This window comes from Phalacrocorax carbo, unplaced genomic scaffold (assembly GCF_963921805.1).
Source record: "Phalacrocorax carbo unplaced genomic scaffold, bPhaCar2.1 SCAFFOLD_84, whole genome shotgun sequence".
NCBI classification, from domain to species: Eukaryota; Metazoa; Chordata; class Aves; order Suliformes; family Phalacrocoracidae; genus Phalacrocorax; species Phalacrocorax carbo.
In genome coordinates this window covers 5,406-75,963 of record NW_026990531.1, presented here as the reverse complement: position 1 = coordinate 75,963, position 70,558 = coordinate 5,406, and the positions used below count along the sequence as shown (strand labels likewise).

Genomic DNA, 70,558 nt, shown 5'->3' with positions numbered 1-70,558 from the left:
CTTGGGCCCAGCTGTTGTTGACTGGTAAAGGAGTGTGAGAAACAAGTAACTGCTAATTGCAAGGCTGAACACAAGAGATAAGCATGGGAGGAGTTGGCATCTACCTCCCAGCCAATGATGAGCTGTGCTTTTGCAATATGTATGAGCTAATTAACGAACGGTATAAAAGATATTTGCTAATTGCCAATAAATGAGACTTGATGATCATCATCGGATGGTGCCTGTCTCCCGCTGGTTTTCCGTCAGAGCCCAACTGTAAACCTGATACTGCCAAGTCCACCACTAAACCCTGTCCCACAGCGCCACGTCTGCACATCTTTTAACTCCCTCCAGGGATGGTGACGCCACCACTTCCCTGGGCAGCCTGTTCCACTGCTTCGCAACCCATTCTGTGAAGAAATTTTTCCTAAGATCCCAACTAAACCTTGTGCTCTAGACCCTTCACCAGCTTCGCTGCCCTTCTTTGGACACACTCAGCACCTCAGTGTCTTTCTCGTAGTGAGGGGCCCAAAACTGAACACAGGATTCGAGGTGCAGCCTCCCCACCGCCCAGTAGGGGGGGACGATCACTGCCCTACTCCTGCTGGCCACACTATCTCTCATACAAGCCAGGATGCTGGTGGCCTTCCTGGCCACGCGGGCACACTGCCGGCTCATCCAGGTGGTTGGGGAAGGTATCAAACAGATCTGGCCCCAGGACCGAACCCCGGGGAACACCACTCCTGACCGGCCGCCAGATGGATGCAGGTGCAGGCATAGGTTGGAAGAGGGGAAAAAAGAAAGTTGAGGGAACATTCCTAAGCAATGGAGGGGATGATCTTACTGTTCAAAGATGAGAGCTGGAGGAATAAAATGACTGACAGGCGTTATAGAGGTGACCCCACCATACATCGCTACAGCATGTCAGCAAGCATTGAAGGGAAAAATAGGGTTTATTTTAACAAGTCCCACAGAACCTAAGCACCCAGTTTTTCCTTTGAAATAAGCCCAAGAAGTTAGTCTATACAGATATTGAAGACTTTCAGGCTGTGGGTATGGAACAGCATTCATTGCTTGGATGCCAAAAGCATTTAGTTTAGAATCACCAAACACGGGCATCAGGAACAAACCTTCATCAACGCTGTCTTCTCTGTCAATGCAGTTGGGAAAGATTTCTACAGCCTGACAGCTGAGTAACTTGGCCTTGCTGCCCTGCCCTCTCAAGGGAAAGGCTCCACCCGTCAGATCCAAACTGTACTTTTCAACACAGGATGCCAAACGCTGCGGAAAAAATCACAGGTGAGAGAAAGGTCATTCTGAGAGAAAAGCAGACATTATACCTCAGTAGGAAAGAACGTCTATGTCTAATAGAACCTGCATATTGTACTGTATCTCTCCCAGGCACTTAATCTGATGGCAAAGAGAAACTACAGCTGACAAGCAAGAGAACTGAGTGTCAAACCGTAACGGGTAAGTTTGGTCGTAAAAGCTTTGCACATTTTCAGAACTGAGCATTTCCCTCGCATTACTGGTTCTAAATGTGTTTTGCAGAATTCCTTGCACCATCCCGATTTCTTCACAAACCTACTTATTTATCTAGAAAGAGAGATCTGAAATAATGCCATACATAGGCATGCAAAGCGCTTTGTTCCATGACTTGATCACAGAACTGATGAAGTTAGAGGAGTCGTGGCCTTCCAGCAGCCAAAGCTCTCTTGCGAGGCATTATCTATAGGCACACACCACTAGAGTGAATGCCCATCCCTCGGGAGTAGCCATGAGAACTTCTTACTGAGTCACAGCCTTCTCTCAAACCACGTCAGCTCCTGCCAGCTCCTCCTCTCACCTCCTCAGGGACTGATGGGTGAAATATGCCTCCCTTCCTTCACCAAGTGCAGCCAACAGCAAAACAACACGGCAGACATGGCATGCACGTGGGCAAGGCGTTTAGGGGCACGAATTACTACAGAGTCAGCAAACTAATCTGAGACCTACAGAAACTCCAGCAGGATTGTGTGGAACCTCTGAGACCACCATTTGCTAAGCAAGCATTGACTGAAATACTGTCTTTCCAAATACAGCACTTGGTCAAATGATCTACCCTACAACACATGGGTGTGTGGATTGTGGACAAAGAGCAGCTCTACAATTAAAAACCAACCAAACAAAACCAAAAGCTAAGCAGCTAAAAATCTCCAAAAACCTACCAGAAAATAAAAAAATTGATTGTACCTCATTCTACCCAAGTTTCCTAAAGTTTCAGAGCTCTAGAAGGAACTGGCATGAGACAATCCATTCTCGTATGACCTGATATGTTACATTTAACTCACCTACTCTGAGAACAGGCAAGCTTTCTCTTAACCATTCTAGGAAATACTACTAATAAATATCAAGGCTGTAGAGCACAGATCCTCTCCTACCGCACCTCAACAGGAAAGACATGCTCTGAATTAAGATTACTTTCCCATCAAAAAGATTTTGCAAGGGTTTCAGGCGTAACACTGCATAAAATTATACATTCTAAAAACGCGTCTTCTATCTGTTAGATAACAGAGAGATAAGGCTAGTTCATCTCTATTTTAAACACAACCTCTTTGGAGCCACTTCTAAAAATTTACATTATACTTTTTTGACCAAATCAGACCACTCTTTACTGTATTTGCGTATTTTGCTGGCTTCAAGAGCAGAGTTCATAGGTAACGCAGCCAAAAAGTAGAAAGAGTTCTCTTTAGAGCTACTAAGTTTCAGGACCAGCACCGAAGAGACCCTGCAGGTGAGCGTCATGTGAAGTCCTGCTGACAGAGCTCAAAGGCAAAACAAGAATTTAAACCTGAAGACCGGAACAGAATAAAGCTGTACGCCCGTGTTTTAAGGAAGGGAGACAGACAGAACCTTATTCAACTCTGCAGTTTGGTTAAACAGAGCTACTCAAAGCCCTGTCTTCTCTTCCTACATGCCATTCACTTGGTGTTTAAATGAAGAATCATTTTATTTGTAAAAGCTGCTGCCTCTTCAGGAACTGAATTTATACGGGCTCTTTGCAGACGGCCCTGGCTGGAACACACGACACGGCGGTATGAAATTGTACGACTTCTTTTCAAAAAGTATGGACAAAGGCCGTGCCCAGGAAGACTCAGCAAAAGATTCTTTCTTTTTAAGTCATCTCTGAATTGTCATGGTCAATATTCCCCCTGCCAACTTCACTGATACTCCCTTAGGGAAAAGGACTCTTTCCATCCTTTCACAGACGTGCACGTCTTACCTCGTACATGACTTGTCCTGAAGCCAAGCGCCTCCTGTCTGCGAACGCTAACTGCAACAGATGTAAACTCATGGCATCGCCTTCACTGGAAAAGGTACAAATGATGACATTTGGTTACAAAGCTGCTTTATAGTCCTCGTTACCCTTTCCTTAGATCTAGGCTGAGGTTTCCTGAATAGCACTGTCTTGCTGAAAAGAAAAACAGCCCTTCCCAAAACCTAAGAATTGGTCACATTTAGCCGCTAAACCACAAAGGAGGAAATTTGGACACTAACAGCTTCTGGGGCAAAGGCTACCCATACAATCTGGAAGCTTCAAGATGTTCTATGGAATAAAAATGGTTGGGAACAGTTCTTGGCATTGAAGAGCTCGCAATCAAAACTGCTTTACAGTCAAACTGAAAAAGATTGCCACTCCATGAGCAGCCGAGCTGAGTAAATAGCTTGCTGATGCTGAAAGGGGCAGATCTTTCTCCCCTTCCCTTCCCACCAAAGCTCCAGTCCCTCCCCTGCACACACGGCACCTTCCACACCCTCCTTTCAGTCATTAGCCCAGCAGGAAACCACCGACTTGGCTGCTGAACACCTTCCCTGCCAGGCGAGCTGAGCTGGCTCACCAAGGCTCAGGCTGGCACCAGGGAACCGGCCATGCTGTCACCTCCTCCTTTAGGGGCAGCAGGCTGGTGGATCCGCACCTTTAGTGCTCTGGAGCTGCAGCCTCCACTGCGCTCCATGGTATTTTAATACCACGGTGTGAATATCAAGCAAATCGTGAAGCAGTCATCAGGAAACAAAGGAAGCCATTTAAGAATGCCAGCACAGAAATAGAGCCACTGTCACTTTGCTGCCTTTCAGCAGGGAGGAACTAGTAGGTCCCTCTCCATCCCTGTTACATCCTGTACAAATCGCACCGTCAGCCCCTTCCATACCGGAGAGAATCTCCTGCACGGCTAATTCAACAAAACAAATACACGTGGGTCAACTCTAGGTGAACAAATACTCAAAAAAAAAAAAAAAATCAGTGGCCGATAGTAAGCTTTTATTCACCTTTCTTGCGTCGACTGAACAGCCCACAAGTAGCAGCAGTTGCGAGGATCATGCTCAGGCTCTTGAAAAGTAACGGCGCAGACAGGAATCCTTCCTCCTTCAAGCTGACAGTGGTGCCTGCAGGGTTAACAAAAACAGAAAGCAGGTGAGCCTGGTGGCCCTGCCTGTTTGTAGAAGGGGAGAAGCATCTTCTGAGCAAAGAGCCCCTGACGTGCTACTCCTCAAGGCACAGAAGGTCCCACTCCCATCTCAAACAAGGGAGTCACGGGAGCGACTGCTTTTGATGCAACAGCCACGAGGTGCGGAAATTACTGTCCATCACGGGCAATAACCTGGCTTTATCTCCTCCTCTGCCTGCGGAGCAGGAACATGAAAGATTCCTTCAGCTGCCAGGCAAAAGATTCTTCCTACTCTTGTCGCCTGCTTCAATATTGAACTGAAAATGCAGCCTCTCTTCTGCACAAGCTGAAAACAGCGCCAAACACCAGTAGTGTCTTGTTTCTTTACTTGGACTATCTAAAGCGTTTCTCCTCCAGACTTCTGAACCTTCTTTGCACCTTCACAATCTATTCTTGCCACCTCACTGTCCCTCCACTCTCTATTTATGCCACCAATAGTTCCCGGTGAGTCACTGCAGATTTGCTTACGTGAATCCCTATCTGAATTGGGTCAGATATTCCAGGGGGGATTGCTCTTTGGCAGAGCTGAAATCATCTCCCTAATTTCTCTGTTGCTTATCCCTTGACATGACCCTTATTCCACCTCCAAGTGTTCCAAGCAGACTTTCATTCCCATGCATCGCTGCCTTGGAATGGGTCAATCCCCTCTTTTGGTCGAGGCTGAAATGTGGGAGAGAATGTCTTTTCAGCCACAGATCAGCTCTTGATCCTTCACGTCTCACTCCTTTCAACCTGGACGCTTTAAAGAATATGATCACCACAATCCCATCATTAACATACTTCAGCCTTTCAATGGGTGCCCTCATTGCAGGAGCTGGTTCTGAGAAATAATGTCTACAATCTCTTTCATTGAAACACACACAACTCCTGCTGTCACTGAATACTGCTGGTGGAACAAACTGCCTTATGGAAAGCAGCTCTCTCACACCCTAACTGCTTGACAGAACCCAGAGAAGGGAGCTTTCCGCAGTTCCTCAGCCCACGGGCACAATAAGGAGAACAAACCCAGCCCGCTGGGGAGAAGGCGGCCCACTGAATCCAGGTATGGCTCAATGGTTACTTCAGAAGGGGATTCCTAAACAGGCCAAGATTACACTCCACATTTCCCTCCCTGAAAAAGGGCTCTTTAAATTAACAGACTTCCTCCTCAAGCAGAGCCTTGAGAGCCCTGCACCTCCAGGCGTGACCAAGTGCAAAGGCCGACTTACTCCCGCTGCAGAGTTTTCATATTCCACAGTGACAGGGAGCCATCGGAAAAACCCACGGCGAGCTGGTTGCTTCTGCTGATGTAGCACAGGGTCGATATTGCTGTTCCTGAAGGACACTGTAACTGAAGGCAGAGATGTCTCCCTGCTCTGGTCACGGTTGCTCTTCCTTGTGAAACGCCAGCAGCAGCTCTAGTGACAACTGTTAGACCTGCACGCACAAAACCACACAATAAAGGAATGCGTTATGCCATTCAGGTTGCATTTGAAACACTGACGTGACAACATGTATGATTTAATTCTACCGTCCCCGGCAAAATACCCATTGATGCAATACTTTGTCTGCTCTTCCCATTTTGTACGCATTCAGAGCACATAGGAACTCTCTGACTGGACAGGTATCCTCGCTCCTATTTCAAAACCAGGTGAAAGCGTAACCTCCATAGACAAATTCTTCCTGGGCTCTGCACATCAGGAGTTTGGGCCTCATGGTGAAGCTACTTGAAGTGAGACCAGCTCCCGAGGCCACTCTTGTAAGAGCAAAAACAGCATATGCAATCCGGGTACACCAAGTACAGGTTCCGTTTGGTCAAATGCAGGGATTTTGGTAAGGCATATTTACTTTAAAAAACAAGCCTAAACTTTGCCCCAAGTCAATGAACAGAAGCAGAAGAACATTCCCAAGAAATAGGGCACGTCCGACTGTCATGGTTTTAGCTGGGATAGAGTTAATTTTCTTCACTCTAGCTGGTATAGTGCTGTGCTTTGAAATTAGCATGGAAAAAAAACCTGTTGAGATAACACACAGATGTTTGGGCTGCTGCTGGGTAGCGCTTATACTAGTCAAGGACATGTCCAGCCTCCCATGCTCTGCTGGGAGCACAAGAAGCTGGGAGGGGAGGGGGCACAGCTAAGGGAGCGGATTCAAACTGACCAAAGGGATATTCCATATCATGTAACGTCATGCCCAGTATGCTAGCTGGGAGGGGCTGGCTGGGGGAGGGAGGGGGCAATCGCGGCTCGGGGACGGGCAGCGTCGGTCGGCGGGTGGTGAGCAGCTGTATTGTTTGTGTTTCCGTGGTTTTTTTTCCCTGTTTTTCCCTTTCCCTTCCTTTTCCCTTTTATTATATTAACATTACTGTCATTATTATCATAATCATTTATCATTATCATTTTATTGTAATCATTAAACTGTGCTTATCTCAACCCACAAGTTCTTTTGCTCGTCCGATTCTCTTCCCCATCCCACAGGGGTGGGGGGGGGGTGAGCGAGCGGCTGTGGGGTGTTCAGTTGCCAGCTGAGGCTGAACCACGACACCGACACACCTTCCTGTCAGGCAGCTGCACCGACTCAGATGGTCAGATTCCTACCCCTCACTGGCGAGAATCACCGTGACAGAGGGACCCTGGTGGGAGGGGGTATTTGTAACCTTAGGAGGAGTATGAAGCCACTCCCATTTTTAATCCTTTCAGGGCCAGACGATGTCAAACCGCCACCTGTAATCAGCAGTCATAAACGTCTGCACAGCAGTAGCTTCAAAGCGGGATGCGTGTTGTCGATTTAAAAGACACAAGTTTTCTTACTTTTCTGTTCAAGTTTAGAAACCGCAAGCTCACCCGATGGTTCATTCTCCCTCTGACTGCAAGAGAGATCATCCAAACCAAGGTCCACCACAAGCAGATGACCAACATCTGTCGCCACCGCTGCCACGCCACAAAACCCTTGCAGAGCCCGGTGCAGGTGCCAAGGCCTCACGCTGGCTCCTCCGGGGTTAGTTATGGGCTCTACAGCAGTTACCTACAGGAAAACTACAAGTTAGTATTTAAGCTCTTTGACAAGCTAAATAGAAATCACTCAAAAGTGAAGCCAGAATCAGCCCATCAGAAGCAAGAAAGTAAATACAGGTTTCTCAGACTTAAAAACACAGCATTGATCCCAATTATATCCAGACAAAACAAACAAAGAAACCAACCCCCAAAAATGTCCTGTACAAAAATCCGTTACTGCCTTCCGTTTACTGGGTTTCCTGCAGGGATTTCGCTGAGCTCACTCCAACTGCAATGGTGCAGTCTATTATTACAGCTTACCAAGTTCCATTTTCTACTTAGAAACCATTAACTCGAAGACAACACAGAAAATACGTTAAATGCAAGAAACTTGACCGTATTTAAGGGACTGGAGTAAGAAAGGCCAAACTCACTCTCGCTCTCCCACAGCTCCCAGCCCGTCAGCACTGGGATACAGCCCACGCCTTCTTTGCCAAACAGGTACTAGGGCAAATCACGGCTCTCAGTCAGACGCGGCAGCGGCCAAGTTGCAGGGGAGACACACCGCTGCCACGGCAAGGGAGTATTGTTACAGAGAGCGGAAGGGAGATACCAGCTTAGGGAAAGTTACACCAGTCCTCATTTAGAATCAACAGAGCAACCAGGGAAAGCAGAAAAGTTTTCAGTGCCGAAACAGCGGCAAAAAGCCCAGCAGCTGGTTCGCCAAAAGCCAACTCCGGCTGAGGAGAAGCGCACGCTGCTCTGTAACACGCGGAGCCGCCTGCCAGCAGCTTTAGTACAAGGCCCTGATGAAGACAGACCTTTCAGCACCTGCAGCCCCTCCCGGGACAGCCCTGACTGCTCCAGCAGAGACACCAGCACGTGAGGGCTCCTGCACTAAGGCTCCACAACAAAAGAACACGGGCTGCCCTTCAGCCTCCTTGCATAATGTCACACAGTGACACCAGGGAGCTTTACATCAACAGCAACCTGTTACACGACAATGGAACAGAGCAGTGAGCACCACAAGGAGTCCTTTTTTTATATATATTGGTTTTTCTCCCCAGAGGTGGGGAAAAATTGACCAAACCTCGAAGCCCCAAAGTTCTCTCCTCTCCCGTATCAAGCACTTGCTGTGACTGCGCTGCCTGGCAATCTGCTACAGAATTTACCTTTCCCCTGGGCCACAAGAACTCTACTCCTAGAAGTGCCCGCAGTATTTGAGACAACTTTATATTGTTTCACACTTCCTGGAAATCAGATGAAATCTCCAATCTTCTCAGCTACTCAAAGCACCACCAAAAGTGCATTGATTATTCGAATTCTTGCTGCTCCAAGCCTTGATGACTCTCAGGAGGAAAGCAGAAACACTGCACCTATCGTGCTGCGGAATCAGCCAAAGTTCCCGTGTTGCTGTTAACTTTTTTTCTTTTAAGGTCTCGTTTTGTTGTTGTACAACTGGCCCCAAATCCACCTTTTCCACTTTTGCATACAGGTTCCCAGTTTTAACGCTTCAGTTTTCCCTGTAGAAGCTCCTGGAACTGCCTATTTTCCCACGGCACCAGGCACTGGCTTTGCACACTCTCCTACACTGCTGCCAGCTCCTTCTGGGAACGAACGCAGAAATCCTGTCTCAGCTCCCTGACTCTGCATGCTGCCCTTCTGCCTCACACAAACCAGCAAGAGTGGGGAAAATACCATTCCAGAGCTCTGAAACATGCAACCGTTATAAACCAATTTAATACCGTTAATGTTGTCAATTCAGATTTGCTTTTACAAGTCTGAATGACTGCACGTCTATGTCAGCACACAGCTTGCCTTTCCATCTCAAACGCTGAGATTTATCAGGACGATCGGCAAACCCACACAGCGGAGCACCAACCCAGCTCAGCTCGTTAGAAATCACCACCCCACAAACGCTCACTGCCAGCAATCACACTGTAGCGCTACAGACAAACAAACCCCGCCTGGCTTCTAGCAAGTCAAACCAAACCACGCTCTGGAAAGCTGAGTAATACGGAAGTATTTATCTGTCGCAGATTCTAAGGTGGTAAAGATAGAGGGAACCTTGATGTTCCATTACCTTAAGGTGACTCTTGTCTACACTCAGATAAGGAGCCGAGGGGAAAGGACGTCATTTGAGTTTATGGGTTAGAGAAGGCAGGGAAAATTAGCAACATTACACCAGAGTATCCCACCGGCACAAGCACCATATGCAATAAGCAGAGGTTCAAGGGCTTCAGGCTGAAAGTCAGTCTGTAACCACCTGCCAGGTAACGCAGTGAAGCCTGTTTTTTCCCATCCTAAGTCAACAGAAAAATGTGCTTTGCTCTGAAGTCACCTGCTTGCTAGTCCGAGACTCCTGGGAATGTGCCGAAGTCAGCTACAGCACAGCCATGGAAGTCTGAGATATTTTAAAGACAGTATTTCTGACATAATGAACCATTCAGGACATGTATGTTACCAACACTTGAAAGGCAGGGTGAGGACGAGTTCTTTGTCACTCTGGCTAAAAAAAAAGGTAGTTTTCAAGGCCTTTTTGTCAAAGTGGAGAATTAGGTAACTACGTGCTCTACTGTAAAACCAGAAAACTTGTTTGACTCTCAGCAAACTCAAAGGATAACAGTACCGTTAACCCCACGATTTCACATCAAGGTGCTCTCGACTGGACACTCTGCAGTGACAGTATGATGACACAATAGAGAAAATGGACGTCCTAGCAAAGAGACGCTCCAAAGCTGCTCCTGAAACAGCGTTATGCAGCACCTGACAACGTTTCCCCCATTAAAAAGGACCTACCCTTCCTGGCAGAAGTACTGCTGTAACCACGCTTGATGTTCCAAGATCGTACAGGCAGAGAACACTTCCCTCTGCTTCTCTCAAGCCAACCAGCAGCCCCGTTCCCGTCTGCCAGGAAACCTCCTTCACCACGCGGATGGTGGGAGGCTGCTCACGGGCTCCACTGAAACGGTGTGCAGAGAGCCGCTCTCCCGTCACAGCGCTCACGACCTCCAGCTGAGGGCCACACGCCAGTCAGGCCAGGCCACCTCTCCCTGGAAGAAGAGAAAAGGCTGGCTAAAGCAAACTCCCAAGAGAGGGTTGAAAACAACAGGAAAATCACAATCACTGCCCCTTTGCTTCAACAGAAGTACCTCACAGAGCAAGAGAGCCTTACCGAATTCCAGTCGATTATTGAAAATCACCCACTGAATCCTCAACCAATGCATCGTAAAATGAACCACCTTATTATTTTGCATTTGGACTTGGCATTCCTGCACTGAAGAATTCTGGTTGTTTGGGATAAAGATTACAATAGATTGGTCTCTAGTCTTTATACCATATTCAGCTTGGTTTTGCTAGAAATCATCTAAATACATATGAGAATACATCTCCTAAAGCATAATTCAAATATGGCAAAATCTCAGCCAATTCTTTTCTACTTTACTAACTTTGCTCGACACACGCCTACTTTGGGCAGGGATTTGGACTTCAACAAGGAATTACCTTAAAATGGGCACTGCGGGAGCCAATTTCAACTTTTACACACGCTGATCACAGAGAGAAGTTAGCACATTTAGTTTCACTGAACTACTTCCAACACAAAGGGAGTATTAACTCAACTACTGCACTTACAGTCACACAGAGAGATTCTACATGGTCTTCACAGGTGCCCGGACACCCAGGCAGGCCCCCAGCACTACCTTCAGATCACCGACAAAGTCAGCTACCTCATCTGCTCAGCCGCTCTCAGCAGCTCTCCCGGGACACTCCTCTGCGTCCTACTAAATACTCTGCAAACCTGGCTGCAGCGCCTAACAGGGCTTTCCTCTTCCTTCTGTTTTTAGTCAGGCTAGGAAAGAAAAAGCAGGGGGGGTTGCCTCTCTAACACTGTGGGAGAACTAGTTCTGCACGGGATGTTATGATGGTACAAATAAATACAGCCCAAAACCACACCAGGACTTTTTTGTAAACTGCCTTTCATTCAATTAGGAGTTGAGGAGGGCTCACTGACTTGCCCGTGTTATTTTAATAGCTCAAGACTGGCGCAGGCTGTTGTCCTTTCAAAGTTTAACTCTACTAATGTTTTAATGTTAACATTTTTCATCATTTTGTCATAGTTCATCCTTTCTGTTCTCTCAAAACCTGACGCACCTGAGCAGCACCAACCTGACACAGCTGATACTGTGACCCCGTGCCTCAGGTCACCTCCAGGCAGTAACAACTTCACAGCAAGACCCAATTTCAAGGAAAAGGCTCACCTCTGGAAAACCGCCCACGCAGCACAGAACCTCGGGTGAGCTCATCTTCCCCAAGAGCCTGAATGGTCACCTCGGGAAACGGCAGCAGGCTGCTCGTTACCTGAGCCGCGAGGTCTCGCATTCTTCGCTGTGAATAGAGAAGAAAATGCAAAAAGAGGCTCCTGACAGCCATCGACATTTTTCAGATTGACAGAACTTTCATCCCTTTGCCGTGAATAATCTCCCGTCCACCTCCTGCGGCTCTTTTCCTTAACAAAAGGGCACTCAGGACAGGTTTGGATCTCACAGCAGAGCAAAAGCAGAATCCTTTGCTTTTCTGATGCCTACGAGATCACCAACAAAAAGGGACGCAGGGGTACTGACAGGATAAACAACACGGGAAAAAAGCCCAAGACACTGGAGTCAAGTCAAGCGAGGCGGCACGAGTCAGAGAGTGAGTTTTGCATTAAAAAGCTCCAGAAAATAAATAAAAAAGAACAAGTTGAGAAATTACATGTTTGAGCAGAATCACATCCAGCCAAGTCAGTGTTCTGGGATGTCACTGTTGACTGACATGTAGTACATGAAAGTCAGATTCAAAGGCCAACAATGTTACGGGCTTACTGAAGGAAAAGCTAAAGATACGGTCAGTCGCAGCTGCAGACGTGATGTCACAAACCAGGTTCACTTCAGTGCCACCAAAAGAGAGGCCTTGCTGCTGCCCCCATCTCTCCATCTGCTCCTTCCTTCTGCTCCTGTATCCCTGTGCCTTCCCTTGCCCTGACCTGCACACGTTTTAGAGCTCCTTAGGAGCCACATTAACTCCCCAAGCAGACAGGGAACGCACCCACAAGAGCAGAGAGTTTTCCACCAGCTTAGAGAGTGAAACGGGGTTGCAGAGAGAGCCAGCAAGCATAAAAGCCGGCACAAGGAAGGAGGCAGGACACTGCACCGGGGAGAAGGAGAGGGGATTTGCCCATCTCCATTCTGTGGCCGTAAGCCGTCCTGCTAGCTCATGCACGTGTGAAACCACACACTCACTTTGCAAGGAGAGCTGCAAGAAACCCCTTCGCTTTTAGAAAGGGCAGCACCCAAGGCACTCTCAGTCAGCTCTGGACTCCCTCGTGCACGTAGAGGCTCACTCTCGCACGGAGGGAGGCTGAGGCTGACGGGCGTCATTCTTTCGCTCAGCCAGATGTGGAAGCTAAAGTGATCTCAGGGAAGCGTTACTTGGTGGTCAGAGAAGGGACAGCATTGCCTGACACTGCTCGGGTCACATTGTCTAAGGAAAGAGGACAAAGAGTGGGAAGAAGCCAAAGAAGAAGAAATGGAAGAAAAACTATGCTCTGTTGAGAAAAACAGCATCCGCTTTGTTGAACAGCAGGGAAAGATCACAATTATAGAGCTTTTTGAATTACTATTAATGACTGGCTCAGTGACATTTTCCCCAGAAATACAGCCTCCAACAGCCCCGATCCCGTATCTGATGCAGACCACAGATTTCATTTCCCTTTAAATGAAAAAACCCAAACCCGAGACACATCAGCATTTGACACTAGAGCCACTTTACCCAGCTGCCTCCTGTGGTTATTCTCCAACACGACTATTCCTGCAGGCAGGAGCTGCAGTCCCTCTCCAACGCGGCAAAGCTAGCAAAAGTTCCTCAGGTCACTCCTGAAAGTGTGCTCTGTTGCACACTGCTTGGCGTACCTGGACAGGCGGGCGCAGGCGCCGAGTGTCTCAGGGCAGAGCGCACACGCAGCCGTCCCGACAGAGGCAGAGCCCAGGGAAGACAACGTTCCCAGTGCTCCCACAGCGCTGGCCCCTCGCAGCACCAGTTCCAGAGTCACGGAGTCACAAGGGAGAGAAAGGCCTTCCGGAATCCCTGGGGGCAGCTGGTCCAGCCCCTGCGCAGGCAGGGTCCCCCAGAGCAGGCTGCCCAGGGCCAGGGCCCGGCGGCTGCTGAACCCCCAGTGCTCAAACACACCCCTTGCAAACAGCCGCCCGACGAGGGGAGCTGCGGAAACGTTGGCAGCCCACGCGACAGGCCCAGGGGTTTGGGGACTCGCTCCGACCAACTGAAGTATCCTCTCCTCCACACCAGTAAAACACCACCACACCAGCAGGGGCTTGTCACCATTCTTCCTCCAAAGCTCTGTCCGACGGATCACTAGGTAGAAGACACAAAGTTAAGGGAAGCCTGATTAAGTTCATTTCACTGCCTTAAACCAGCAAACCCCAGGCATTTGGAAGCAGGAAAACGAGCTGAAGCAGGCAGGGAATGAGGAGCCGCCCTCAGCAGAGCAGGACACGGCACCGTGTGCCCAAATGCAGGTGACAGCTGCCAGCCAAGGCTGACACAGCCACCCTGACTGACGGGCCTAAGGCGGCACTTGAACTACCACGCTCAGCCCCACACCCCAGACGGGGGGTCAGCGGTGCCGACAGGATTAAGTCCTGACTGACTCCCGACAACAGACGCTGACACTGACTGACGCCAGCCAGCTGAGTCCGGGCAGGCGATGCTGGCCGACTGACGCTGGCCGACTCACTCTGGCCGACTGACGCACGGCTCGGGGCCTCCTTCTGCCCTCGCACCTGGGCATCACCCCTGATGGAGCTGGGCGGGCAGAGGGGTCCCTGGCGCGGCCACTCATACCTGTCAGGCAGAGCTCGGGAAGCTGGAGAGGCCCCTGACTAGTAGAGGCGCTACTTAGCGACACGGAGCCGCTACTTAACAACAGCTGAAACAACAGTGTGCCCTCAGCACTATGCCAGCGACGCTGAAGGACATTAACTCTATCCCAGCTACAACCAGCACAGCTCTGAAGTTTTTAACCGCCTCTCCCATGGAGAGGAGTGTGGATTAAATGTCCAGCTCCCCGTTGGCTGCAGACCACAGGAAGGCACCAGAGATGGCTCTATAATTTTGTGTGAGGGAAAGGGCTGGGGACAAACCAAACGCGTTTGATATCTAATACTGTAATCACCTGCGCAGTTAGGCTCTCTTCTCAAACTCCTCCTTCCACCTGTCAAGAGGATTTAACTACATAAGTAAAAAGGGAAAAAAGCTTCCTGCCTTTTTTCCCTTTAAGTGAGAAAAGTCCTTTCCTGTTCAGGCTCTGCTTAAGTCTTAAATAGAACTGGTGACAAAGTAATTCCCTGATCTCCTCTTTCTGCTTTCAGAAGATCAGATGTGATGTTTTGAAGTAACAACCATGGGAGCTGCACTTACATCCGTCACAGGAACTGTTTCCACAGCAGGCACTAACAGCGGCATCGGACATTGTATCTTCACAAATGAGACACAACAACTCATCTGGACTAGGATCACCAGAGCAGGATGAGGAGGAAGAAGAGGGCGATGGCTCCTCTGGCAAAAAGGGAGGCTTTTCCTTCTTTCCTCTCACATAAGCTTCCCTGGAGGGGGAGAGGGCCTGGTGGGAGAGAAAAGTTTAAAGATGGCTCAAAGAAAACTCTTCCAAGCTTTGGATTTTATCGAAGGAAGAGAACAGGTGGAATTCTTCTCACTCCACATTCGCCTTCTAAAACATAGGCCTTCAGATTAAACTACTCTTCTAGAGCCACAACACCAGAAGAGGGAGGGGGGAACAATATTCCTGCTGCAGAACTCTCCCTTTCCTTTGACCAAGCAAGAAATTAGCTCAGACCAGAAAAATAACTTTTTGACAGCTAGAAATCAGGTGAAATGAATCCCACCTCTCCTTTGCCAGGCGGCAAATGTACATTGCAGGCGCAGCACCAAGTTAGTCTCCGATCAAGTTCGTCTCTGAGTGATTACATTTTAGAAAGGGAAGGAGCCTGTGTTACAGCTTCTCCAGAAGGAGATCTATGGCAGCAAAACAGAAGTGCTACCAAGCGCAGTTTAAAACAGCTGCTCCTCTCAGCACACAGGAGTGTTTTCTTAATTTAAAGCAACAGGAAAAGTTCCGTCTCTTCCACACACGGGAGTTCATAGAAGTCAGAGGGGGAGGACATCTCAGTCCAGTGGCAATTTCTTACGTTTTGCAAGGAGCCTTTGCCACATCAAACAGAACCAAAACGACCTCTCAAAGAGAACGACTCTGCTACAAACACCACCCAAATGCTCTGCAGAAATACACGTTCTTAGCACAGCACAGGTTTAACCAGCTTCCAGGGGCATGAACACGGGGACCACCCTACTGCAACATGAGACAGTATCACAGATTTTAAGATTAAGACGCAATGACAGTGCTTCCTCCCCCGTCACTGCAGGCGCTGGCCAGTTCGGTTGCATTGCCACTCACACTTCTGCGCATGGTTTCTCTTGTTCACTGCTCGGTCAGTCCAATTCATTCCATACCTACGCAGGAAGAGCTGGCATCGCGTATTTCCCACTGCTTGTCAGCACAGCACCCTTTGGGTTGGGATCTTTCACCTCCACCATGGAACTCCACGGAATTCCTCTGCTCTTTCTATCTCTGGGAACAGGCTCAGAAGTTTTGTCCTGCTAAGAAAAGAGGTGCAGACTTATCTCGTCTGAAGAACCACGTTTAAAATGACATTTCCATGAGTATTTGAAGCAGCAAAAGCCTCTCATCCTCTCATTTTACCCAGCATAAGTGTTGCTCAACTAAAATACTCCTTTGCCTCAGTGAATAGAGCCGGGATGTTCCAAAGGCTTGGGCAGTGTTTTGGACTCGCTCGACATTCTTTGGCTTAACTTCAGGTTCCCTAAGGGCGAAATATCCCTCAGCTCACCATCCACTCAGAGAAGGGGCACAAACCCGCTCCTCCTCCAAAGCGCAGTGCAGAGTGAGAGCTTAATTCCCTGCTCTGGATCCGTCCCTGGGGAAACTCCTATTCGCTACCTGGGTACAAAGGTTGGATTCACGCCTCACGCACACACCTTCAGTGAGTAACGTTCAATGGCATGAATACTCAGCCAGAGGCTTGGGCAATTAAAACACGCAGCTATTCAATAGGTGGGGTCAGCAGCAACATCTTGGTTATATACGAAATACTAAAAACCGTGAACCGTCATTAAAGGACTTGAAAACTGAAAAAATTTCCAGCAATATTGAAATATATAAAAAGATGCAAGCAAGCTCTAAGAGGGCGATTGATGGACTTATTTAACGTCTATGACCTGGAAAAAAGAACGTTTCACGTTTATAATTCCAGGTGTCCCTTGAATTCTGAAGGGCTTTGCAACACTGCCTTAGAACCCCTCGATTTCAGTTTTACTGAAATAAACTCAGCAGTGTTTCTTGAGAGCTCAGGCTCAAGTGCAGCTTTACCACAAGGAAAAAGGGTAACTGTCCTCTTTCTCCATTTCCAGCCTATCGAATTATATCATGCCCCAAGCCCCAGGTAAGCTTACGCTAGGAAAACATTATCAGAGAGACACGTGACTCACTGCTTATCGTCTCCTCTGTTGTTCAAAAGCGCAGAGTCAGATCTCACAGTCGGCGCGGAGGGACGGACCGCACGGAGGGATGGACCGCGGGGAAGGACGGACCGCACGGAGGGACGGACCGCGGGGAAGGACGGACCGCACGGAGGGACGGACCGTGTGGAAGGACGGACGGCACGGAGGGACGGACCGAACGGAGGGACGGACCACGCGGAGGGACGGACCGCGCGGAGGGACGGACCGCGCGGAGGGACGGACCGCACGGAGGGACGGACCGCGGGGAAGGACGGACGGCACGGAGGGACGGACCGCGCAGAGGGACGGACCGCGGGGAAGGACGGACCGCGCGGAGGGACGGACCGCACGGAGGGACGGACCGCACGGAGGGACGGACCGCGCGGAGGGACAGACCGCACGGAGGGACGGACCGCGGGGAAGGACGGACCGCACGGAGGGACGGACCGCGCGGAGGGACGGACCGCGGGGAAGGACGGACCGCACGGAGGACGGACCGCGCGGAGGGACTGACCGCGGGGAGGGACGGACCGCACGGAGGGACGGACCGCACGGAGGGACGGACCGCACGGAGGGACGGACCGCGGGGAAGGACGGACCGCGCGGAGGGACGGACCGTGTGGAAGGACGGACCGCACGGAGGGACGGACCGCGGGGAAGGACGGACCGCGCGGAGGGACGGACCGTGTGGAAGGACGGACCGCACGGAGGGACGGACCGCGCGGAGGGACGGACCGCACGGAGGGACGGACCGCGGGGAAGGACGGACGGCACGGAGGGACGGACCGCGCAGAGGGACGGACCGCGGGGAAGGACGGACCGCGCGGAGGGACGGACCGCACGGAGGGACGGACCGCCCCAGACCCGCGGCGGTAGCTATTGCAACACTCTCGTGTCGCTCTCGTTTTCTCTCTCCCCCCGTTCTCCCTTTTTTCTCTCTTTCTCTGCTTTTCTCTCGCGTCTCCGTCGCTGGCCAAATGAAGGGACTTGGCACTTTGATTCCGTTTTGAGTCTTAGTTCTGTTCCCGAGAATGTAGAAGGAACCTGGCCACGGCAACACGTTGGAGTCAGTCAGAAGTTAAGCCCAGCCGCCCCCAACCTCCCAGAATTACCTGAGGTCGGTTGGAAAGCAAGGGGGTTTAACCTCTGCCAAATTGTTCAGCCCGACAGTGGATCGTGACAGACTGGTAGGAGTCTGCAATGGAGCGAAATGGCCAACTGGGCTTTTCCTTTGTTCCAAAAGGGGGATCCGCCATGTGAATCCGCACCGTCCACTTGCGGGGAGCGCTCGGGGTGGTGTTCATATCTGGCACCATGCTAGAGGACTCATGAAGAAGGAAGACTTAAAAAAAAAAACCAAACCAACCAAACAAACAAAATCTTAAACAAAAAAAATGCGGACTTTTTTTCCCTTACGATTCAGGATCCATCTTTGTCTTGTGTAACTAGGTCATGGCACACCCTATGTCAGCAGTTAACAATTTCGAATGCCAAAAAAAGTAAATACATTCTTTTTAATTTTTTTTTTTGTTCTTGTTTTGGGGGTTTTTAAGCTTTACAGAGCTCTCTGATGACTGAGCAATAAATTTTAAAGAGTATTTCCTGTATTAAACACTTGATTACTGGCCATTTTTATTAACTCCTTTGGTGCTTATAAGGTAATGTTTTAAATATTAAACATAGAAATAGTGCATTCCGGAAAAAAACAGGCAATTTTACTATGATAAGCTTTTTTCTTTCTTTCCTCTTACGTTGTAAGTACCCAATCCATTCTGTCCTTGCTAAGTGTAGTTTTCATGTTAATGTTACTGAAGTGGTCCTTATTGCTAAGCCTTCATTTGCATGTCTTACGTTTTCGTCTGCTTATCTAAACCAATTTATGCTTTTTGAAATATTTTACTTATAAAGCAAAATACCTGGCTAAGAGATGCTTAAAAGTTGTTTACAACCAGTAAACGTTAGCCAGGTGTTTTCACACTAACATGTGCAGCCTAAAATTGTTAAGAACATTTTTAACGTCTGCGTGCTCTGTGGAAAAACACTGAATGTCCTTTTTATGTACAGAGTAAATCTGCCACAGGAAGGTAGATTTAAGCCTCGAGTAGGAGTCCTCGATGCGTACGGTCAGTCAACATAGCTGGACAACTTTTTCTATAGCTTTTTTTCCCTTTTTTTTTTTTATGCTAGCCCACTGCCAGACAAAGATCCGTAACTATCTTGTCAAGATCCGCTTTGACTTGCAAACTTACGAGAGAAGTGGTGATCCAGATCATATATTTATAGCCGTTATTTAAAAAAAAAAACAAACGCGTTAACTTCACCTTCAGAGCTGCTTTCAACTATGGTGCGCGGGTAAGTAAACCCTTTTGCCCTTGCAGAGAAACATATAGACCAGGCCTGTGCGGCTAATGTTATTGTCCTGGGCGGAAAAATCCTAATGGTCGTCTTTAGGAGCGGTGGCGATCTCCTTCGCCTCAGATACATCTAACAGCGTCTCTAAAGCGTCTATTTTTCAGGGAGGGATTTCTTTTTCTGCACAAAGTGCTTGGTCGTCTGCAGCCCTGGGTTTTGTTTTTGGGTTTTTGGTTTTGGCTTTTTTTTTTTTTTTTTTTGCGGAGAGACGCCGTGAATCCATTGCAGGCGTTACGTGGCTGTTAAATTTGAACGCACACACACAAAAAAAAAATCTGCCTGCGAACAGTAAGATGTTACTGAGGTTGATTTTTTTAAAAGGCGAAAAGGCGTTGGTGGTGGTGGTAAGGATCCCTTACATGTTTTATCCGTCTAATTACTGAAGCTCGACAAAAAAAGCAACAAAATGGGGGGGTGTTTTTCAAGACGGTGAGTCTTAATGGCGGATGTATCACTAAAAAGCACTGTAAAATCCTTCATACCGAGAGGCAGTGACTTGGAGAGAGGGGGGAAAAAGGAGGTCTGGAAGTAAATGCAAAATGAGGGAGTTTCCTTCCAAGTGAGGGACCCTTTGCAGCCTGAGTTTTACAGTTGGAGAGCCGTGACGCAGTTGATATTCACAGCAGTTGTGCTTTAGTGCAGCCACCCAGCCCATTAAATGGCCTCCCCGCCGAAGTCTGGTGGTTTTATTATGTGAAAGCCTGCGGAAGCACCGTGTCCCGGGCGCCGGGAAGGGCGGCTGGCAGCGGGCAGGGCGCTCCCGGTCGCGCTCCATGTTGTGTGAGAGTAGCCGCCATCATGGCTTCTCCTTCGGTGCCGCGTTCTCCTCAGGGCTGGGGCGGCGGCGAGGCGGGCTCTCCCCCACTGCCTGGCGGCGCTTCGCGTCCCGATCACTGGAGGGAAATGGCCTTTTTTTTTGTCTTCCCCCCCCCCCCCGCCCCAGTCTCCTTTTTCCCGCCCCCCCCTTCCCCCACCACTTTGTGAGGGGTTGTGGAAGGCGAAGCCGAGGAGGGAGCGGGGCGCCTGGCAGCTTTTTCTCCCCGCGGCTGCCGCGCACAACATGGCCGCGCCGGGGAGCGCCCTGCAGCAGCGGGAGGCAGCGCTGCGGGCGGCGGGGTTGGCGCCGCTCCAGCCCGGCCGCGGGAGGGGGGGCGGGCGCCGGCCGGGCAGGGAGGACAAAGGCAGCTCGCATTAATGCAGGCGAAGCCCTGGGTGCCTATAAATAACGCCGCCCGCCCTCGCCTTCCTCCCTTCCCCCCGCCGCAGCTTCCCGCTCGCTGGCTTTTATAAATGCCAAAAGATGAAAGTATCCTAATGCGGGGGGGGGGGGGGGAAGAGGAACAAATAACAGCCTTCCCCCCCCCCCAAAAAAAAAAAAAAAAAAGAAAAACACCCAGGCAGTTGTGGAGGGGGGGAAGCCAAGCAAATGAGCAGCCGGCGCTGGCCGCGGGAGGAGCAGGGCGGCGTCGCCAGCCTCCCCGCCTGGAGCGGGCTGCGCTGCGCCCCGCCAACGCGCCGGGGGGAGCGCGGCCGCCGCTCGTCACATGGCTCTTTGTTGTTCTCCTTCTCCTGCCCCTCCTGGGCTTCCCCCCCCCACCTCCGCCATCGCCCAGCCGCTCCGCCGGGGCAGCCGCTGCCCTGCCTCCTCCCGCCCGCAGCCGGGGTGGGATGGCCCGGCCCGGCCGGCCTGCAGCGCCCAGCTCTCCGGGCCCGGGCTGGCGCGGAGCCGGCTGCCGTGCTGCAGTGCGAGCCGCCATGGCCGTCTGAGGTGTTACATGTGCCTTTTTTTTTTTTTTCTTTTAATTTTTTTTTGTTCTTTCCCGAGCAGATTTTCCTGCAGCTCGCTTTGGGTGGAGGCGTGGGGGTTATTTCGGAGCTTCACAAGCCTCGCTGTGCTCTGCGGGGAGCTGCACCTTGTGCTCCACTGCAGACCCAAATTAGGTGAGCTAGGAAAGCCTGGCTTGAGCAACCACTTCAGAGGGCAGGACAGGGAGGAAAAGCAAACACTTGTAGAGAGGTGGCCTCCCTGGTAAGGCTAGAGCAGGACCGTCCTGCGGACCCTGTGGGAGGGAGAAGGTAAGTGGCTACTTGGCAGAGGCTGCCTGCGGGAGCGGCATGTGCCGGGCAGGGTGCGCCCTGCTCGCCAGTTCCTGCGGCTCAGGACCAGCCGCTCCGTGGGTTTGTAAAACCTGTGCTGTGGTATGTGCCGAGGCTCAGGGGTGTTTTCCTGCGAGGGAGCAGGGTGCTGCCGCGAAGGAGGCACCGCAGCCTGCGCCTTTCGCAACGACGCGAGGGATTACGCTCATCTCTTCATTTCTTGTTCCCCCCCCCCTTCCTCCCCCCCCCCCCGGGTCAGGCTCTGTCGAGAACAAGCGAGAAACCGTCCGCACAAAACATAACACGTATCCATGGAAGGGAAAATAAAAAAAATGTCTGCGCACTGCCAGGCTGGCTTTAAAACGCTTCCTCTGCGCCCCTCTCTCGGGGCCGCGGCGCTCGGAGCCATGGCTCGGACCGCCCGGTCCCTGCGAGACGCGCCTTCCCCGGCCAGACCAGCTCTGAGCGCCTGGCCCTTGCTCCTGCCAGCAGGGTAACTGCCTTCCTGGTTTACAATTGCTTTAAATAATAATCTGCTAATAAACTTGGAAGAAACGGTGACGTTATTCTTAGCTAAACACCATTAAAATGTGCTTCCACTATTTCTCAATAGAGGTGAAAAGCGTTTCAGCTTCCTGGAAATGGCCGAAACAGGCGACGTGTAGATCAAAGTACGGTGTAGATCTGGGCTCGGTTTATGCAGGGGTTTTTTGAACTGTAATGAAAACGTTTCTGCAGCTTGCATCATAATGAGTTAAGTCAGCACGTAAAGTGATTTAGAAAAAGCAGATTTAAACGGCGTCGGCTATTAACTTTCCTGGGATTTAAAATTTCTGTTTAAATACCTATTTGGGTATTAGTAATATCTGCATTGAAACCTTAACGTTGGTCTGTTTAACCCTGAAGCAAACTAGGGTATGCCTAACACAGGCTTTGAACAGATTCAGCCAGACCATAATACTGTGGGAGCTTAGACAGCTTTGTCTGTACTTGCACCTCTCTGCGCATTTTTCCAGGACTATGATCTTTGTCTGCAATTAATCATTGTTCAGGACGGCCGTTGCCGATGGTAGAATCCATGAACTGCTCCAGCTGGGAGAGGTCCTAAAGCGTGTGCCTGGCGCCGCGTACGTGCAGACCAGGGCCAGAAATTGCTGGGGCAGCAGGCGTTGTACAGGGAGCCCGCTTTGCGGACCCAGTGAATTGTGTGGGTCCTCAGCACTTCTGGAAATTGTTTTTCTAAGTCTGAGCTGAAAATTTATTTCCGTTTTTTAAGAGTTTCTAAATGACTATAATGTTCAATGTAGTTTAAAAGTCATCAAGGCAGTTGAGACCGGTTGCACTCCCGGAGTGGGTGGTTTCATGGCTGAACCTCGTATCTGAAAAGCTAAATGTTCTGGTACGGCGTGTTTAAATCCCAGAAAGGTCAAACCAGACTTTCATACTTGAGTTAGATTGACCCTGGTTTACTGCATGAGACTCTCTGGAGGAAGAAAGAGATCTTTCAGGGGAAAGGGGAGGGGAAAAAAAAAGTGTTTTTTTTTTCTCTCTGAACAGCTTGTGGTGACTCTCTGCACATTCTTGAAGCAAAGGGGTTTGTTCTTGCCCACAGTGTCCCTCCCCTGCATTGTGGAGTGGAAAACTCTTATGCTAATTATGTCACTGTCTGTTATCAATAAGAAGTGATTTAATTTCTTTGGCCAAGTGTTGCAACAAGAGCAAATTAGATTGAGAGCCAAGTGAAATGAAAAATATGCAGCTGTTCTGCCAAACAATGATCGTGACTGCTTACAACATTTTGTTTTAGACTGGCTTGTACACAGAATCCTTTATATTGAAGGTTTTCGTGTCACAATCCACTGCTTGTGCAAGGAAACTAGATTAATAGATTATAAAGGACAAAAGAGACCTAGGTTCATCTGGTTCAACTTCCTGCATTATGCAGGTCATGAGATTTTTGCGAATTTGTTGCTTTTTCTCATTTCAAATAATTTAACTACAGCATTCCTGCATCTTAGAAAAATATCAGATTTTCATTTTAAAATGGGTTGTGAGAGAGAGTAAAATAAGAGTTAGTAAACTGTTTCCATCAAAATCTACCTGACAGACTAGAAATCAACATACTTTTCTAAACTTGTCTAGTTTCTGCTTTCGGTTTCTGGATGTTGCTGTATCTCAGCCTGCTTGACGGAGGAACTCTCCATTATCAGATTTCCGTCCCCGTGTAGCTGTGTACAGGCTGTTTAGCTGAGCATTTAACACTCCCATCGCAGACTTGCAGAGCTCCCCCTTGGGTCCATCTTTGCTAATCCTGTAATAGTTCTGTTGCGGTTTCCTATGAACACTCCAGTGTTTCACTATTTCGGTCTAGGCAGAAGGGGACAGAGCGATCAGCAGTGATTGTACCCGTGCCAGCAGCCCCCCTGGCTGAGGTGTCTCTGTCAGGCATCGAGGGATTACACCAGCCGTGTTCAGCTGGTTTCCCAGCATGGCTCCTAAAATACTCTCAGACCTGCTCCTTCTTGGGATGGCATCCCTGTCCCATTGGTTTGTGCTCTTTGTTCGGAAGGTACAGCTTCACACTTGGCCCTCTTGAAAAGGGCAAGTCCTTAGGCAGCATTGCTGCTTGCAATGGCTTTTTTTTTTTTTAATACCCCTTCCTGCTACTGTTGAGTGTTGCCTACAAACTTGATTGGTAATGATTATTACCAATTATATTTTCATCCAGAGAAACAACTGCTTCTGTCTCCACTGTAGGAGTTTCCCGGTTCCGGGTGTGTGCACACCTCAGCTGTGTCAATATTGTGTCAGGAGGAGGTCTGAATGTACACCGTCCTCTTGCCACACCCCAGTTTTGTGGGAAGAAAGCCCAGTTTAGGAGCTGGAAGGGAGCCAGGAGGCACGCTGCGGCATTTCCCTGCCCTGGTGTCTATAACATAGCCAGTAAATATGTAGGGCCCAAAACAGGTAGTTGCAGGACCCATAAAAGAAAGATGACAGCTCTAGGACATAGTGGTTACAACTGCATTTTGAGACCTTCCTGCTAGATGGATTCTAATCCAATTGATTATGCCTTCTTGCTCTCATAATCCCGTAAATGCTTCACAGGCGTTGAAGTATGGCACATGAGCCCTCTTGCAGAAATCGTCTATTAGTGCTATTACCATTTACCACTGAACCTTAAAATTTCTTGGAAGTTTCTCTGTCAGCAGCTAAACTCATGAAGCTTTGTCTCCCATGGATTTGTGTCTGTAAATGCCCCCGACAAATATTCCAGCTCTTACCCAGTCTTGCTTGCCCTGTCTGGCTGAGCAAGCGGTAACATGCTGACTGGGAGCTCCACAGGGGCCAAGCCAGCAGCAGTACTGCCCCTCGGTATGGGCAAGGGCTGGATTCTGCCTGCCTTTCCGCGACACTACGGTGGTGCCTATACTACATATTCTAATCAGCTGTTCATTCAAGACCTAAATACGTTTGGGACTTCTTCCCCACTGCCAAATTTGATTGAGATTGGAGGAAGGAGAGGAAAAATTACATAGAACAACACAGTCACATTAGGCTGGTTTATTTTTAGGAAACCAGGCTAAGAATATCAAAGGAATATTGAGTGGGAATATGGACAGGGTATTTGCGTGTTCAGTTTATTTGCCATTAAATTTTTCATTTCTTCCTAAGAACAGCAGATGATCTGTCTAGGGAATTTCTCAGCCAAAATAAGCAACCTCCTGATGGATTTCACCTGTGTCCCAGCATGCTCTGAGGATGCATGGGATGTAAGCATTGAACAATGATGGGGAATTACTGCTCTGCTGTGTTGTTTGGCTGCCTGGGTGCAAAGAGGAGTATGGTGATACCCAGTATTGGAATAAACATTTATTTTGATTAAGATCCATACAACTTTCGATGGACATGTTGGATATTTGCCACGGCTGGGTTTTTTGGTTTCTTTTTAAACTGTATCTGTCCACTGTATTTCTGCTAGTTTTATGACAAAAGCCACCTGTGTAAGATAGGTAGTGAGTGCTTTCAGAGATCTAATAATTTGTGAGCTATAAACAAATAAAGAAGCTGTTTCAAGACTTGACCTGCAGAATGCTTTGTGTTGCTTCTTGCCTATTGAAATGCAGCTGCTATTGAAATGCTATGATCCCATCAGAATGTACAACTGGTTATTTTTTAGAATACTTTAAAGCTTATAAACTTGAAATAAATCAAGAAAGTTGGTAATTCTAATCAACATTCTAAAGTCACCAAATTAGTAAGCACTTCAGTTCAGTGCTTCATGGCCTAAACAGCACAGTTAAAAAAAAAAAAGTACCATTTAAAGAACTTGGGCATTCACAGAGCTTGCATCAAAAGGAAATGAAGATACAAATTAAGTAACCTAAAAATATATTTATGCATCAAAATACTTGTGTATCTGGACACCTATCATTAAGCAGTCTAGATGGCGATGGTAGCTGGAGACCTGCGAGCCTTTTTAACATGCAGCACATACAGGGAACATTCTCATCATAAGTGATGGCATATGAAATGTTGCAGCCGGAAAAGTGATGACAAAGATCAAATGGAATGAGTTTAGCTTACAAATCGGAGCGGTGTCCTCTAACTGGTGTGATACAAACAAGGTATGACACAAGGCTGAGACAGTTCTGCCCTTGACATTGTTGCCATTGCTCTCAAATCTGCAGTTAAGGATCCCCGTCTTGATTTATATTTTGACAGAACAGTTGGGAGTGCCCCAGCTGGTTCACTAAGCCACGGTTTTCAGCCGAGTGGGCCAGAACACCATGCAGAATTAGCGAATGCTGTGCCAGCCATTGCCTTTCTATGGTGCTGCATAACAGCAGCTCCCAGTTGCTAAGCAGCTGCAGAGCTGTCCTTGCCTTCCCTAACAATCAGCTGTACTATGGGAGCAACATGGGTTCCCCTTGATCGGTGGAGAGGAGCCGGCAGCATGAAAACAGGAGCAGTGGCCATAGCAAAATTGTTCCTTTCCTGGCTGCCTGACGGGCCCCCTGGCAAAAATGCTGGAGTGAAGTGAAGGGACACTTGATGGCCCAGAAGCAGGGGGTGGCGGGGAGGGGGGAGGGAGAGCCAGCATATGTGCACAGCGGAGGTTACAAAGACAGCAGATCTTAGCAGAGCAGGGGGTGCGCACCGAGGAGAAAGAAGTGGGAGAGAGGCCAAATGCACAGTTCGGAATGAAAAAGACCCAGGAGGAGAGTGCGGCATATGGAGAGGGGAAATAAAGCAGAACTTGTACAGCCTGCGAATAATTGCATAGAAAATAGCAGAAGAGAGGGAAGGAGCTTGATTCATTACTGCCCTTCACCTTGTGGAGACAGCTACTCCTGGGAAGAGGAGGTGTGGAATACAACAGCATCGTTCGTATTTCACAGTGAACTGTAGGTTTTACATTTCAACCCCTGCCATTTGTGGTTTTCTTGGTGCATAGCCCCTGCCTTTTGTTTAGACTTTATTCCTGCAGGCTCTGTTCTTATCTTTGCCTAGTTTCTAATTTATTTTCATACTTGCTTTAGCCTTTATTGTTTTTTCAAGGTAAGTCTTTAAATACCTTTTCCACATACTTTAATTGTTTTAGCCTTCAAGAGGGTAGGCCATTGCTAAGTCCTAACTGAAGTTAGTTTCCACTAAACCCGCAAAGCCATCACTGCTTTTCTCCCCCTGTCCCTTTGGGAGCTGCTGATGGGAGAGCAGGGTTCCCTTCCCAACACCTTCCACTGCAGGTTGTCTTTCATTTTCCCTGCGCAATGCCTGCCAGCAGTCCGGAAAAACTTGCTGCTAGTAGCATGCAGGAAGTGGTTCCTGTGGCAGTAAATTATCACAACTGCCTGACATGTTGCATAAGGGGGGGTAAAAAAGTGTCACGAACATCTAGGGGAGGGGGGGGTTGTGACCAAAAGAGATTCTAGTTCCACCACTGCTCAGCTGTCCACATGAAAAAACACTTCATGGTTTCAGCACCTAACATACAATTGGCTGCATAATAGGAAATACCAGTAGAGCTGGCAGTGAAGCGGGGTGGCTACGCATTCCCCTTTCTGGCTCCTCCAGAGGATTGAGGGGCATATTTGCACGGGAGAGTGGGGAGAGGAATTAAAGCTTGTGCAGCTGTTGCCCTCCTCCATGGCCAGCCCTGGCTTGCTCGAAGGCCTGTCAACTGAGAACACTTTTTGCCAGGTCCAAAATTCGAGTCCTAAAAGGAAAACGGGTGCCCACCCAGATCTACAGTGGAAAGGATTTACCATGGGCTCTGTGTGTGTGTATTTCAAGCCAATAAAAAGCTTGACAAATACTCAGCCAGATGTGTTTTATACTTGGAAGATTTTTGTCGAAGATACCTCATTCGGAGAGACACTATATTTGCTTCTTTCCATTTGTCTGGAGTCCTGTATCTTTGAACAGGCACTGTCTATACTATTGTTAGACTCCTAAGACCATTAAAGGTCTAGGGGCACTGACACAAGTAGATTCAGCCGCCTTTCACAGGGGCATTTTTAGCATTATGAGAGTTGTAAGTTTAATTAGAATCGTTTTAACCAGGAAATCTCCCCACCTTAAGAAATCAGAGCTACTGTGTTAATCCCAGTAAGCAACTGTGAACTTGACAGTGTGCCTGTTGTTACAATGAGAGTCAGGAAGGGTGAAATGCATGTAGGAAGGGAGAAACGCACAGGAAACATGCCATCAAGGACAGCGGTGTCAAGCTCATGTAGGGCAGCATGCCAGTCCACGTTTGGCGATAACCCATGGGCTGCAGCAGTGCTGGCAGGTTGCTGCCCTCTACGTGCCTTCACACACCAGACCACGCCACTGTCATGATTGCTCAAACACCTTCCCAACCTGCTTCAGTGGCTTGCAGTGAGCACCTCCAGCCAGGCCACTCTGCACTGCCAACCCATCCAGCTCCCACAAGCACAGCACAGGCCAAAAATCACAGCTCTAAAACAAATTACACAATTGCAACTGGGTTTATTTCCAGCGCCTCAAGTTATTAATTAGCCTGCTCTGAGCATCACTGTTTCTTTGCAGGGTTTGCTCTGGCTGGATTAATGGATACTCTCAGGTCTCAGATAAACTCAGTCTGGGCCTGTCCTTTGTCTAGGGATGCTCTGACAAGCCACAAACCTCTCTAGATCCTGGCAAAACTCCATTCCTACGTATGAGCTTCTTACCAGCCAGACAACGACAGAGCAAGTGCTTCCTGCTTAGCTCTCCCCACACATTTAGCACTGAACAAAAACGAGGCAGAAAATTATGGTGTCTTGTGTAAGGATATAAACAAAGGATTTTATCATCTCTTCAGTCTGCAGTTGCTGCCTTCCTGTAGGAAGTTTGCACAAATATTAGAGGGGAGGACACAAACTTCACACGTTAACTACCCTTCAATGTCAGTGCCATCCATTACTTAGCAAAAGCCTGTCCCTATTTCATCCACAACCCTTCTTATAGCCTACTTTGCCATCCTTTTTTCTCCTGTAAATATGCCCAGTTTCCCCACATTCTTGTCCGAAAGGTTTGAGAGCTTCCTGTCCGGGCCAGGTGCAAGAGGGATGACTATTGCATATCCAGTGCAGCAATGCAAAGCCTGACTCTTCCAACGGCTATGAAAACACATGCTTGTTCAGATTGCATTGTAGCTCACATAGTAGAAAACATATTTAGCAAGCCAAACCTGGGATTATTTAAACTTGAGGTTCTCAAAAGCCTCACAAAAAAGTACAACCCCTCACATTTCAGGATTAGTGGAATCTACCAAACAACTTCTGGGGACCATAGCCCAGATTTGGCCATCCACAGAGGTCTCACCTACTCCGTACTTATCCCTCCTGCGCAAACTGAAGGAGCTGAATGCAACTCCTGCTCTGGCGCTGTGGTCATCCTAATTAATGTACACCTCTGTCGATCTCAGTCCTGCCTCGTCTGTAAACCAGTAAGTATATGAAAAGAAAACCTCTCTCTACCAGGAACTGCCTACTTTGGGAATGGGAGAAAAAGGGGAAAATAATCTGAAGAAAGCAGATACTGCAGAGAGCACTCTGATTTTGAAAAAAACAACATCTCAGTGCTTGCTGGGTCAGGTGGAGTGTTGGGAAATGAAACCACAGGAAGGCATGTGCCAGAGGATTTTAGGGGTGTATACTAAAGAGAGGTGTTGGATATTGGGTTACAACACATTGTGTTGCAAGGAAAGCTATTTAAAGCCTCTTTCCCTATGTTTCCCAAAATTACTTCCTGATGGGGTTATTCTCTGCTGCAGATCTGAACGCAGAAAAGCATCTGATGCTGATTAATTTAATGCAGTTCTGTAGCAGGGCCCTGTGCTCTCACTCAGCCACAAGCAAGCCTGAGCATCACTCCTGAACTCACTGCTTCTGACTGTTCCCATGGTAAAACCAACCACAGCTACCAACGCAAACACAACCTGCAGATCTCGCCTAAAACGAGGCATTTTGAATCCCTCTCTCTCCGGCAAATCTCCAGATTCACTGTTAAGCACAGAGGCAGAGGATGAGATCCAGCATCACTGGGATAGCTCTGCCAGCCTGCGCTGACAAATTCCTCCCCATCACTCAGTGAAGATGTGCCAGTACATCTGGGAGACACACATACCGCCCAGATCCATGGGGGCAGAGTTATGGTGGTGTTGGCAGACACTTCCTTGTTCGTTTCATGCTTTTCAGAGATCAGTCATTGTGTTTGATGTTCCAGAAAAGCATAGGATGGTCTTGACTTTGTTAGTCATTTTTTACAACAGAACTTGGCTTAAGAAGTCACACTTCAGTGAGGAGCAGAAACTTGAAACTCCCCCTAAGCACCTACTGTATCAGGCTGAGACATTACCATGTTGATTTACACTCTCTTCAAATTTGTAAAGTGGAGGGTTTTTTCCCCCACAACTGCAAAGCCAAGAACTCAGTTTCTAATGAAAGGTGAGATTCAAAATACGGCACGTTGGCCACACATGCATCAGGTAGGGCATATTTGGCCCACATAGTTGGCACCCCTGATTTAAAGCATACCAGAGAAAATAACCCAAGAAACCGTGTGTGTTTCCTATAAATAGCTGCTCTCTAGGCAGTAGTCAGTGCGTGGTTTATGAAGAAAATCTGTCCAAACTACATCAAAGTGCCTGAATATTCGCTGCCTGATTTTGCCGAGTTGTGTGTCTAATTTGGCCAACACCTCCTGTTGCAGACCATTGCCTGTTTTCTTTCCTAGCCCTCTGAACTCTATGGTAGCATTTAGACAGATTTTATATAGAGTTTCATGAAAGATTTTTGCACTGATTTAGTGCATGGGCTACTTGAGCCAAGTGAAACAGGAACTATATTCCTAAGGCATGAAAAGGCAGAAAGGAAATATTCTTATTGAAATATAATTTTTCCACATTACTTAATAGTCTAGAAAGTTAATACCTTTCTGGCAGCACTTCCCACTGGGAAAAAAAAACATGGTTCCTACTCAGCCAAACAACAATGTAATAATGTTCTGGGTTGCATTAGACGCCTTAGAAACTGGCAGGTGTCACAGCCACCTTCCCTTCAATGAAAAAGGCAATTGAGAGCCCTTATGACACAAGGGTTTCACATCAGTAGGGGCTACTACACAAAAAACAGGCACATGGCAAGGTCTGAATAGATAGTGAATCATGTGGCCCAAGGGATTTTTCAGGGTGGGGGTGTGTGTGTAAAATATCAGGCCATGAGGACCAGATGGTGGAGCTCTGCATGTGCAAGAGAAACAGCAAGAAACACTACAGAAATGGATATTGAGAAGCAGCTGAAAGTCAAGGAGACAGAGCTCTGATTTTGAAAAAAGGTATTTCCAGGGTTGAGTGAGGGTCAAAAGAGGCCTGGGATTGTGAGCAAAAACACAACTGCAAAAAGAAAATTATTATGTAAATAAATTGAATCACCTTGAGTATATATCTAGTTTTGCCATAGGCTTCTCCTCTTACGCTGACACTGTCACCCATAACTTCTTTGTGTGTGCAAGGTACACTCAGCTCTCCTACATTACAGTTTCCCCTTCACTATCTGCCCTGGCAGTTCACACTAAATTCTGTGGGGCAGCGATTGTTCTTCAGTAAGGGTCTGTGCACATGACAAACAACTGTTGCCCTTGCATAACATCTGAAATTTATTGGAAATTCACTCTACTTACATGGTAAGTTCCATTCTTTAGGGTCTGTCTTTCCTATTGTAGATTCTTCAGGGCATTGTCTCTTGCTTTATATGTACATGCTGTAGTGGGAATTCATTGCTGAAAACACAAATAATATTGCTGGTAATGTTAAAAAATAAAAATTTAAGGCGGCTCTTGTCTTGTTATGCACATTCCTAAGTTTATTAATATTTCCTTTGACATAAATGGGGCTACTTGTTCTTATTGCTAATTTAATGTTTAAGCCTTCGTAAAGCTGGTGTCTGTATCATCAAGAAGGAAAGTCTTAAGTATATTTCAAAAATGTAGTTCTAAAGACATTTAGGAAGAACATGTCCCCATTCTTGTCTAGTTTATATTATCATATAAACTAATAATATGAGTATACAGCAGATGTTACTCCTCTCTGCAATTGTAGCTACAAGGAAGTACCAGTAGCCTGAGACCTTGCTGGTTAGCTAAAATAGTTGTATTTTCCATTAGAAACAGTACTGCAAGCCATGGTTAGTAGCATGTACTATGATAAAGCCTAAGTGATTGGAAACGTAAAACTTTGACAGTATTCAGAGTTCCTCCAAATGGAAGAACATAGCTAACCAGAATATTTTGTCAAATCTGTTAGCATTTTTACCATTTAAAACGCTATTTTTCAGCAGAAAAAATTACAGTTATGCTTGTTTTCCCCAACTTGACTCTATATAGTCACAAAACTCAGGGGCTTTTGATATTATTAAATCTCAGTTCCCTAGTCTTTTCCAAGCACATCACAAGGGACAGGGAGAGAGACTGCACCAGCACGTTGGTGGTGTTTCCTGAGGAGGTCAGGCTAAGGATATGCCTTGAGGTTCTTCCATTGTACCAGAACTGCCCAGAGGGTCGCAATCACTTTCCCCCAGGCTTGATATTACGAGAAATGGGAATATCAGCTTATTTCATCACTGTGTGTTGTAAAAAGGCCATAGCTTCAATATTAAACTGAATCTGTGAGTCTTTTTTTGGGTATCCTGATAACTTATCTGAATTACCCATCAAGGTTGAATTACCATCTGAAGTGTTAAAGCATCTTTTAAAAATCGTACACTTCCAGCAGTTTCCTAGGCAGTGTGCTAACCTTTCACTCCTTTCTATTATTTTCCTTGGCAATTGTGAAGCGACAAATTGATAACAAGATTGGAACACTGATATTTACCGTATCCCATTAAAGTCTTGCTTTTGGTACGCTCGCTGTTAATCTCTATATGCATATTGACTCTTCACTGCAGATGTGTAAGCTTTTGATGAAACAGAACTTGTGCCAAAATCAATACACAGGCCAAGACAGAAGTAGGAGGACACTTGCAATTAATAATGATTAGATCTGAATTTTACTAACAGAGGGCTGAATCTTCTTCCATTTAAATCAGTGGCAGAATTCCATATTAGATTTTACTCTTTTGGAGTCAGCAAAATACACTTAGCTTTTGCATAGGACTTTATATGCCTAAAGCACTGCATACCCGTTAATTAAAAATAAGTAACTGAGTAACTATACTAAGTTGACTGTCTATGAACAGAATGTCCATTACTTAAAAACCGTCTTTGAGTGTTTACAGCTGATTTTATAATCTACTCATTTTATATTGTTTTGTCCCAAATCTAAAGGTGTACTAGCCTGAAGTTTCCTTAACTATAAAATGTAAAAGGAGACAAAGCTGTGAGAAATGTAAAGATTGTTTTGTGAGACTTGGGAAAAAAAAAGGGAAAAAACCCCAAACTAAAAGTGACCCACAAGATACTTTTACCCCTCCAAAAACTTTTATGGCAGTAATTGACTTGAAAAAAAAACCCATTGATATGAATGATCGTATCATTCATAGTGTGACGCTAGTTTTGAGGCAGGTCCAAATAAATAGTTTCAGGGTAAAACAATTATTTCCTGGTGCATTCATTCCTCTGTGATATTGGAATGCCCTCAGCCATTACAGTCAACAGGAGCTGACGGCTCTTACCGTGTTTCACATAAGATATATAAGACTGCGGTTCATAAAGCATCTTTTTGACAGCTTGTGTGTTCTCCATGCTTGCATCAACTTTTTACTCAGTAAAATGGTTGGCTTTACATAGGTGTGAATTTGGCTGCTTTTTATTGTTATTATTTGAATTACAGAACACTTTGTTGGGTATTTACACATCCCTCCTCCTCCTATCAATGAAATACCCTTTTCTTGTGTTTTGTTTTCCCTCTGCACAAAGTAGGGTCTTCCTTGAAAGAGACTCGGAGCGCTGTCGTGTTTGCATCTGGTCTGGAAGGCCACCTAGTGACACAACCGTGCAGGAGAAAATGCACAACCCTGTTTGAGTTGCGATTTCTTTTTTCTTAGTCGATTTAAATGATCTTGCTACACTCAAGCATGGCCTTGGGGGTTTGTTGCTATTCCCTCAAGTGGTATTTCAAAAATTTTAGAGTATATTTTGATTTCTTAAGAACAGATGGGGTTTATTTGAGACGGGAGCATGCAATTAATCCCTGCTAGGAAAGAAACAATTTTTTGTGCAGAATGGTGGTAGATAGACACCTGAGCAGATCTGTCACAAACACAGTGTCACTCTCCTGACCAGTTATCGGAGCCAAATGTATCCAGCGGTTGTGATCCCCTGCCTTCCATGGTACAAACCAACGCCAGGTGGGTGCCTGGGGCCATGACATCTCTGCAATTAAAATGTAAAATTCTGCTTTGTTTTCATCACAGCTCACCTTGGATGGGTGGCACTGGGTGAATAAGCAATGAGCAGAGCTGTCAGTTCCTACTCAAGCAGTAAATACAGTAAAAAACAAGCAGAAAGTCACTGCCACTCCCGCTGCCAGCAAGAAGACATGTTTTGGGGGGTAACTCAGGGGGTCTCTGCTTCTCCCACACCATGGCTAGCACTGCACCTGCTGTACGCCCTCCGCTCAGCTGTCAGGACTGGGATCCACCGCTGCAGACATTGAGGTTGAAGAAGTCCCCTCAGCTGCTGGCAACCTGGGGTAAAACGACATGGTGCCTGAGGTCCGAAGGGGCTCCCTGGAGGAACAAATGAGGAATGGGGACACAGACACACATGCGCGCTGGCAGCACAGTTGCTGGACAGGGATGAGCACCCAAGCATGGGGTAACGTGGCAGGTGGATGGGAAGTGCAAAGGTGACAGGGCCCAACGACCCTGTGTGGATGTAGGCGTTGGAGGCTCGCCAGGAGGACGGGCGCGCAGCCCCTGTGGGCTTTGGGGCGAGAAGGCCTCACAGGGCGCTGAGGGGGCTCCTGCGGTGCCCACCGGGGCTGCACCCCCCTCAGAAGCGGGGCCCCGCGGGGGACCGTGGGCAGCCGCACGCCCGTGAGGAGCCGACGCCGTGGGCGCCCCAGACCCGTAAGGGGAGCTCAGGGCTTCTCGGAGAGGCGCCCCCGGCCACCCCGGGGCTTACTCTCGGCTGAGGCACCTGAGGCGCCGGCGCCCGCGGCGCGGCCACTCCCCGGCGGGGCGCGGGCGGTGCCTGCCCGCTCCGGGGCGCCCGGAGCGCGGCGGCGGCGGCGGGTGGAAACCGCGTCCCGGCAGTGCTGAGCCCTGCCCGGCCCCGCTCCGCTTCGCTCCATGGAGGCGGCCAACGGGGCCCTGCCCGAGGGCGCGGCGGGGGCCTCCCGCGGCAGCGCGGCCGCCCCGTCGGGCAAGAAGGAGGTGAAGGTGGTGATCGTGGGGGACGGCGGCTGCGGGAAGACGTCGCTGCTGATGGTGTACGCCAAGGGCTCCTTCCCCGAGGTGAGCGGGCCTGGCCTGCCCGGGGCGCGGAGGGGCCGCGACCGCCCGGCAAAGCGGCCGGTGCTGGCTGCGACCTGCTTGTCCCTCGCTAGACCTGCTTCTCCTCCCTTTGCAGCAATACGCGCCGTCCGTCTTCAAGAAGTATACTACCAGCGTTACGGTGGGGAAAAAGGAGGTCACCCTGAATTTGTACGATACCGCAGGTAAGGGTGGTTTCAGTTTTTTATTTTTTCACAGGCACTTTCCATTTTCACAATCCCAAAACTGCACGAGGCGGTTTATGTGTGGCTGCTGGGATGGGACCAGCCTGGGACTAGGCCCAAACGCAGCCCCCGGGTTTTAGTAATTTCAGGTAAATAAGCAGAAACTGCTTTTACTGGTGTAAAATGCTGCTCCTGTGAATGCACCTGTATTTCTGTTCCAGCAGCTTTTGCTGTGTAAACTTAAACCAGACTGATACTTGAAGACTGTAAAACTGGACATATTTTCAAATTGTTTTTCTACTAGCTTACTTTTAGCATGTTATTGCAGTTAAGACTGATAGAGTTTAAAGAACAAACAAAACAACAACCGTTACCTTTTGCATGCATAAAAATGTGCCTTCCAGAAAAAAAAAAAAAGGGTCACTTGCCTAATGGCAGTTCTAGCCGTGGACTCGTTCATTATTTTAACAGCCCAGTTTATTAAGAAAATCATACCAAATAGCAAACATATCTGAAGGTATTAAACCCCATTCCCAGATGCAAAGCATAACACATTCAACCAGGAAAATATTTTAATCTCCTGCCATGTGTGATCAAACAGCAAAAAAGGCTTGTTTGTGTTCAAAACAAAAAGGCTGTAGCAGCGAAAGCTATTTGAAAATGCTGGTAGTTTGTTCAGGTTCATTTCAGGAACTTGTGAAATGGTTTGCATTCAACGTCATTCAAAGTTCCTAGACTCTGTTATCCAGCTGTGTTCCTAAAGGAACCCTAAAATTGACACGTGCTCTGTTTCAGCTCAGCATAAATCATCTGTTCCAGTTCAAGCCTGTGGAGTTGTTCCAAATTTACACCGAGACAAATAAGAACCGAATGCAGTCTATAATTGTTTTCTAATAGTAATAAGATACACTTACCTTAATGTATACTGTACCTGATATCTGAATAATTTTAAACATTTTTACTCTAAAAGTGATTTTTATTGATAATCTTTACTGCAGCATAGTAAGATCCTGAGTACCCAGTTTGCCAATATATCTTCTTGTGTTGATATTACTGTTCTCGAGTACAGTGATTTGGATAACGTAGCTTCTACCTAATGGCAAAGCTTTTGTGTTTAAGTCTTAGAGGAAGAGAGAAGGGCTGAAATCTAGCGTGAGCAACCAAAGAGAGCCTTCCTTAATATAGTGTGTTGGCACAAAGAACTTGCCACAGTGAACTTGTTAAGTTTTTATGCTTGTTTGCTGTCAGTGTGGAATTTTTGCCTGTCACACAGTTCTTGATACTTGGCCAGCTCCCATTTGAAATCACCATGCTGCAGCTTCCAGCATTTGCCTTTGAAGTCTCTTCCAGGCTTTAAGGAACATGGGCTGGATGCAGAAATGGCGATAGGTAGGGCAAGTTCAGTATTGCAGCACTAGACTCTTGCAAGCCTGACGTAAGTGCCCAGCTCCTTGTGTCACGCAGAGAGTTCAGCTCTGTGCAAGACCTACAGCCACCAGCAGCTCAGAGAATGCTCACTAAACCCGGTGCTGGTGACTTGTCTTACCCCGTTTCCTTGTTCATGCATGTAACTTTAGCAGAAAGTGCCTACTCTTCCACATTTAGTTCACAGCTATAAATACTGTCTTGGACCAAAGCACTGCCCCGTTGAAGAACAGAGCGGGGCATATTTTGTGTCTCATAAGAAACTTTGGGAAGTGGAGATAGCTAGTTGGCAGAGCACTTTACCATGAAAGAGCAGTTGCTTTCCATCTCTCATCTGGAAACCTTGAAACCCAACATGTTTCACCTCCCAAAACAGCGTCATGGCCACCGGGCTACAAGTGCTAGAGGCTGCTGACACTTGGCTCCTCCCTTCCTGTTAAATGGCTTTTGGTTTGCACGAGACATGTTCAGATTATCAGGTGCAAAGAAAGGTGGGACATTGCCACTGCAGTTAAGGCATTTGCTTCCGAGGGGGAAAGACTTGAGTTTTGGTTCTGTTTCAAAGCTGCTTATGTAGTTCTGTAAGTTACAGATCTGTGTCATACTCTGTAATTCAAGCAGCTTTTCATCCTCTTTCTGAAGCTGGAAGTTATGCTAGAGGAAGAGCTCACTTGAACACACGCTTTAATTCCATCCTGTTTTTAATAATGCAAAACTGATGTTGAGTTCCTTAAGGGTTAGATTAGGACAAAGAGTTGCATCCTGTCCTCTAAGTTCAAATAGTGCAGTAAGAGAAGAGCAAGGGGAGTGTCCAGTTCAGGAGACAAGACAGGTCCTGTACCTCTGTCACGTGGATGCAGCATGGGAGATGCAGTTTCAGTTCAGCATTTCACTATGTTGACTTGCTTCTGTCATATCATGCAGCAGCAGCTCATTAAATTCCTCTCTCAGCCGTGTGATGATGCTCTGGGGTGGGTGTACAGCAGCAATTGCAGCTTAAAGAGGAGACTAAACATAACTTACTGGAAGTACAGTGGATTAACAGCATAGCATATTGGCCAAATTTTATGAATCATCTGACTTACTGAACTGCTTGAGTTGGTCTTGCTCTTCTCTAAAATACTAAGACAGCTTTACACTTGTGTTTTGCTTCTCAGTCTGAAAGGTTCCCAAATAATTCAGATTATCATAAAATCATTTAAATGCGATCAAAAGGATGTAAAACCATTTCTGAGGTGCCATGTAGCAGTGTAGGGGAGAAGGCAAAGCTATTCTTCTAAAAAGCGTCACTAGATCTTCATGATGCACCCACTGCAGAAGAAGCTTGGATATTTTTAGGATCTTGCTAAGAGCAACACTAAATAGAGCTGCATGTACTTCAGTGTCATGGGAAGGTAAAGGACAGGTTCAGCTCTATCGGCTGTTTAAAGTTAGAAGGATTCTTTGTATTGTCAAGTCCTGTGCAGCTTGAGACTTTGAGCTTGACCTACTTACTGAAGGAGAAGGACACAAAGTGCCTAAGAATCAAACATTTCAAGCTACAAAAAGTTTTTTTTTTTCTTGACATGAATTTCGGTAACAAATGAAATTAATGAGTTAGTCTAAAATATGCTAGAGTAACAATTTTTTGTGAGACTTTTGTACTATGCTACTCTGTCTTCCTCACCAGAGACACCTCTTGCTGTTGCAGGAAGTTGGTGGTATAAATACGCAATGCGTAAAGGCTTTGTAATATCACTTGTCTCATCTGCAAACAGGCTTTGCCGCTGCTTATTCAATTAAAAGTTTCCGTCTCTTGCTGTGCTCGATAGAGGCAAAGGCATTAAGAGGTAAATTAACTCTAATTTTTTACATACTGAGGGAGCAGTGTTGATGCTTTAGCTGCAGTTCAGGCACAAGGTTCAATTTCTGATGCTGTTTAGTGCAGGAGTTTCTCTGACCAAAGAGAAGAGCTCTTCTGGACTGGGGAAGGCGGGGGAGGAAGTAATGCCTCATCATTGTGGGTGCTCGCTCTGACTGGCAGGAAGCACACGCAAAGCCTCCAGTGGGGTTTTCAGGTCTGTAATGACAGATGCACAGCAGTCTGAGGCCTTAAGAGAAATTTTAGAAGCTGGTATATGAAAGAATAATTTTTTGTACCTTTGAAAGGGAGGATGTGCCTGAGGGAGACAAAAAACCCCAACTTTTTAATTGAAGTGTGCTTCCCCTGCACCCCAAGTGTCCTCCTCTACTTGTTTTATCCATGCCAAGAATGCCTCTTTCCCAATTTTTTTTAAACTGATTAGTAAAAAAAACATAGCTGGCAAGCTAATAACCATGCTATTCCCATGGAGCCTGCAGAATAACAAATAAAACAGCACTGGGTGCATTTCTGTGTGCCTGTGAGGGCACACCATTGCATGGTTCTATGTCAGTCCTAAACCACGAGTGTGGGGTATTACAGACAACGTGTGGCCGTACATAGGAAGTGGTTGGCTGGTCTGGACAGGGTGGCAGGATATTACATTCTTCCTTACCTATAGGCAGCTGGTGGTGATGGACAGCGCTGCTGTACGTTAGGACAGCACATACTGGTAAACTCCTAGGCTGGCAAGTCTTGACTCTCATCATTGATCCTCTCCTGTCAATGACAGCGGCTGCTGAGCTCCTTTATGGACTGAGCAACGCACAGGCTGACACATGTTGGGTGGTGAACTGGTGAAGAGCAGACAAAGGGGAACATGCATGTGAAACCAAGACCTGCGGTTTCATTTCTTCCCCCGTTCATCCTCAACCATCACCTGAGGCCCCACCTCACCATAGGGCCCTGACTGCAGTGATGTGGGTTACACAGCATGTCACAGAGGCACGCAGGAGTGAGGTCTTTGCAAAGAATTAGCAAAATATTGGTGAATTCAGCTGGACAGAGTTTTTCCTTTAAAAAAAAAACAAACAGGGTCTCTGATGCTACAATGAATTGAGGAAGGCAGAGGAGAGTCACAGATATGCTCACATGTAGGCATATAGTTGACCAGTTCTTCCACAGCATGCTACTTGTTAACTGGGGAAAGAAAACAGCTACCCATGCTTGAGGAAGCACACTTGGGGCCTTTGCATATACGTTCAGTTACTGCTTGGGTTCAGCCCTGTTCTTTCATTTTAAAACTCTTTTACTGGAAGACCTGCATCTGTGCCAAACTAGCTCTGACCACAGACTGAGCAGCTTTACAGAGAAAAAGTCTCCCAGACCCTTTCTTGCATTTCATCAGCAGCATTTAAGGATGGGGCAGGAAGGGGATTGTTTGCAGTGACAGGGACATTGATGTTTAGACACAGCTTGATCCAGGTCCTGTTAAATCCTCAACAACCAAAGAACTGCATCTGTGCTTTAAAAAAATGTTTCTTCTCCTTCCAAGTGAGCGCTGCAATCATCCAACCATAATACAAGTTAAGCAATTACCATCTAACCTTCCCCCTGTGGTCTCTATGCTATACCTCGTTCTGCACTCTGTATGTGAAATTCCAAATATGCATGGAGCCACCCACATTTTATACAGCAGCATTTTATCATGCATTTATTTTCTCAGTTTGCTTAAAAACCCATGGCTGCACTGCTGGTTTTGAAGATGAAGGTGCTGTTCACTAGAGCATATCTATAGTTTTTGATTTGCAATACAGCATATTTGTGTCACACCATTGAAGATACCTCTTCCAGGAGAGTATGGTTACCCCATCCAGGAGAGTATGGTTTTAGCTGTATGTTCTGATTAGCAAACATGTTTATTTCAAGGGGACAGTCCTATCTGCCTCACAAATTGCCAGCAATAATTCAGGAGGACCTTTTGATTTTACAAGCTATATTGGTAGAAGCTCAGAGGCATGAACTTGAAAGGGAAAAATCATACACAGCACATAACACTGGAGGAAGTTAGGAAGAAAACAGAAAGTTTGGCACCTGATATATTTAATGCATTTAGAAGACTATCTCAGCAACAAAATGGTAAATTGGCTGCAAACAAGTAGGTGGATCTGGGAGAGTAAGAAGGGCTAAGCAGTAGTCTTTGCTCTGAATGTTTATACAACACGCATAATTTTATCAATTGTCTATTATTTCTAGATTAAACACTGAGGGATTGATCCTTCTTTGTCCTGCACTTCACCCACAGAGCATGCTGCTCTTGGGGGATCTCAAATACAGAGTGGTTCAAACCTAAGATTCCGATTTTACAGACATCTCAGGCAAACTGAGTAATGGCTTATTCAGTAGGATTTGCCTTGTAATAACCTGTATCTCGATCCATTGGTTAAATTGACGGGGGGAGGGGACGGGGGGGGACACACAACACACAAAGTATTGTAGAATTGTTGGCCTTCTGATATCTGCATTTCTTCAGATTGCGGCTGTGGACAAGCATGTTGGGTAGAGTGATAAATATGTGACTTGGGACTGAGCCAGGTGCCAGGGCAGGAATTATTGGTGTAAAGTTGGGGCACACTGAAATTTTCAGCATCCCTTCATCTGAAATATCAGTACAAAGATTTGAGATGTATAAATTCCCTGTAGGGCAGTTTCTGGATTGTGTGTATATTGTGGTGATCATGGTAAGGAATGGCATTCCGAGCTCTCATTTGGAAAATTCGGTGCATCAGAGACATACCTGATTCCAGGGAAAGCATTCAGGGGGCAAATAGCTCTTCCACAGAAATCATGGTTTCTTCCATGGTACTTAATAAAGTCTCTGAAAAAGTTGCAAATGAAAGACTGGGTTTTTTTCCCTGAGCTGTCAACTCTACCTGGTAATTATTGCTTTCTTGAACTTCATCTCTCAAAGCAAGACACCTTTAGACCCTAGCATGGCAAATACTGCTAAGTCACATGTACGGCAAGGGGAAGAGTACAGGTCTGAAGCAAATTAGCTTCCTCTTGTCAGATCACATACTAGACTATCCCTAATCAGAAGCATGACAAATCCTCTGCTCTTCCAAAATTCAGCAGCGTCCCTAAGATCTGCTGTGTAGTCCTGCTTCAAAGACTACTTGAGCCTGGCTTATGTTGCAACATGTTTTGTGAAATCACATGTGTGCTGCTACAGTGAGCAGCGGTGCTAAAGGCATACTGCTAATAGCTGCTTCCTCTCAGCTCGCTGAGTGGAAAACTTGCTTCTCCCAGCCAAGATTTTTACTTCAGCCGTCACATCTAGCAAATATGGTGTTTCTTCTCACAGCATCGCATGCAGAAATGTATTTGGGAGAATGGAACCACTGCCAAATTGCAAATGTTTTAATCAATATCTGTCAAATTCCTTTTGCTGATTTTGCTTGTGAGCAGCAACTTGGCAATTAGAACTACTTGCAAGTACTTAGAAGTTGGACAAAGCAGGCTTTTTATTAAAACTTGCCAATGACATGTTTTCTATTCTAAAGCATCACTTTTGTCAGTGAAGAGGAATCTCCTGCACTTAACGGAAGGAATTCTACAAGTATGGAAAGCTTTCAGTCTATGCAATTATAGTACTGTTGGTTTTGATCTCAAGTACATATCTTTAACATGCAGTATGATGGAGAACATGTAAAGACAGATTTCTTTTACCCAAAACATGCTCTGTGTTTCAGGCCAGGAAGACTATGATCGGCTACGACCGCTCTCTTACCAGAACACAAACGACGTGTTAATTTGTTACGATGTCATGAACCCCACTAGCTATGATAATGTAGCATCTAAGGTAAGAGACTTTCATAATTGCTTCAACCTTTTAAATTAATTACCTACGCCTGATATATGGCAGGATGTCAGATTAAAAAAGCTGATGCTTTTAGCATCCTGTACCCTGGGCATGTAGATGCACAGATCACTCATCATTCACTGAGCTGCAGGTCACAGACCTTAGACCTGGAGCTCACCTCTCCGTGGCTCATAAGCACTCAGAACGGGGGTTGACTCTGCAGGACACTAAAATCACAAACCAGTGGTGAAATCACTGCTTCTGTAGCGATGTCACAAAACCAAGATTCCACCCAGGCATTTAAGATTCAAGTCTGCTTCAATCACATGCATATTTAAATACAGGGGAGAGACATATAAGCAACCACTTGTTTGTACTAGGATTTCTGTAATCCCCCAAAGTAGAAATTAGCATTCCTGTACATAGCACCGGCAAAAGAAAGCAAGACTTGGTCCAAATTCTGCTCTTCAATATGACTTTAGAGGAGCTCTTCTGAATTTAAACAGATGTTAAGCATACACTTTGGCATAGCGGCAGGTGTTACAAAGCAACTGACTTTGGATAGGACTTAAATGTTTCTGTAACCTAAATAGCACATGTTGGGCCCCTACCACTATATTAATGACTTTCAAAACACTGAGATTGCAGGGTATATTAAATGCTGGTTCTGTTCCTTGGCTTTATTGTTTTGATTTGGGGTGGGGGGAAGCTAGATGTTAAAGTTTTGTTATTCTGCCATCAGTGGTATCCTGAAGTGAATCACTTCTGCCGAGGTGTCCCGCTCGTACTGATCGGCTGCAAGACAGACCTTCGGAAAGACAAAGAACAGTTGCGCAAACTCAGGGCTTCTAAGCAGGAACCCATTACTTACAACCAGGTAAATACAAGTGCATTTAAAGCAGTGTCCTCTTTACAAGAGATAAAGCACACTTAGTTCAACGGCATCATTGCTCACAAGTGCAATCACAGATACTCCAAAAGTCGGTGATCACAGTGTCCAGATAAAGAAATTATTGACAGTCAGCACTAACGGGTTTCTGTAAGTCGTTTATGGAAGTGGCCAAATTTTTGGTACCAAAGTACCACCCATTTTTAGTACCAAAGTAAAGAGAAATTTGAAGAGCATTTTGTATATCTTGCGATGTCTGGAAGGAAACTGCTAGCTATGCCTTCTAGGCTCATTACATCTCATTCTTTCTTTCACAGCTGAGTTATTACTGTTACAAATTTGTAAGCCTCAACAAGTTTCTTGGACTCCCTTCGTAATTTTTATTAGGATACGTTGCTCCCATCACTGGTACTTTGATTGGGATTGTGAGAAAGACTGGAGATGCTAGGTTACGCATTACAGGATTGATACACATTACAGGATTAAAAATACTGACCATTCTGGAAAAAATGTGTTTCGCAAACCCTATTTAAAAATAAATCCTTTCAATGACAATAGCAAAAACATCTGCAAGGCTTCTCTAACAAAAGAAACTTTTCTTTGAAGTCTCTAAAGTAATCTTAAAAAAAATGCGTATTATCTTTTCAATTTAGGTATTACAAAGCAGCGAGACTTGAAACTAGTGTTACAACACTGGCATAGCTGTCCCTGGTACAGGAGAAAGAGTCAGTGGTGGAACATTGTCCCACGTCATGCGAGACCCTTCTGCTCTAGTCTTCCCCCCACCCCTTTTTTCTTTAACTACAAAGCTGTCCTTCTCCTCTCATCTCAGAGCAAGAACAGCAGCTCTTGAACTGTTTGAGACACAAGTCCAGGGAACAAGGTTAAGTGTACTAAGATCTTGAATGCATCATTCCTTTTTCTAAACACCATGAAAAGAAACAGCAACTGCATCACCGCTAAACCATTCTGGGATTTTTAACTTGTCTTCCTTGTGCTCAAGATGAGATACCCATCCTGTTGCTTTGTGAACAGCTGTAGGTTGTCCCTCATTTGCATTAATAACTCCATCACCCTCACACAGGAGGTTCAGGGCAAGCAACAGACGCTTTTGGCAAGTCTGCTGAGGCCTCGTGCAATTAAATTCCAGGGCCCACATGATGTACAAACTTTGTCTCCTATGTGAGCCCTCCCACTTGGTTTTTCTCCCCTTACATATACACTACCTCAGTCTTTTACAGCTGGTGGCATCTCGAGTCACATGACGTGATGCTTCTGATCCCAGGCACAGAGGACCCGAACAGTATCTGCCAGTACTGCAGCTTGCAACAACTGGAAGGAGACAAACTTCGCTTAAATATGCTGGAGAAAAAGCCCCCTATAGAAGCCTAAGTGCTCAAGTGAACCCGCTCCCAAGGCTTATAATGAATAAATGCAGAGTTTGTGAGCTGTGGGTTGCAGACCTGGAATCACACTCCAGGGCTCACAAGCATTCAAATACTGGGGGCTGACAATGAAAGGATCACAAGCAAAGTAAGAAATCACTGTGTTTTGTCTGTAGTGATTTCGCGCAACCAGAATTGCATGCAAATATTCTAGATTCTGGTCTGTTCCCATTGCATGCATTTGGGTGAGGCTGAGAAACAGGCACCCATTTGTGCATATGAGGATTTCGGTCAAGCCGTTGTGATGCTCCAAAGCAAAAGTTAGGGTTCCTGCATGTGCACCAGCAAGACACGGGGTTAGATTCTGCTCCTGCATGTGACATTCAATGCTAAAGGTGACATCACGTAATAGTTAAGGTCAGGCCTGAAAAAAAAAATCCCCATGTAGTCATCTTATCCTCACTTGGGTATCCACCTCAGCATTTCTTTTAAACGAACTTAATACTGAGAATATTTTTATACTATCAGCAGTCAGCATCTCAGAGTCTCCGATGCAGTGAACTGTTAGGCCAGGCAGAGAGTTTATTACCAGTGCCACACGCTCTAGCACTATACTCAGAGGCAGCTCCTTTCTTCCTGACCTCATGACACAAAGACATAAAAAATAATTCCCTTTCTTTCCTATCTCACCTTCCTTCTCTCATACCTTGGGTTTTACATCTTTTCTTACCTTTTGTTCTTTCCAGGGTGAAGCAGCTTGTCAGCAGATTAATGCAGAAGTTTATCTGGAGTGCTCAGCAAAATGTCGTGAAAACATAGAAAATGTTTTTAAAGAAGCAACAACCATTGCACTGAATGCCATGAAAAAAGCCAAGCGCCAAAAGAAACGGACAGTATGCTCAGTGTTATGATCTGGACTGGAAGAGAGCATTGACTGCACAAAAGCAAAGTGATTCCGATGTTAAGAACAGCGTAACTTTAAAGAACTTGTTATTTTCCTTACATCTTTATATTCCTAGAACAATTTTTATTTTAAAATTTTAATTATTTTTAGTATTTTTGCACTTTGTTGAACTGCTCTCAAAGTTTTCAAAGCTCTTTATCAAGGTTAACCAATGCTGCATGCCTTTGTCCATCTGGCTTTTGCTTCTAACTGCAAACGACCACCAGTTGCGTGTCAGACTCACTATTTAAATTGCAACAAACCATGACTGCTACTATATGACTTAAGTAGCGTGGGGTTTTTTCCCCCTGCAAAATAATTGTGGGATGTTATAGCTACAACATACTGTCTTTTTCAAGCAGAAAAGCTGAAAAACCACATCTTTTTAAAGGAAGTTGTGTTAGAGCAGCTTATCAGGCATCTTTGAAGGGACAGAAATGAAGTTCTGCCTTAACATTTTCAAATTAATTTATTTGGTGGCAGTGATACGAGTTAGCCTCCAGTTGCCCCCATAGTGTGCAGACAGAGCATCCACTACTGCCCTTGTGCCACTGGGCCGGCTTCACAGAGCTGCTCCTTTAGAGGTCTCCTTGCAAGGCCTGTTACTGTAATAGAAAGTAGTATTTATCAATGGAAATACATCAGTTGCTCCAATTCAGAAATGGAATATCATGGAAAATACTTAATTTACAGCAGTCAGTAGAAGTACTCCAAGCAGTGTAATCTAAAGTCAGTTTTACAATAAACTTACATAGCTTATTTAAAACGTGACAGATGCAAATATGGGTGCATACTTGGGGAACTACTTAACTCATTTATTAACTGATAAAATAATCTCTACTGCTAGAAATTAAAATTTTCCCTTTTGTGATTGTGTCAGTTACCTGTTTAAGGACAAGGGATGCTACCACTGCACAACCTAGTACATGTGCCTCAAATCTTTTTTTTGCACATCCTCATGCAGCATGACCTCAGATTTCAGGAGCAATCACTCGTTGGTAGCCATCATAAACCAAATCCTTGACAGGGAAAGTTTCTGCAGTACAGGTGTTGCCGAAAGCTTTCTGTACAAGGCAAACGACAGCCCATCCTAAGGGAGAACAGGCAGGACTTGCGCAATGGTAACAAGACACAATCTTTTGCCAAGAAGTTTAGGTGGGGTGTGCCAGGAGTCTATTAGACAAACATTGCCCAAAGAGCCTGGTAACTGTACATCATACAGAGTTCATGTGACTTTATCCTGTGCTGGTTACATGACCAGCTGGTGAAAAACTAACTTTGAAGCAAGCCATCACTAGTTCTTTTTTGTTTGGTTTTTTTTTCTTACACACAGCATCGAGATCTCAATCCTTGAAACGTTACTTTTTTTGTCTTCCCCTAACATGTTTTGGTTTAATTAAGGTTTGTGAATCCCTATGAGCTTAAAATGGAAAAATTTAAAAAAATTACAAGCCTGTGCACATTGTGGACTATAGAAAAATCTTGAACTGTGCAGCCCTTTCTCCAGGAGATGATGTTTGTCAGTGAAAGACAGAGAACCACCCATCGCCTTACCCAGTACAAAACTGAAACATCAATGTGCAGGAAGTTACCACATTTACCCTCAGCTCCACAGCAGGAATCTTTCTTGCTTTTTTTTATCTTGAGTTTCTCATGCTGCAGAATTGAAGTTACTCACCACATGCAGAGCTCCCCACCCCTGGAGAACCAGGTCAACTGCTCAGATCCAGCAGGTTCCAGCAGTGCTCTCAAAATAAAACAATTTAAATCTCATAAATGGAGAGTTCAAAGGATAAACACCACCCAATCTCAGAGGGTGTGCAGAAGCCAAATAGCAAGATACAGCCCAGCTAGTGTGAAAGTTGTTCAAAATCCGCTAATTGCGATTTATTGTTCATGCCCACAGGACAGTGACACTGTAAAGCTAATTTTGCTAGCCTCACAGCAACAGAAGAACTGATGAAAACATTGCAAGTCTGTAGTGCATATGTATTTCTTCATGAGCATGCTTACTGGGAGAAGGGCATAATTTTCACATCACACACTGCCAAAGCACGTGCCCAGCTTGGGCTTTGTGCTAGGCTCAAAGGAAGCCTTCACCACTGGGGAAGACACTGCCTATAAGGCAGCTCACAATACTGCAGCTGGCCTTGGGAAGTACAGATGTTACAGCACCCAAAACAAGCTTATTTGAATGAGTAAGTTTAAATTCAAGCAGCACAAGTTGTTAAGCAAGATGGCAGTCAGTATTTGTCCTCTGCCATCCTCCTGAACGAGTGTTTACATTCTTTTAATTATTGGTACAAGCACAGCGTCTAAAGCAAATATTTAATATTTCTGCTGAGCCTGTCCTCCCCTTCCCAGAACAGCACTGGGAGCAAAAGATACTGAAAACAGAAACCAAAGTTATATGTTATTAAAAAGGGGCTGAAGCAGCTACATATTGAACAGTTTATTTTAGGTCTTTTCCAGGCCTGGACAGCTGACCTGGTCTCCCTGGAAAAGGACTAGCAGATTTCCCTGCCATTTAACAACTGGTTTTGCTTGCTTATTTTTGATTTCAAAAGAGGATTTCTCTTTAAATAGCTTTTTTAAAAGTGTATATAGCAGCAGTATTGTACAAAGATAGGCTTTTTTTTTTTTTTTTCACAGTACACACAGGTTAATATTGCCACTGAAAATATGCCTTAAACAGATGCCTTTAAAAAAAACAGCATTTGGTCTGTTTTACTGATCAACCTGGAGTGTTCATAAACTTTTGCAAATCCAATACCCAGAATTTAAATAATAAAACTGGAAAGTATTAAATATCATTCCAGAATTGGAATTACAGTAGATACCACATTCTCCCAATGCTGGCGCTTTGCTGGGCAGGTGCATGCTGCTCTATGTACAGAAAAAAAGGTAAACATGTTTTGTATTAAATATACATAAATAGCAGGACTGTGGACTGGAGAGCCATGCTTGCGTAATACTGCGTCTGTGCTGGCAGAGTCCCTATCCTTCACCAAACATTGGGACAGATGAGTCTTTCCAAGCCCACTGACAGCATAGCTGAGGTTTATAGCAGGATCCGTCCCAAAGCCAGCGCCTGCTGCGGGTGGAGGGACAGCAGCTGGCACACCAGGGAGGGGGGGTTCACAGCTTCTTCATTTTGTCTTTGTTTTTCTGGAGTTTAGTGTGCACCACTTTGAGAGTAGTGAGGAAGTTCCCGAGGAAGAGCAGCAGAAATGTGAACGCCAACACAAAAACCTGAGAGGGGAGGAGGAGAGAGAGAGAAAAAGAAAAAAAAAAAAGGTGAGAGCTGAGGGTACTGCTTTGGCCACATTTAAGCAAGCTCTGATGAGGCTTGGTTGGCAAGTCCAGGCATCCATTAGCACATGAGGAGAGATCGTAGCCAAATACACATGCATGCATCCAGGTGTGTGGGTTAACAAGAAGTATATTATCATCATCATTTAAGTAGCATTTACTGCTTTTTAATACTACAACATGGATTATATTCAACATTGCTGGAGTCCACCAGACAGTAAAATCAAATCACTAAGTCCAAACTAATGGATTAACGTTACACTACAAGCACTTTCATCCAACAGCAGTGGCACAGGTGTGGGGGAATGACACATTTCTGCAGGAAGCTGCGTTCCTCCTGTTAAGGCAGGAGGACAGCGTGACAAAGCAAGCACACCAGCTACAGCGACATCATACCAAAATAAAGACCATCAGATTATCTGGACCACTGCACGCGTGATGTGTTCCAATCTGGTTCTACAGGAGCAACTGTATAGTTGGAAAATGGATAGACATGTTTGATGGGTGACAGCAACTGAGAAAACAAGTCGAAGGATCCCTAAGAGTGGAGCAATAAAGCGGATAATATGTTTTTTCAAGTGATTCACTGCCATAATGTTTTTGTCATCACTTTTTAATATGTGTAACCCATGGATCAGCCATAAAGAACCACCAGCAACTCAGCAGCCATTGCTATTAAATGCCTGTATACACAAACAATATGGGGAGATACTTACCTACATGTATTTTCTTCTTCCTACATCCTCCGCCTTTCTGTTTGTGTGGTCACCCTTGGGTGCAAGTTCCTTACAGTAACTCACATTTATTTCAAGTTCTCTTGTATAGGCTCTGTGCCGCATCATCCCGAGATATTTAGATGGGGTCAGATTCCCAAATACCTTTTAAGGATGTGGTTAAATACCTTCCCTCCCCTGCTCTGTGCTTTTTCTGAGCAGAACCAACACCCACCTGCCATTCTTTGCACTCCTTATGCCTCGACAATCCAAAAAGCGTGACTGCGTTGTATAGCTGCCAGAACTAAAAAGGAAAAAAAAGTAATTTCATTACTAGAAAAGAAAAACACCAACACAAAACCCACACCAACCCACAAAAAAAAACAAACCAAAAAAACCCTTAGAAACATTTGCCATGGGTACATGTGATACAAAGCACCTTTTTATGGTGCTGCAACTGCAGTGGCAGACCCTCCCAAGGCCCCATGCCACAGAGGGAGGAACAGGGTTGCCCGACTTACATGCCCAAAGAACAAGAAGGGAAGGAGAAATGTCAGCCCCCGCCACATCCAGGACTGAAATCCTTCTGGAAAAGGTTAACAGAAGAGGCAAAGTGAGCATGGAAGAGCCAGAACTGGAGGTGCAGCCCTCCCCACCCAGACCACCCCATAAGGGCTATTTCTCTTCAGCTCTGCAATAACCAACCAGTTTAAAATACGTACTTGAAGGTGTGGTAATGGTAGGAGGATGAAGATAGGGATGACCAAAACCTCCATCTTAACCCACTTAAGAGCTGACGGAGATCAGAGGCCTCTGCTCCTGAGCCACAGGACCCGAGGAGGGGGATAAAAGACTCACTCCCCTCCCTACTGAAGGACATGGCTGCAGGGCAGGGGGGTGGCAGCTCTGCAAAGCTTGATCTTGGAAGGGCACACAGCCTTCTCCTTATCACTGCTCTAAAACCTGTGCAAAAACTTTGCAAACCAAGTATTCCAGAAAACCTCACCTACTGTAAGGTCCAAGTGGTTTCTCTCCCCCAAAGCACGGAGTCTATAGAGGCAGCCCCTTTGATAATAATACTGTAGGAACTGAACACAACCTGGAGGAGGAGAGAGGAAACATCATTGCATTGGCTATTCAGAAGTATGATAAATGTAACAAACTATTTTAATAATGTTTAATCCAACAGCATTTCATTATTGTCTGTATTTCTGCATTGTATATTTACATGGTATGGTTTATATTTGCAGTTTTATACCCCAGTATTTACCAAGCAGAATTGTTTTCTTCTAAACACGTAAGACACAAAACTATTTTATGCCATGAATTAGCAAGGTAAGATATACTCACTCTGGAATATTGAAAACGCTAAAAATTGGCTGCGAAACATTTGATACATGAGTCCATCTGGCCTGAAAGCAAAATACAAAGGATGTCTATTTGTTTGATGAAAAGCATATGATGCAGCACCCTTCCCCTTCACCGCTAAGCCAGATCCCATTAGGAAACGAAGCAAGCAGCTGGCATCCAGCCTGCTCCACCCCATGGGGAGCCCAGAGAGGGTGCTACAGCCACACATAACTCTGGCGTGTAGGAAATGCTCTAACTGGTTAGATTTCCCCTCTCAAATGTGTATGAACACTGTCCCCTCTTATTCTTTTGCTTATCAGTTTTCTCTAGGCAGCAATCAAACCCCTTCAGTAGCATCTGCATCAAGAGTCCAGTTGGTGGAGCAGGGGGTGGTTGTGCTTCTTATCCTAAGGGTAGTTCAGGATAGACAGAGGACAGGGGACCTTCTGCTCCAGCCACTATATCATCCCCTTAATGATTCAGGATTGTTTTAAAACAATTTTAAATTATTAACTAATCAGTTCACACCAAAGTTGAGAGAGGCTGCACAGGGACCGTACGTGGGGTGTGCCGCTGCATTGTTTGGCCAACACCACCACCCGTTGGAAGGTAACTTTCATTTTGGACTTTATACTTGGTTTGTAATCTGGGTTCAGCAAAGGCACCAAAGAGATTCATCTTGTGGTGTCCTCCCTCTGAAGCAAAGGGCTGCTTGTTTGCTTAGTTACACAGAGACAGAAATTGGAAGACTTGCAGAGATTTTCCTATTATCAGTGCAACTACCGCTTAGGGTTTGAGTTTGTTTCTTTTTCTGAAATCAGCAAAAATAAATACATGCTTGCAGTGTCGTATTTACCATTGAGAACACCTGTAACATCAGACAAACATTAAGTCTGATGCTTTGCCATGTGCCCATAGCTTCATGGTCATGCTGGATTTAAAAGCTTAGATGATGCAAACACTTTGCAACAGGCTTGAAGCACCTGGAGAAGGCAAGAGCAGACTCACCATGTTAACATTACTCCAGACAGGAAAGTGGAAACATAGTGATGAGACACCCACCATCCTTTGATCCTGAACAGAAAAAAAAGGTGGCAGCTAGATGAGAAATATGTATTTTAACATTTTATGTGGCTTTAAAGAAAAAAAAATTATCCTACTTGGGGGAAGAGGGAGCCCAGGGAAAAAAATACATGGCCCAACTCAAGCAAAAGGAGTGTTATGGAGTACTGATCTGACAATATGGCTTAGCTGAGGGCACGAATCTGCGACTGCTGGAGGGAGGCTCAGGACCAGGGCACTTCTCGTGTGCTCCCACAAGCTCTCCAGCACAGCAGACGCAGCAGTCCCCACAGCACGTGTGGTGACTAACGACGCACAAGTTTCAGCCCACACACCCTTTTTTGCCATGCAAATAATTGACATTTCCAAGTCCTTCCTGTGAGGTGGCTGTTTCTTTCAGGCGTGAATGCTGCAGAAAGCTCAGAAAATTACAGTACAGCAAGCAAAGGCTGTAGCAAGGCAGAATCAAGAAGTGAAGAGCTGCCCCAGGGATGGTGCTGCTTTGGAAACAAAATGGATTAATTTGGGGCACTTCCAACCAAAGGTGTGCAACCTCCAACACAGGACAGCACCGAGCCACTGCAACCCACCTCTGTAGATGCAGCGAGCCCAGGCTCAGAGGTTTCTCTACTGGCCTCAGGCAAGCAACTTTACATCCCCACTGCTTGTCTTTTTTCCTCTTTATCCCTGGCCCCACAGCAATCCCCTCCTCTCTGGAAAGCACCCCAAAACAAGATATCCTGTCCGCAGCAGCCCTGGGGACAGCCGTGCTTGCAGAAGAGACTGCTTCATCCCTGCTGCCTGCAGTCAGTGCTGGGAACTATGTCCTCGAGCAGGTCCCAAAAATCAGCACATTTTAAAAATTTTTGCCCCTGGGCAGAACAGGAGGGCCTTGATTTCCCACTGTACATGCTACACTGGACAAATGCCCTCTTGCACTGGGAGTGGGGACTACAAGCATCCCACTGGCAATGCTGAAACAAGACTCCCAGAAACATTCCCTCCTATCACCATTTCATAGAATCATTAAGGTTGGAAAAGACCTCTAGGATCATCAAGTCCAACCATCAACCCAACAGTACCGTGTCTCCTAAACCACGCCCTGAAGTGCCCCCACATCTACACGTCTTTTAAATACCTCCTGGCACGGTGACTCCCCCACCTCTCTGGGCAGCCTGTTCCAATACCTGACCATGCTTTCAGTGAAGAAATTTTTCCTAATATCCCCCTGACACAGCTTGAGGCCATTTCCTCTCATTCTGTCGGTACTTACTTGGGAGAAGAGACCAACCCCCACCGTGCCACAGCCTCCTTTCAGGTAGTTGTAAAGAGCAATAAGGTCTCCCTCAGCCCCCCCTTCTCCAGGCTAAACCCCCCCAGCCCCCTCAGCCGCCCCCCAGCACACTTGTGCTCCAGACCCTGCCCCAGCCCCGCTGCCCTTCTCTGGACACGCTCCAGCTCCTCAAGGCCCTTCTTGTCCCGAGGGGCCCAAACCTGAGCCCAGCATTCAAGGTGGGGCCTCCCCAGTGCCGAGCACAGGGGCCCCATCCCTGCCCGGCTCCTGCTGGCCACACCAGTGCTGACACAAGCCCGGGGGCTGGTGGCCTCCTTGGCCACCCGGGCACTGCTGGCTCATGCTCAGCTGGCTGTCAGCCAGCACCCCCAGGGCCTTCTCTGCCAGGCAGCTTTCCAGCCACATGATTTCGAGGAGATCATGGAAGCAACTGGCTTCAGACATGCAGGCTCAAGGCCAGGAAGAGACGTGGCAACTACTGCGGTTTCCCTGTGTCAGCCTACCTGGATGATGAAAACCGGGGACATGCAACCATCAGGTTACTGCTAAAATCTAACACCAGACTCCTGGTTAAGTTACACAAGTGCAAACTTGAGAAACTTCTCGACCCAGACCTAACAGAGATGCTCCAGGAACAATTCACCAGCAGGACCTCACCACCCTGCCTTAGGATACTAAAGATGCCATAAAGAAACAAGGACTTGGAATAAGGATCATCTCTCAGTTAACTTCTCCCAGGGTTTTACTTGTGTTCCCCGCTCTTTATACAACTATCTCCTAACTGCCAACTTTCCCTCGACACGACTGTAATTTAGTCAAACGCTTCAGGAGGCGCAGCAGTGACCCATGGGGCAGCCATGCTAACCGCAGGGTGCAGAGCTGGTACTTCGGGTTGGTCCTTTCACCAAAAACACACACACACTTACACTCCAGACCACAACTACAACTAACCTGCAGCTACCAAGAACATCCAACCTTTGGACAAATAACTTATGGACTTTTAGGAACAGCACCTTCTCCTCCCTCCCCACACCTCAGGTGGCCACATCCACCCTTGGAAGTGACCAGGGAAGGGGACTGAGACAACAGGCCCTGCAGAGAGGCATCAGCATCTCTGACTTCCTTGGCTTCAGTACCAAGCTCAATCCCCTTTTGTTGTTTGTTTTTCTTTTAAGAACATTTCATGCTTTAAATAGTTTTTGCAGGTGGCACAGTACCTTGATCCATTGCTAATGAGAATGCTTTCCCGTATCGTCAGTGTGCAGTAATACCATACTAACAGAAAGTTAAACACTTCATCTGTCACCCTGTTAAACAGAATAAAAAAACCACATACAGTAAAAAAAAAAATCCCATTAATTGTAAAGACACATTCAAAACACCCTTACTTTTCCTCCCCCGCCTTGGGCGAATGAAAACCTGCCCAAGTGAGCCACGGACATGAAGCCCCAGTCCTGAACATCTCTAATCCACACGCAGAGCCGCGAGCACTGGCAGTGCCACTGGGCTCAGAGTCCTTTCCTCCAGGACACACCCCGTGATATAACACTGCAGATCTTGAGCCGATAAGCAGGTATGCAGAGATGACATTAACTCCTTCTGAAGGAGAGAAAGCACCATGGAAGCAGCGGATGATCCAATTTAGAGAGGCATTTCCAGGCTAATTCAATGAGGAGATTCCAAGATCTATATAAATCCAATCAATTAAAACAGCACAAGATCATTACACTCTGGGGGAAAAAAAGCCTTTATTTTGCCACTTGCAAACCCCTGAAGCCACAGAGATTTGAGGCACCCTCTGTATATGGCAGCATCATTCCTTGATACACTCCTGCATTCACCCCAGACCCAGAGACATCTTAATGGAAGTGCCTGGCTCCAACAGCTTCCTGGTTTTTTTAAGCAAAACTGAAGAGTAGAAGCCTGTTGGTGCTCAGATACTGTATCGTCACCTAAAGACAATGTTTCTGGTCTTATCTCATGCAAATCCTCTCTTGTTGTGTTTGCAACCCCAGAGCTGCAGCAGAGTGATGGTCCCTGCCTGGGACAACTATGAGCAAAACCAACCAGTTGTTCCCAAGCACAGCATGATGCCAGAAAAACAACAGGTCAGGAAACACGATATTGGACTTCTCTTACAAGAGACTCCAAAAAAAAGTTAAACAAGGAAAAGCAAGTAGCTAAAATACAGGTCCTGCCAGCATTGAAGAGGTGCAGAAGCTGTCCTGCTGTCCAACTGCTCAAAGCCTAAACACTGACAGAGCCCATCTCACCATCCTTAAGAGAAAATAAGGTAGTTCAAACCCAGCACATTTTTATTCTAAATACTTGATTGAAAGTAAAAATGCAGCTTACCTGTAGTGGAGAATAAACCTGCAGGTGACGGCCCCAAGTAACAAGATTATCGTCAGATAAAGTTTGAACTTCTCATACTCGTCCTTGTAGGCAAACCTGGAAGGGAACAGCTGCCGTTTACGGACACAAACGGGTGTTTTACCAGAACGTAGCTTCACTTTTTTCAAACCAGAAGCAAATCCACATGCCAAGCCCAGAGACAGAGGTTTTGCCTGAAACACTTAGAAAAACAGCTGACGACAGTGAAAGGCAGTGTTCTGCCTGCAGGGTCCATCTAGGCTGCACAGCCATTACACTTCAAGACAACAGCTTAAGTCCATAAGAGCTGGTTTCTGGGTTGGCATGATAAGATTGAAAAAAAAAAAATCTCCATTTCTGGAGGACCATATGCCTAGAAGTTACAATACCATTTTTTATTGTAAAAAAAAAAAAAAAACAAACCCAAAACCACAACCTGACAATTAAGGCAATGGACTGGGCTGAGCTTTTTAAGCAAGTGGTGGACAGAATTCATCAGAGCTACACGAAGCATTAGCTTGGCCCCATGTCACAGTCCAACTTACCCACCCTCGACATTTAATCTTTCATCAGCTCTAAAAGAAACCCATTCCTGTCCCTGGACTCCTGTCCGCATCCACAGCTGGCCCCTAAGAAACCTCAATTCACACACGTGGAAACATTCACTCACTTTGCTTGGTTACTCAGGAGAGTCACATTCACGTTCCCCAGCACCAGATTTAAGTACAAGCTAGAAAACAAAAAACAAGAGCAGACCCAAGTAAGTTGTTTCATTTGAAACTGAAGGATGACCCAGAGCGGAGCTGAAGAGACCAGCACATCTGCCAAAGCCTGGAGTGATAAGACTACAGAAGAGGATTTAAACGTGAAAAGATTGGTCAGCATTTCCAAGTTAGAGAAAAGGTTTATTTTCCTGGTCCCTTTTCTCTGCTACAGTCTAAGGGTGAGATGCAGTGTGCACTGACCAAAACCAAAAATAACAGGGATAAATTGGAAGAAGAGTTTCTGATAGAAACTTCCGAGGGGCTGCAGCATCGCACAGCCCTTGACAACTCAAAGAAATCTGTCCTAGCAACTCCACTTGAAGTAAAGTGTAAGTTTTAAGTCAGTTGAAAACACTGTTTAAAAAAAAAAACCCAACCAATATATGAAATTCTTGTGCTGATTTAGTCTTTAAAAAATTAGCACAGGAAAACATCAGCATGAAACAGTGAATTGCACGATCTCTTGCCAATGCAGGGTTACTTTTATTTTAACAAGAAAACCTGCACTGCCTACACACAGTACACATTTATATACGCTTCCAGCTAATGAATTCTGTGTACGACTGACACAGCAGCTCAGCAAGAGATTTATGACTAATCCATTTTTACATGTATTTCTTCAACATGCACATTATCCTTCGGGAACACTGCCACTGCAAATGCTTAAAAAAAAAAAAATCAGCTATCCCAGAGCACACACCAGCAAAGCACGTACCCATTCTTCTTTGGTAAGTAGGCTTCCATGTCGAAGAAGGCATTTTGCCTCTCCTTGATCTGGGTGCTGATCTCCTGAATGAGAGCAAACTCTTCAGGACTCGCTCTGGGCTTACACCTGCAAGAACACAGAAACAAGATATTCCTGTTCATGTTTTTACCTCCTTTTTATTTAAAGGAAAGGAGTGTCATAAAATCCATGCTGTTAAAAAGCCAGCTGCATGAGTTGATGCCATTGCACACTTTGCTCCTGTATTTCTGCAGCACAATTTCTCTTACCATGATTTAATTTCACTGCCTGGTTTATGCTGTTGTAGGTTATTTCAACCAGCTGTTTTATAAATCAGCTTCTCTTTTCATCTCAGCTCACTGACAGGATTCCATACTTCCTCCCTAGCAGAGCACTTAGGGAATATTGTGCTTTTTTGCAGGAACTCCTTCCACTTTGGGAACTTTGTGCGCGATTTCAGGCGCTGCCCTTGCAGAGGCTGCAGCTCTTCAGGCATGAAATATTTCAGAATGTAACAAAATGCACAGCTGATGATTTACTGACAATTGCAGTTTTACCAATTAATGTAAAACAGAAAGCAGAGCAGAGCAGCAATAGCAACCCGTGGTGTTGGAGGTGCTGCTTTCAGACCTGCACATAAGGAATTTAGCCTGTGGCTCCCAGGGATCAGCTGAGCAGCCAAAGACAGTACCCTCCTGTAAACCCACCCAGGAGTGAGTTATGCCTTCAGGTTCAAGGGTTGATGCTGCTCTTCCAGCACGGCTTATGGAGCAAAGCTTTGCTCATCCAGCAAAACACACATGGACCAAAAGCTGTACAGCCCTGCAGGGTATGGCACATACTGCAAGGATGCAACACACAGAGGCTCCCTCAAAGATCTCATTTACAGGACTCCATCTCTCATGGAGTTACAAACATTTTACCTGGCTGTGTAGATGGAGGTGACTCAAGAATAATACGGAGCAAAATTAGCATCACAACACAGACTGCATATCAAAATGCTAAAAATCCAAACATTTCAGCCCTTTGGGAAGAAGAAACATCCCACCCCTGCCCCCTCCACCCTCCAGGTCTCCCATTACCGTTGCAGACTGTGCTTCAGATCCCTTAATGTCTTTTTCTGCCGGTGGATGGAGCTGCTGCAGGCTGTCTGCAAGCTGGTGACTTCTTCCAGCTTCTGCCTGTAAACTTTGTGTGTTTCCTGCGGGAGAAGAGGAGATGATTGGTAGGAAGAGCCCTTCTGGGTTACTCATTGCATTTGGTCCTCGCCTCTGAAGGAAGTGAGCAAAACCCTGGGTTTTTGGGGTTAACAGGCACCCCTTCAAACAAGCAAGGAGGGGGCAATGCCAAACTAGCACAGATCCAACATGGCTTAAATGGACACTAATGAAATCCCTGCAAAAGGAAGAGCATCTTCTCTACACTCACCTTCTCCTTCTAATGAGCTTTCCCACCCAGGAACACCCCATTCCCCATCTCACCCCGTGTAACAATGCCCCTAAGCCTCCGTTTGATCCAATCTGTCCCCACCAAATGGGTGGCTAAATCACAGAGTGGAACTCTGATTTCACAGCCAGAATAAATCTGAGGAAAGAAGAACAAAGATGAGGACAGAGGTGGGATGGGGGGTGGGAAGAGACAAAAAGACAGGCACAAATCCACACCTGGGGATTTAGACACCTCCAGGCCACCAATGCCATCTGATCCCATGTATGTTCAAGCAACCTACTGCCCCATACTCTGGTTTAAGAGCTTAACCCATCCCTTCCCTGCGGCGTTATATGCTCCTCGAGAGAAACTGCTTTATCACAGCTCATTGATCCTCTGAAGCCCCAAATTAGCATTTGACTGGCTACAACGAGGACATGCTAACCAACTGCAAGCCCACCGAGAGGTGCCTCTGCTCTCACATCCCCTCCCCAGGAATAAACATGCTCTGCTTTTCCACCCTTTGCAGTGATTTCACCACCTTCCCAAATGCAGGGAGATCTCAGGAAGGGCTAAGGACACACCAAGCAATGCCCTCTGGGCAAACTGTAAGATCTATAACAACTTGGAAAACAGAGTTCACAAAGTAAGAGCCAAGAGAAGGCACAAGTTAAATGGCTATCTGCACAGCTGCTTTATCTACCGGCACATCAATGACCACAGAAAATAAACCACCAGTTTTCCCAGAGCATAAACATGGTGGTAAAACTATACAAAACAAATCTTTGCTCTCCTCCTCCTTAGGGCCTGGCTGATAGCTGTTGATTATTTACAGGAGCAATGCAAAACAAGCTCCCATATCCAATTTAGGAACCTTAATAACCAAACTAACCATGTCCAGGCACTGCAGCTCTCGTCATTTCAGGATTGGTTTGGCTTTGCTTAGCACAGGCAGGACTTCGGGGCTTGCTGGATTGAGCGGTAACTCTCTGCTTCTCCACGTGTCACGCAACAGCGTCTCTTAAAAGGCTCATTCAAAGGGTGTAAGAAGCTCTTTGCCAAAAAAGTGTTCAAGTATTTATCAGAAACACAAACAGGCGAGTTGAGAGCTGGTATATTCTACTACTAGCCAAAAACATCGGGATAATGATTTCAAAATGACACTGGTATTTAAGAACAACATAACATTTGCTAGTAATGAAGTTATTTATTCATCAAGAGAGGCAATTGCTGACAAAGAGGTCGCACCAGCAGCACGGGGAGCTCAGCACTGCCTTTACATTAACACATATAACCCACAGGCCAAATACGTGCCTGGAGGGTCCGGTTTGGCCACAGCTCTCTCCACGCAGGAAACAACATGCGCCGAAAAACAAAGGACCCGTGCACCAGGGAGAGTATTTCTGCTCCGAGTTGAAGAGCTCCCAGCAGAGATGTCAGAGTTGTCTCTGCACCCAAGTTTACAAGATTTACAGTGCCGCAGCCATGACTGCCTGGTTCGCAAGTGGAAATCGCGCTGCCCAATTTGCCTGCAGACTAAGGGCAGGCAGCGGTTCTGCACGGCAGCCCTGCACTGCAAGTGCTTGGTGCTTTCTGTAGGTACCCTCAAGTCTATTTTCCATTGCACTCGCAACAGCCCTGCTTGTGGTCAGCACTTGTTCATTTGCAGGACTTAAGACACATTCATGGAATGCCCTTGCAGGGCTTTTTCCTAATAAAAATCTGATTTATGTGTTCATATGCAGGGTTTAAATTAATAAGCTGTTGCAGGGCAACTTGCATTTTCCCATGCCCCTGCCCCAAAACTGCAATGCCCCACAGCCCTGAGCTCTTTCTCAGGCTGCTACTCTAGAGACGAGGCGCTGTCGTGGCAACACCAACAAAAATCTGCAGATGTGGCTGGTTAGAATGCTTTGCAAAACTTGATGTCCCCCAACCCCATCTCACAGCTGGACCCCGCTGCCCCGAAGGGACACTCAGTGCTGCTGCATGGCAGCATCAGCCCCTTCGAAGCCCCCAAATACAAGCATAGCCCCAAGCACCCCATGCCAGCCACCCAGCACATCAGGGGCAGAAGCTACGACCAGAGTCCAAGGTCCTCCTCTGCAGCAGGAAGACACGGCCCCTGACCCAGAACTTACAATGCAATTACAATACAAGATGGGGCAGGAGTGCCACGAAACAGAGATCATTTTGCCCTACAGGGCTGACACTGCTCTCAACACAAAAAAAATCTGCCCACCATCAACCTTTTTCCCTGCTGGCATTACACATGAGACCCCTTTAGTGGGGGTGACCAAAGTACCTTGGAAAACGCCAACAAAGAGCTCCTGCACAGCCCTGGACCAGCATTCCAGCTGGCAACAAGTGTCAGGCCATCGAAAAAGGGCACTAAGGGTGGTTATGCAGGGGGGGTGAGGGGTGGGGTTTATTAAGCTGCTGCCAGGAAAACCAAGCTCCTCAAAAACAAGAGATGCTGCAAGCCACTTGCAAGGGCAAGCACGAGCAGACACTCACACCGAAGTACTTTCTTACTGAAGAGTTGGGTTTTCTACCCCAATACGTCACAGTTTGACTTGAATCCAGTTCAGGAGCACAGAGCCTTCCTCCAAAGCACATTTAAGCACCACCAGCATCTCGCAGAGCTGGAGCAGTCTCATATCCTTACGACTGCGCCGTGTTCCCCTCTTTTGCGATGCCGCCTCCAGATATAAGCCCTGCTTGTGAGCCCTGAAGCTCTCAGATAATGGACGTTATTCCAACTTTTCACCTCTAGAGTGCTAACCACTGGGCAAGGATAGCTCAGGCCACCAGCAGCTGCCACCCCATCTAGAAGCGCTTCTACTTTTTTACAGCTGGGGAAACTAAGGCAGGGATAAGTCATTGACATTTTGCTGTGGTTTAGGTCAGACTTAAGCAGCACGCAGGCGAGAAGGCTGGTCAGCACACATAGCAAACAAGTGATCAACAAAACCACACCAGCTGGTGCTCCCCCAACACCCAACCACCACCTTTCCTTCTGTTAACAAGCGTACAACCTGAACTGACTTCCAATTAAGACAAAGAGCTAAATCTGGAAATCACACTTCTTTTTGCAGCACACGTTCTGTTTAACAGCCTAAAAGAGGCTAACAGCCACGCAGAGCGAGAACAGCCGGCTGTGTTTTAAAGCTGGCTTTTTTAAGATTTAAAGCACGTGTATAGGCACAGCATCGATGACATACAGGGAAGGGAAGGTTTCTGGAGGTAAAAGCATTTTGCAGAAAAAGCTCTCAGCCCCTGCTTCAAGGTCCTTCTGTCCCTCAACACGCTTCTGTGAGAAAAAGAGCACTTGAACACCTCGTATCCAACACAGGAAATTAAACTCTGGCCAGGCAATGCTCAGCGCACAGGCGTTACCTGCGTCACTCCTTGCGCCATGCTACGGGCGCACGAAAACGCCAGGTGTCCCTTCTCCCCCTTCACTTTAGCAGCCGGAGCCACAGCACCACGTCCCCTCGGGTGCCTCATCAGACATACCCAGGGCATGGCCATGGTTGGGTCTGGGATGTCCCGTGTGAACGTAGCACCTTCCTGGGGGTACCGGGGCACAGCGGTATTTCTGGGGTGCTCTGCAAGGATGTGCATCTATGCACAGCCGTGCTTCGTGCGTGCACCCCGGGCCTGCGGCGAAGGCGTCGTGCATGCGTGACCCTGCGGGCACAGTGAGGACGGGGTGAGACCTTCCGCACCCCTGGAATCTCCTTGCTGAGGCCACCCCGAGGCAGGCTCCCCCCCGGGAAGCGGTCAGCGGTGGGGACCCCCGGCGGGGGCGCGCCCCGCTCCGCCGGCTCCTCTCCTGCAGGGCTCCCTTCCCAGCCAGCAGCAGCGTGCCGGGGCGCCCAGGGAGGGCGCGGAGGGAGCCGTGGGAGCGAACCCGGCGCCGCCGCCCCCCGCAGCGACGCGCAAAGAACGATGCAAAGCAAAACCGGGGAAGGCAGCGGTGAGCAGGGCAGTGCGAGAGAAACAGCGGGCGCGAAGGCGAGCAGCGCAGCGCTGAAGGCGACGCCGCGCTGCACCGCACCGCGCCGCACCGCAGAGCCCCGCCGCCCCCCCGCCTCACCTGGAGCTGCCGGAACTCCTCTTCCAGCTCCCGCCACTCGCCCCGGCACCGCTCCAGCTGCACCCTCATGGCGCGGTGGCGGCGCGCTGCAGCGCACCCGGCGGCGCGAGCCCTGGTGGCGGCGCGAGCCCGCACCCGGGCCCGGGGGCCACGTGCGCCCCTGACGTCATCGCGCGGGGCTGGGCGCGGCGCCGTAGCGTCGCGCGCCACCCGCCGACCCCGCCCCGTCCTCCTCCCGCCTGAGGCGAGGGCTCGCCTCAGCCGCCGCACGGGCGGACGCGGTCTCCTCGCGGGGTTCCCCCGCCGCTCCGGGTCCCTCCGGGCTGTGGCAGAGCCTGAGGCGGCTCCGTGCGGCTGCGGGGGAAGGTAAAACCCTCCGTGCGGCGCTGGCGGAGCCCCCGTGCCGCGGGGACAGTCCCCTCAGAGGGACCCGCTCCCTGAGGTGACCACACATCTGGGCTGAGGCGACCCGGCCAGGCGTCTGCCTGGGACCCGGCCGCGGCGGGTCACTAACATCAGAAAGAGAAAATGACGAGACGATTCCTCACCTCTCATAATAACAACCTGCTTGGCGGCAGGACTGGCAAACTGGGAGCGGGGCCTGGTGGCCTCCGGGCTGTACAAGTGCAATAGCGCACAGCCGCGGTCCGGGGAGCTCACGGTGAGAGCAATGCACAGGGCAGGATGTGGTGCACAGAAGATGCAAAAGGTGCGAACGTGACGTTGGTACCACGCTTCTTAAACTTATGAAAGTGGTATAAATGTCACAGGAGTTTGATATGCCTGTATTAAGTTTTCCCCAGATTCTAGCATTTGTCCACAATCCTGTGTAATGGGACTTTATGTTACAGGAAGCCTGCAGGATTTTGGATTACAGAAAGAGAATCTTATCTTGGATCACAGCTTTAATTCTGTGCTGGCTACATGCTGAAACTTTCCAGTTCACCGCAGGTTGGAATACTCCCTACCTGCAAGATTATTTTCCAATCCAACATGAAAACAAGCCCTCCACCTTTGCAGTTACTCTGTTCTCAGCTCAGTTTATGACAGAGCCACTCCTAAAATGTAGCTGCATTTGTTTAGGGCTCGCGCTGCTCGTTACATCACACTCTGAACTGAGTGCACACTCAGTGTGATGTAACAAGCAGCGCCAGCCCTAAACAAATGCAGGTACATCTTACCCCTCCTTGCTCAGGGGAGGCTGGGGTGCTGACACCCTCCTGCAGACCTGGGTGAATCCAGTCTGGAGGGTGCCAGCACACTTGGTGGGTTGCAAGGTGCTCAGCAAGGTTGGCAGAGGTTGTTTGACCCAAAAAGCGGGGACACTGCTGCCTGAGCCTTGTGTGTGTTTTGCACGTGGCCAGAGCAAAGACCCCGCTCTGCACTGTCAGTGGGAACGGTCAGTTTAAGAGCAGGTGGTTCTGTGGATGTCTCCTTGTTTTCTTTAAGTGAAAACATTTAAGTAAGAGCACCTCAGCATTTGTAGGACTGCTTGTGTCGATCCTAACATTCAAGAAGAGGTACTTACAGAATACATCATAAATTGTAAATGACCCTTAAAACCATTCATTTCACGCCTAAGACATAAGCCTCAGAAGAAAGCTTAGTATCACTCGCAGATATTTGCCCTGGGCGGTAATGCTGCAGCCTGATGCCGTGTTCGTTAGGGCTGTGATCTGTGTGTCTGCAGGCGCCGTACGGACAAAGGCAGGAAATGTTGTGCATCCCCCACTCAGAGCCATGCTGGCCCCGGAGCTCTCCCGGAACAGCCTCGCTCCCAGGGATCGCCAGACCTTGATTCAAACCTCTCTTACCCCTTCCCGACACCTCTTGAAAAGGAACAATTCTTACGCTTATTGAGGCTGTGTATAATTATAACGTCAAAAGATTTCTTTCAAGGTCTTTTAATTAAGACATGCTAATTATTACTATTCATTCAAGAGATCTGTATTTTATTTAAAACGGAAAACACAAAAGAATTTCATTAAACACAAGTAACGTGAGTGTAGCTCGGCTGGCTGTACTGCTCTGGTTCGAACAGCATTTAATGTTGTGCCGTTACAAAAGATTTCAGAATTACCTGTAATCTCTTTCCACCTCCTGGGAGATTATGGCTGTTTGCATAATCTCATTATTTCAATCACATCTTTGTGAATAAAACCAAAGCAAGGTAAGATAACAGTGCTTTTTTTTTTTTTCAAACTAGAACTAAAGAATTTGTTTAGTATGGTCTATATAATTTTACTTGCTAAGAATGGAAACTGTAGATTTTAATTAGATCTGTCAGTTTTAAAAGGACTCCAGTTTCTGAGGAGTTGCAAAAAAAAGTCACATAATAATATCGCAGTCTATTGTCCTGAATAATTTAAGTTTCCATATCCACATTCTTGGCATTTGTTTTATTTAACTATCAACCACTCTTTCAGTTTTCTGGCTTTTTGCAGTTCTTTATTTCTACAAATAAAATATGCTCCAAAACTCGATTTCTTGAAGGAAGAGACTCAAAAACCTTTTTAAACGTTCATCCATTTAACTTTGAGTTTTCAAAATGGTGGTCTCCTTAATATACGGATCCTGCAAAAAGTGAGAGGGTGTGTACTAATCCAGAAAGCCTTCCCAGCGATACCTGTGGAAAATTGTAGACCTAAACCACATTTTCCCACTCCTGAGGCTGAGGACAAGGGGAAGGGACAGCTGGAAAGGCAGCAGGGGTTGTGTCTGGTAAGGCTGTGCTGGCCGATGTCCCTCTGCCTCCAGGAGCAACTCCTGCAGAAAATACATTTTAAAAATCCAGTCTTTGTGCATTACAGCTCCTGTCTGGCTTAAATATTTGTCCTGGGGGAAAAATATAGTTAAAATTCCCTCATTATGAACAGATATATAGGAATAATATAGTTTGAGGTTTCATTTTTTTCTGTCTGACTAAAATGTACCCCTAAATATCTGCACCCATTGCACCCAGTGGACAATCAAAGACTTTACTGGACTATTCTAGGAGTGCAAATTCTTTTAGCAGCTGGATGAAGGATTTAGAGGGGGAATTTTTAAGAGCCCAGAACTGCCCTGGCAGCTTCCCACCCCTCAGCCCCAGGGCAGCCGGCGCTCCTGGCTTCCCGCAGCTCGCCTGCCCTGCGCTGCGCTGGGAGCAGGTTCTGCAGCTCAGCTGGGGTGAGGGGCAAATTCCTCCCAGTGCATACCCCGGGATGGGGCTGTCACAGCCCTGTCTTGTCTTCTGGAGCCTGGTTTATCTCAGGAAACAATCCGTTCTTTCTGCATATCTTTCCTCACAACCTGCTAAACAAGCCACATATGCTGTTTGGTCAACAGCTAATTCACCTGGTCGTGTACAGGTTTCATACTGGATTTCAAGGCTGCCTCCCCACCCACCGTAGCAAACAAAGCCTGGGCAGTTGCCCTGCCTGGCTACATCCCCATTTCTCCCTCTGCTCCCACAGCTTAGGTGAGATTTTGATTCAGTTTATCATTTTATGGAGGCAAGAAATGCTGCTGTGCAGCTTTAAGCAGTGAGAGGCTTCTTAAAAGAGGGTTTGTGGCTTCCTTGAAGTATGTGTTTTAAGCACAAAAAGTTAAAATGTACAGAAAGGCACCAGTGCCTTCATGCAACAGCGCCACACTGTCTTCGCCGTTACTGGGGCCAAGAGTATTGCAAGGGCTCTTCCTTCATCATCTGCTTTTGAGCATGAAGTTGGTCAGCTGGTCTCTGTCCTGCCCGTGAGCAGAAAGCTGCCCGGGAGGAAGCTCGTGAGGGCTTCTGCCCTGCTTCCCAGCATCACTGAATCACTCTCAAGTTCTGGACCCGGCTCTAGATTTAAGGCTATAAAATCATGTCTTTCGCTTGTGGCAACACATGACGAATGGTGCCTTTCCTCTGAATCTGAACATTTTAAGAACACTTTTTTAGGTACCTTGCAGATCTAAGCTTCCAGCTTTTGAAGGGCTGTCTTTTGCTGCCAGAGATCTCCTAAGGCCTTTGCACAGCAAATCAACAAATACGAAACCTCTGTTTTGCCTTTACCTTAATTAATCCCCAACTCATCAACCATTCACTGCCAGAAAACATATCAAAGAAATTGAGTTAATAAATCAAGTTAAAGATCACAGTGAAATTGTGATGATTTGTTCTTTTGGTGTTAAATTTTGCTCGAGTACATGTATTTATGTGTGTGCAGTCACGTGCGAGCTCCTTTCCTTTGCCCTCCGGACTATTTCTGAACACAGATTCCATTCATTCTTTTCTTTTATGATAATTGAGGCCGTTTCCTTAGATGCTTTTCCCCTGTCCTAGAAATACCAATTCATTCCAGCACAGTGCAAACTGGAAAATACAAACTATAAATGTGGGTAAGTGCCTGTTCTAACATCAGGTGACAATAAGCCATGATGAATAAAACACTTGGCAAATGTTTCAGCTGGAAATTGGTACTGCTGATTCATCTCGTGATGTGGATTAATTCCTCAGTGAAGGACTTGAAGCTCTAGTATGGCCAAATTTATCTGCCTCCATCTTCCTACTGTGATCTGCCTGGTTTAAAACAATATCAAGGGGGCTGCAAAGCACTCTACAGTTGTGCAGTAAATAATCCTCAACTTTGGGTAACTTCACTAATTAACACAAGCCTGCCTTTGAACAGTCTTGTTGCAGGTAGTTAAGTCGAGAATTAGCTGTAAATCTGCAGCAAAAGACACTAAAGGGGAGAGGGTATCTCCTAAGCACCAGCTTCAACAACTTCAACATTTCACTTGGCGTGAATATGTAAGTGCTTGACCGCTTCAGATAATATCGGGTTCTTACTTTAGGTCGTTTTGATGTAAAACCATCGTGGTCGTTTTTTATCTTGAGAGTGCTGCTCCCAGCAAAGAGGAGGGAAGAGTTTTAAAGAAACGCTTTCCCACAAGGCTGCCTCTTAAGCAAAAGTCAACCTGTGAAGTTTACATATCAAACCTTTCGCTTCAATCCTTCCTAAATGCCACTAATAATAATTCTTAAAAACAGAGCAGTGGGAAGCTCCTCCAGCGCTGCGCCCACTCTGTGCTCATCCGGCTAAACCTGACACACACTTGGTCGGAGTCCAAGTCCCTCCCACCGCTTCTTCTGGCTTTATCTTTTGAATATAGCAGCAATAAAACACACATCTGAGCATCCTACTTCCACAGTATGTTGTTGTCACATTCTTCACCTTTAAAGAATTCCAACATATGTTTCTCTAAATGTTTTTTCTCTATTTATTTTACAAAGTTCCCAGAATAAACTTAAATTATTGATTCTGACAGTTTTCAGTTGGTTTGGGGATTTCACTTGGGTGATTCCCCAAGCTTTGTGAGAGCAGCTGTCTCCTTTCATTGCAAAAATGATTGGTTTCAGATGTAGAATACCGAGGTCCTTTGGGTTTATTTAATTTTTAAAAAACCTTACTGTTTAAACTGAAAAAAATTAAGGCGTATTGTACATCATGGGACCTTGCTCCACAAAAGGCGTACTTCTGGACATTTCCCCACGTATCCTCCCCTTGCTTGGTTTGCTCTTCGGTGTGTCCGAACTGGAAGAAAGTGAAGCGCTAGAAGTCCATTGCAACGAATTGAATTGGCAGTAAAATGGGCTGAGTTAAAGCATAATTTACACTGACTGATTTAACAGCTTCCTTTCAGTCTTAATAAATGTAAGGTCTAATAAAATGCCAGACAACCAGAGCGACAGTATGAACTGCAATACAACTGAAGCCCCGTCACTCCCTGGTGGAGGAGGCTTTGCTGATGCTCTTCAGTGGCAGTGACCAGTGTCTGTGAGAGCAAAACAAGAAACTAATAAAAATAAACAAAAAAAACCCCAAACAAACAAACCAAACCAAACCAAAAAACCATCTGAGAAGGAGATTTGGGGCCAAAGTTTGGCTGTAAAGGCCAGAACAAGGGGAATTGCATCAAGGAAAAACAAGTTCTGCTCCAAGCCCGTCGTCACCTGGATTTTGACCCTACTTTTCATAGTGGCCTCAACCTTTTACCTTGAAACGACTGCTCTTGGGAGAGGAAGAGGATTTGGTTAGGGCATTTCTGGGTCAGTCTGGGTTGATATCACACACATTGGCTGAATTATATATTCTACATATCAGACATGCTTTACAAAAATTATCCACACTTCTTACTTATTAACAGGGTTCCTTCTGTCGTAATGGAATTACATTTTTAAGTAACATTTCAGTTCAGTGAGTCAAAAAAGCTTTGTGATAAAGATGAAAATATCACCAGCTTCTCTTCAAGATGGTCTATTTCACCTTTTTTTTGTGGGAAAAGTACACTGACATTTATCTGCTCTGTACTCCTGAGTACCAAAAAGTACAGAATTATAATAATGAGTGAGAAAACAATTAAGTATAATTCAGATGTTTGTACCTGGACTAAGAAAATTAATCTATCCAGCACCTGAAACTCCATGTTTGTATTTTCCTGTGGCACGGATCTCCCTCCATCATTTCCAGGCATGTTGGATATGGAGCACCTCTTCCTTCCCTCCAGCTCATTTTCCTTCTCCACATGGTTTCCCAGGGAGCAGCGCTGTCTCCTCCCACTCCGTGACACTCACACACGTCATGGGAAATTAAGGATTTGCCTTCAGTCATGCTCACACTTGGAATAAGTCCGAGGAGGAGGGTTTTTTCCTCCTCTGCCCATACTGACTGCAGCAGAGACAGTCCTGGGTGAAACAGCCTTACAGTTTCACTATTCACTATATTCCCTGTTGCTCAACCACCATCAAACCTGAAAGATCATTCCCTGCTTGCAGTTGAAAGTTGCGCATTACCCCAGCAGTCACCGTCCCCTCAAGGGCACCCCCTGTCCTACCTGAACATGGACACCGCGTTTAAGCCACCTTCAATGCCACAGATATTGAAGATAGCAGATGAACACCCACAGGGAAGATGGAGCTGTATCTCACCTCCGCAGAGGCGGGTGCTTTGTTTCAACCCAAGGTTCTCCACCTACCTCAAAATTTCTACCATTCAGCCTGCAGCACTGTGCATGAAAGATGTGGTAAAAGGATGAGAATAAACAAATGCGTTAGGCTCAGGGGAGTGGTATGAGAACTTTGGCTTTATACTTGAAATGTGCGCTGCGAAGTACCTGTTAGGGAAGATTATTACAGATGCCCACAAGGCCATAATGGCAATCCCTGATCCTGTGGCTACATAAGAAATGTCATGGACAAGGGAATTAGTGTCAGGTTCATTCAGATTTCTCTTTTAATATGGCCAATGTGCATTTTCAGGAGGTTTCTCCTTGTTCTTCAAACATTTGCAAGGCTGAATTATTT

At 46.7% G+C, this 70,558-nt stretch overlaps 2 protein-coding genes and 2 long non-coding RNA genes across 6 annotated transcripts; 2 read left to right on the top strand and 2 right to left on the bottom strand.

Moving 5' to 3' along the window:
• The first annotated feature begins 17,941 nt into the window (after nt 1–17,941).
• On the top strand, nt 17,942–25,682 carry LOC135311422 (uncharacterized). Its single transcript, XR_010371057.1, has 2 exons — nt 17,942–18,588; nt 19,277–25,682. It is a non-coding gene; the product is annotated as an uncharacterized LOC135311422 (long non-coding RNA).
• Nucleotides 25,683–35,252: 9,570 nt separating this feature from the next.
• Nucleotides 35,253–46,638, top strand: LOC104052320 (ras homolog family member F, filopodia associated). Of its 2 annotated transcripts, none has more exons than XM_064440557.1 (5): nt 35,253–35,562; nt 35,678–35,765; nt 42,783–42,892; nt 43,635–43,769; nt 45,913–46,638. In XM_064440557.1, exons 1-5 carry the CDS (start codon nt 35,398–35,400, stop codon nt 46,075–46,077), a joined length of 663 nt encoding a protein of 220 aa, XP_064296627.1. In that variant the 5' UTR covers nt 35,253–35,397; the 3' UTR covers nt 46,078–46,638. The 2 variants fall into 2 exon arrangements, with proteins under 2 accessions (XP_064296627.1, XP_064296628.1); XM_064440558.1 differs by lacking the exon at nt 45,913–46,638 and adding an exon at nt 45,013–45,093.
• Nucleotides 38,484–45,080, bottom strand: LOC135311421 (uncharacterized). Its single transcript, XR_010371056.1, has 3 exons — nt 45,008–45,080; nt 39,707–39,884; nt 38,484–39,249 (listed from the first exon to the last, which is right to left on the bottom strand). It is a non-coding gene; the product is annotated as an uncharacterized LOC135311421 (long non-coding RNA).
• Nucleotides 46,639–47,969: 1,331 nt separating the features above from the next.
• LOC104045293 (transmembrane protein 120B) lies at nt 47,970–63,325 on the bottom strand. Of its 2 annotated transcripts, none has more exons than XM_064440556.1 (12): nt 63,232–63,325; nt 58,784–58,902; nt 57,693–57,809; nt 56,884–56,943; nt 56,196–56,291; nt 55,058–55,147; nt 52,493–52,558; nt 51,485–51,546; nt 51,141–51,233; nt 50,656–50,720; nt 50,366–50,438; nt 47,970–49,361 (listed from the first exon to the last, which is right to left on the bottom strand). In XM_064440556.1, the coding sequence occupies exons 1-12, from the start codon at nt 63,298–63,300 to the stop codon at nt 49,285–49,287; spliced, it is 987 nt and encodes a 328-aa protein (XP_064296626.1). In that variant the 5' UTR covers nt 63,301–63,325; the 3' UTR covers nt 47,970–49,284. The 2 variants fall into 2 exon arrangements, with proteins under 2 accessions (XP_064296626.1, XP_064296625.1); XM_064440555.1 differs by having other exon boundaries at nt 50,370–50,438.
• Nucleotides 63,326–70,558: the final 7,233 nt, after the last annotated feature.

What these genes read in the sequence shown, in the direction of transcription:
- LOC104052320 (XM_064440557.1), top strand. Translation starts at nt 35,398, where the DNA reads ATGGAGGCGGCCAACGGGGCCCTGCCCGAGGGCGCGGCGGGGGCCTCC. An exon ending in GAATTTGTACGATACCGCAG is followed by an intron (nt 35,766 to 42,782) that starts GTAAGGGTGGTT and finishes TCTGTGTTTCAG; the next exon opens with GCCAGGAAGACTATGATCGG. An exon ending in AACCCATTACTTACAACCAG is followed by an intron (nt 43,770 to 45,912) that starts GTAAATACAAGT and finishes TGTTCTTTCCAG; the next exon opens with GGTGAAGCAGCTTGTCAGCA.
- LOC104045293 (XM_064440555.1), bottom strand. Translation starts at nt 63,300, where the DNA reads ATGAGGGTGCAGCTGGAGCGGTGCCGGGGCGAGTGGCGGGAGCTGGAA. An exon ending in TCTGGAGTAATGTTAACATG is followed by an intron (nt 51,547 to 52,492) that starts GTGAGTCTGCTC and finishes TTTTGCTTTCAG; the next exon opens with GCCAGATGGACTCATGTATC. An exon ending in CCACTTGGACCTTACAGTAG is followed by an intron (nt 50,721 to 51,140) that starts GTGAGGTTTTCT and finishes AACCTTTTCCAG; the next exon opens with AAGGATTTCAGTCCTGGATG.